General features: G+C 33.3%; 2 protein-coding genes across 2 annotated transcripts in view; one reads left to right on the forward strand and one right to left on the reverse strand.

Annotated features, from left to right (window-relative positions):
- The first annotated feature begins 8,569 nt into the window (after nucleotides 1–8,569).
- Nucleotides 8,570–26,762, forward strand: LOC128204430 (uncharacterized). The gene is made up of 3 exons (XM_052905846.1): nucleotides 8,570–8,630; nucleotides 25,780–26,392; nucleotides 26,429–26,762. The coding sequence occupies exons 1-3, from the start codon at nucleotides 8,570–8,572 to the stop codon at nucleotides 26,700–26,702; spliced, it is 948 nt and encodes a 315-aa protein (XP_052761806.1). The 3' UTR covers nucleotides 26,703–26,762.
- A 43,992-nt stretch (nucleotides 26,763–70,754) lies between these two features.
- LOC128204432 (putative nuclease HARBI1) overlaps nucleotides 70,755–72,089 on the reverse strand; it is a 3,172-nt gene continuing 1,837 nt past the window's right edge. Inside the window, exons 3-4 of the mRNA XM_052905847.1 lie at nucleotides 71,452–71,573; nucleotides 70,755–70,946 (exon numbers count right to left, since the gene is read on the reverse strand). Coding sequence (XP_052761807.1) covers nucleotides 70,755–70,946; nucleotides 71,452–71,573 — 314 coding nt within the window. The remainder of the gene's footprint in view (nucleotides 70,947–71,451; nucleotides 71,574–72,089) is intronic.

Consider the following 72,089-nt stretch of genomic DNA (forward strand, 5'->3'; position numbering starts at 1 on the left):
ATACAAGTTATAATGGATCAAACGGTATCATAAATTACAACCGCTATACACGTTTTAGCTGTGAAATATGCAGTTCATATTGATGGCATTTTTCAAAGCTTACAAGTAAATAGTTGTTATATGTTGTATGATAATACAAAAGAACACTATGTTATTTATAGGTCTTAAGTGTGTAAAAGTATTCCTTTGTATTACTTCTGTCTTTCTGGAAAACAATGTCCGTGTCAATGCTCTTTTTCATTCATTATGTCTTTTTTGACAGAGTGGTCACGTCTTGAATTACAATACAGCACAGCTGTCTGCTAAGTAATTCGACAAATCATTTGTGAAGTCTCGTTTGGTAATTGATACTTTATTTTCCATGTTTAGTATCATACGAGGGTAAATGTATGGTATGGGGTTGATGACTTATTGTATCGGTTTTCTGTAACATTACATAGCTATGTTAAACAAAAAAGTTTTTTTGGTGACGTGTGTATACTTGCTTTATCATGTATGATATATAGGGGATATTATGATAGGACGCTCTTCTGGTGACCTGTATCACATCGAGTTCGGTGTGTAAACACATATCCGTCGAGACCATTGCAATTGTCTGATTCCAAAATATGCTATTTGGTTACATTGGTTGACATAGTTAAGGTTCCTGTGCTACTCATAAGTTCACATTATCATAGTTATACTGATGTTTCAAGTGCAATGCAAGTATTTTCAAAACGTTTCAATATATGGACTAAAAATCGTAAAAGAATTATCCAAGGAAATCCTTTTCACATAGTTATACATCGACTATTTTGATAGTGTGTGTAATGTTAAAAAACATCATTTCTTTAATGCTTAACTTCATCGTGTTTTTAGATACTGATGTGTATATATATTAAAATAGGTGTGTCATGTGTTTGATTCAAAATAAACGTTTATGGCAACAATGACTAAGCTTGAAACCTGAGCTTGAATACGTTATAACGCGACAATGCGGAAATTGTCGCAATGAATAATAAACCAGTAAAACATGTGCCTTAAGTGTCTTTCATGTCGTTTAGTTTTAAAGTTTGGCTTACAAATCCGACCCATAAGAATATTATTTTTAAAAAAACAGGAAATCTCGTATTCGACCATGTCAAACATGTTACGACGATTCAACGTGCATCCGGTGGCTTAAATAAAACACAACTTCATCCTTAGTTTACTAATACATCTAGTTGTTTAAATCGGATACAACCTCTCTGCCATACTTCTTACAAGAAATGTGTAAAATGTTAGAACTAGTACTAAATATATTATCTAGAAGCTAAAATAATGTATTTGTCTAACTATAAAATATAAACGAGTTGATCTAGTGTTATGATTCGAATTAAGAGTGTTTATGTCTCATACAAACTATGATGATATTGTTAGAGAGGGTTTTAATATTAAGCAGATAATTCCTATACCATCTCATTTACATACCATTGTCTATATTTAGGTAGTTTTAGGTGTGTGATAGTAAATGCAACTGCTTAGCGTGACAATTAGCGTCCTATATTACATTGTTTAATGTAATCATCATTAAGTATGGTTACATTTACCTTTTGAGTGTTTTTATCTGTTTGATATTCTTTAAACCGTCTTTTATCTTTTTAGGAATAAAGTAATATTTTGAAAACAAGGCATTGTACAAATACAGGTTTCTAATACATAATATTTTTCTTCGATTAAAACATCAACATACACCAGTACATACACCATAACACAGACAGTAATGGCTTCGTTGAAGGTTTGAGAAATAAAAGAATGCTTATTTAGAGACATGACATTTATATGTACTTTTATACATAAGTGATATAGTTTGTGTAGTTGTCTATATGCTCGTTTAACGTTATCATAGATTTGGTCTTGATCAATATTTGAACTAAAATACCACTAAATGACGCGCTAAGCTGAAAGTTTAGCCCGTAGTAAACATGAAAGAGAATATATACCATTTTATTATAATATGAATATTTAAATGACTTGCCCGTTTGCCTTAAAGCATCTGCCTACAGTATTGATATTTGGTGTTTTAAATCCGTTTACAATAAATCCTTTAAGTTTAAACGTCAGACTAATGGAAAATACCTCGAATCTCCAACCTCAAAATGTAATCTTTCAGCATACCGATTTATCTCAATTTCATTCTATCAACCATTGATTAATTGTTGTACTTCTGTGTTAAATTTTATACAAACCCGTTGTCTGAGTGTCTTACTTGTTGCCTAAAATACTGGATGCCTATCACATTAAATATTGGTTTATATGTGGACAAACGTTTTAATCTAACCTAGCATTTCTTGGCATCAAAAGTAACATTTTTCCCTCTATATAATATCGTATCATGTGTTAGTGTAATTGAGTAAGATAAACACAATTTTTCTGTTATACTGTCGAAGTTACTTGGGGAGCGGTGTTGCGCCGGGTCTGTCAGCATGGCAGTTTTAATGTACTTTATACTTATAGAATTAAAATGATTTCACTCCATAATTGATGAATTTCTTATTTATTTATTTTCAATCGTCGTGTTACTCACAAATATAAGCATACTTTATACATTTAACAAAGAAAATATTTGTTTTATAATATTATGTTTAAACTTTTTGCTATTGAGCATGTTTCTGTAGCTTTTTGCATATATATTGCTATCAAATAGGTACCGAGTAACTCTTAGATCGAGCTTGCATTAATTGATAAGTTTAAGTTTATGTAAAGATTTAATCATTTCCTGTTATGCTTATAACATTCGCAATGGCGTATTTCTAAAATTAGTGAAAAACAAATTCGGTGTGTTTCGTTTTTAAATGACTTTGAATGATACTATAAAACAAAATGTCCTCATTCAAATATCGCTGAACGGATGTGACTCGGGCCACACATATAACAGACATATACATGATGAGTAAGAGTTTACCTACTGTTACATTTGAATAAGATTTTTTTGTACACATCATCATATGAAATCTTATGAGATATTCACATTCTTAATATTTATTTTTTTATTTCGTTTAGATATATCAACCGTCAATATTACTAGCGCAAATTGTCCTTTTCGATAAGGAATGATGACTGATTTCTGGAATTTCTTTTTTGAGCCACGAGAGTAAACCAACATACCAGAAGAAAATGACAGAAATCCGCTACTAAAATAAGGTTTTATGTAGATATTCAAACTAAAAAAAAAACATTTTGGTCTAAAATTGGTCGCATTATTTCGGATCATTCCATGAAGTTTTACTTTTTATTTACAATGCTTTCAATGCTTAGCTCTATGTATATTGTTCAACCACTATACATTGTCCTGAACTCTTCCAAAAGACATACTAATAGTATCCGTTTATACCGTTGTATTGACATCAAATGCGTTTCACCTTCACAGCATAATGCGAGGGAGTTTACTCAAGTTTACGTTCTAACACAATTCAGTCCCATATGATATGTTTATTTTTCTGTTCATTTCAGACAGAGTATAATTCCTCACATCGACGCAGTTTTCTTTTCTTTAAAACATATGACACTGTATCGACGCTGACTTAGTTGATTTTTTCTTCCATATCGAAGTTAAAGTCTTGTCACCATTTTAAGGGCACGCTCGTATTTGGAACCTTATCTTAATCTAGACGTTCTGAATAATGTAATTGGCCGTCTATAGCAATGCTGTTCATTGTTTTAACACCTTCCATTCCTAAACGTATTTCGTTGAATAGGCACATGCCTGTAGGGTCTGTTACCATGGTAATAACGGTTTCTTGTGAACAAACGCAGAGGAATTTCCTGTTGCTTCAATGTATGACCTTTGTTAAAACTCGTTTCCGTTTTAGTAAAGATATCTAGCCTAAATCGCTCACAGACACAAATCAAGCGCACAAAAACACGTCTAAATTTTGTACTCATTACTGAATATAGAAATAAATTAATAGACGCGTTGATAAGAATTAACAGATTCACAATGTTTCCGGCAATTATGAGGTTGTTTACCTCGCATACCGTCAGATGCATGTCCTTGAAATCGAGGTATGTCCAGTACAGAAGCAATGCTGCGTTTGGAGACTGACACAGTAAAAACACTATAACTACACCTATGAGCATGATTGTTATTCTATTCTGTTCCATTTGTCGACGGGAAGTTTGCCTGTATGATGTACATTGCCTGTATGATGCACATGTTTGGGTCATGTGTTTCCTTATCTTCCTGGCCGAATATACTGTCTTCACTAAAATTCCATTAAAGGTTGACAATAAAACGAAAGGTAAAAGTGTAAAGGTAAATACAAGGTAGTGGTAGTAAACTATTTTATAGGCACCGGTATTTGCAAAATCCGTTGCAATATTCCTCTGTAAAACTGTAGTGTTTTTCGCAGTATTTACATTTTTTAATTCGAAAAACTCTGGAAATGTGCTAACAACAGCAAAGGATACAACAATAAAAGTAATAAATCTTGCCTTCTGTGGCGTACATATTAATCTACCCTTCATAGGATAACACACAGCAATCAGGCGTTCTAGGGAAAATGTTACAGTAAGGCATACGGACACGTTGCTACATATGTCTGTAAATGTTCTTCCAAGGGGATACCAGTACTTATAAACTGCCAAACTGTTTACAACATCGTAGTGTTTCAAACTCAATGTGAAACTAAAAATAAGGTATGAAATATCAAAAATGGCAAGCGCGGTAAGATAACAATTCGTAGATGATACCATTGACTTGTGAGTCAGAACAAAAATACAGAGAAGGTTTCCAACAAAGCCGATCGATGTTATAAAAGGCACAAGAACCTTTTGGACGATAAATCGTGTCATCTCCAGTGTATAGTCGTTGTCACACTGAGTATCAAATAAGTCACTTGCGGTGTCGTTAGACATTTCTCCGTGTACACTTGTATCTATACCAATGGGAATTATCTCGAATGTTTATAGAGAGGGCACTTCTATTCTCAGCCAAATTCAAAACTAAATTATTTTAAGTTGAAAAGCGTTCAAATGCCTTTTTGGTACGTCTACTCGTCACCCTTGTATTGGAGAAAAATCTGAAAGGCAAACAAAATAGTACGTTTATGACAATGGGTAATATTGTATTGGGAATACATCATATTGTAAGCAGATAACAAACTACTAATAGGATCAGTTTATATCGTTTCATTGACTTCAAATGCGTTTCACCTTCACTGCAAAGTGGTGAACAGCAATATCTATGTTACAAAATGGTATATACATCCTCTAAATCAGTGAATAACTGCGCATTTATTGTTGAGCTGTACAATCATTTTTAAATTACTTTTTTGTTATATATTACGTTCTTCCTCCGTTATGATACACAGTACTGACTTCAATGTGTTTATGTATATTTTACATAAACAAATTTAAATCAGAGTACAGTTAGTCTGTGAAATTAGGATGAATAGAATTTATTGTAAATCAACACTATAAACAATTAGTGGATGTTAAAAATTAGAACTATCAAAAATATGTTTACATAGAGCTGGTTTTGTTAATTTAAAAAATATAAGTTCTGTAACTGTTATTTATAACCAGCCGAGGCTAGCCGGCATAATTTCTTATTTTACCTCAAGTTTGTAATAAATTAAATTCAAATTCAGTGCATTTGCAATGTATCACAACTTTCTATTTCCTTTTGACCAATGTTAAACAAAAATAGTGTGCCTTTCTCTAATCATATATATGGTTGTTCCACTGAATATATTTGTTAATATTGTGTTTTGTCCTCATGGGCCCTATGTTTTTTTATTTGAAATAAGTTATATATGTCATCAATTGACGGCGGGTTTTGAAAGAACAATTGTGTTCAGAACTGCGTCATTAATGTCTTTTTTTTTTCATTTTCTGCACATTTTTTGGTCTTACCATGCTGTTGTTATTTGCCTTTGTTTTTGGTTTTCTTTTTAATTTCCGGAGAGTAATGGTATTAAGATAATTGTAAGTACTTTTATGAACAATACGGATGAACTTCCGCTAATGTAGATTTAAGTTACATGTAATTTTAGGTTGTAAGTTATATATACAAATATACTCCAACAAAAAATGAAATATACCGTGACATTATTTGAGATTTCAATAGACCAGAGTTGCATAGATGAACGATGGAGAAACTAGTTGCACCTTATAACTCTGCTTTATTCCTCTGTAATTCTCTTACGAGATATTCATTCAATATTATGTCTGGCTTAAAATAAGTGTCATTAGCGCAGGAAATGCTAAATTAAGAAGATTGCCGTGAGGTTGAGAAGTATACTCCCGTGAAGGCAGAAATCAGTACACGAAAATTACAAACAATAAACGTAAAAACAATGTATAGCAGTTATTAGAAGACAGTGGCTGACAGACACTCTTATGAACCTTACTTTAAAAATGGCAAAAACAATTTAATTTCCAATAGCGTTGCATTTACTGCCCTCTTTGATGTGTGAGGAAAACACCATTTTCTTTCAAATGTTCAACTATCATCTCCTAATTTAAATTCTGATAACGACTAACCATTTTTACAATCTGCTATTATTCACGTAGACAAGATGTTTAATATTTTGATATCTGACTTTACAAAACGCGAGATTGTGAACATGTCCTTTTTCCCCCTAATACTTTCATTTAAATCAAAGCATCTACGGCGGTCTAATCAAAAGAAGAAAATACCGCAAACAGATTTTGAACAGGAAAAAGATCTAGTTATCAGCGTTAATTATTGACTTCCTTAGTTGATAATCATCATATAACGAGTCGAATTTGAAATGGTGAGGTCCTTTAAAGGCCCGAATGTTCATTTGTCAAGATATGTTCTGGGTTTATTTTACTATCAATATTGAAAAAGAGACATTGTTCTCAAAAGCGCGTTCTTGTTGTTTTTGTTAGAACTATTGTATTTTGCAATTACATGCATTGCTATATAGTAAAATGATCCCGACCTGCTATAATCATCAGTCTTCATAATTAACATTAGTGTTAATCACGAAGCAGATGTTATTGTTCATAATAAGTCATTTAAGGAATGAATTGCGGGGTTGATGTTATTATTGGGGTATGAACGCAATTGGGCCTGTCAAAGTGTGTGGAGACCGAAGGCGTACTTTGCCCAGCCCAATTGCGTTCATATCCCCGATAATGACATCAATCCCGCAATTCATTACTTATATTTACACCAATAGTTCATTATTTCATTCATTAATTGATAAAAAAATACTTCATTTCATTTAAGAAAACCTTTCAGTAATCCTTTCTTACCCATTCTGTAAATAGAACGACCCGACTGTAACCGGAAACATTTTTTACAAAGACGTCACAATAACGCGGGAAAAGATCAACCACTTGAAATCACTTTTAAAAGTAAAATTAAAACACTTATGGCAACAATACACACACACACACACACACACACATTTAAAATATAATAAATCAACACTTTCTAAAATGTTGATTTATATTTTACGGGACCTGCTGACACAATACAGTATTATAAAAACAATAACAAGATCAATAGTTTTCATGTATATTGTTATGCGATGAATTGCGATCCGAACATATCCGAAGATGTTGCGTTCATCGATTGATAAACGCAATTGCCGAAAGGCAGGTCATTTAAGGAATGGAAGTTGAGGTGTAAATATTAAAATATAAAAATATAGCAGAAATAGAGAGTTGCTATTATTGTTATTAAAATCATTATTTTTTCTATAATAATAATAATAATAATAATAATAATAATAATAATAATAATAATAATTATAATAATAATGACAATTATTATTATCAATATTATCATTATTTTCATTATTTTCATTTTTATTATTATTATTATTATTATTATTATTATTATTATTACTATTATAATTATTATAATTATTATCATTAGAAGTAGTAGTAGTAGTAGTAGTAGGAGTATTATTGTTATTATTATTATTATTATTATTATTATTATTATTATTATTATTATTATTATTATTATTTTCAAAAAATGTTCATCAAAAGTACATGAACCCGATACGGAATGACTATAGCATTTTGAACATATTAGATCTACCTGTTGTTATTGTTTTGTTGTATTCCACTACATATCACAACTTCTATAAGGAATGACACTGGCACAATACAAATCACGTAGGTTCCTCACTGACAATTGCACGCGTCGAAATGCAGTAGCCAACTGTCAGCAACAAGACAAGCGATGGGAGATTTATGCAATATTGTCATTCTCCAATCCTGCATAACAACGAAAGCAGCTCAACGGTTCCAGCAAAGGAATACAGTATATTTCCAATACAAGCGTCTGTTTACAGCCGTATGAGGATTATTTTGTTTACTCCGATGCCTTCATGGTAGTTGAATAACGATGCCTTCCCATATATAAGCAGTGACATTTGTTTTGTGCTAAAATTAACGATTTGGATTGACGCGGCATTGACTTTGTTTAACTTGCATTGCACCACCACCTCCTTATAGGCAGTCATCGATGAACTTACATTAAGGAAGTTTTTATTTGCATCCCTGTTCGTTTTTTTCTGGGACGATAAATATCGGTACATCCTTCAATGTGTTTGAAAAATTTCCCATGGAAGTGGTTGCCAAGCGCCGCAAACTCGTACCGAAGATGAAAGAAGCAAGAAGACTTGGTAAGACCTCCTGGATAGCCTACGATACACTCTATGTTAACGGTGTCGCTGTGAGGGACTAGAGATTCGTGGAGGATGAACTCCGTGGGCCCTCCTGGAATGTTCAGGGACTTACTGCTATTAATAAAAAAGTACCGATTTTGTAAATATTATTTCATCTCACTATATTTGTATTATTTTTGAATCATGGAGTAATTTTAAAAGTAGTATTACTTTGAATGGTTATGTTTCGCAAAATTTATATAGAAAATTCCAGCATAGGAATGCTCGTAGAAATAGTGGTGGTGTTTTAATATATTATAAAGATCATTTAAAAGATGGTATAACAATTGTTAAAAATAATTAAGACGCTATTGTTTGGCTTAAACTCGATTAAACATTTTTTTGATATGGACGATGATATATATATTTGTGGTGCTTATATAAGGGGAGAAGACTCCCCAGCATATAATACTATTACTGTTGATCTTTTTGAATTGTTAGAAAAGGATGTATCTAATTTGAGGAACTAGGGAAAGTATTTTGTTTTTTGGAGATTTAAATAGCCGCGTTGGCAATAAGCGTGACCTTATTACTCACGATCATTTTAATTCTTTGACTGATGATGTAGATTATGAGCCAGATTTTGCTTCTGTTAGACCCTAGATTTAACAATCATGGTATACGATTATAAGATATTTGTGTAGCGTCTAAAATTCTCTGGGCAGGATAAACAAGAGAAATACAGTCTAACATTCAACCACGTAATCCCCTAACAGAGTGTCATGATGTATATTTGCTCAATCCAAAACCTATTCTAATCTCAAAATATAATCCTCCAATATGTTCATAATAATCCAACAATCCCTAAGTTCCACCTAATCCAATATTTCCGAAACATCCATTTCCGTTACACTGCTCCCTAATTGAAAAAAAGAGCTTCCACTGTTCAATATAGCAACACTGCCTGCGTTTAAAAAAAACTATATCAATTTAAATGGAAATGTGTTAACATATAAAATAGCACATATTACTTAATAACAGTAAGAACACATATAATATAAAATCTTATAATTATTTTACTAAAAGAACAATGTGCATAAAAGTAATTAGAAAAAGAACACTCAATTATATTTCCCTGACATTACTAAACTTAATGTTGAAAGCTGTCCGAATAAAATTCTCGTCACTACGACTGCTCATTGTTATGGAAAAACTCAGCGTATTGCTAAATATCGTCCTGAAACTTCTTAAACAGTTTCTGTGGATTAAATTCACACAGGCTGATGCCCTCCGTATAATCGAATGCAGCTGTTACATGATATTGAACGTTGTCCTTCTGTTGTTAATAGGTCTGCCCCCTTTCTCCGACTTTCCTGCGAACTTCCGAGTCAGTCGAACTTAGTTTCCCGATTGATGGATTTGATCCGGCTGTCCACTATTCCTAGCTCCAGATCCATTGTTTCATGCACATGGCCTTCCATCAAAACGCCACCCCTTTCAAATTTCATTTCAAACACACGAGTTGTCCTTGGTTTCTAACGCTCTGATAAGCGTAAACACTCCTCTGGTATTGCTGCTGTTACTGCATCCTGGAGTGACTTTAGTATTGTCCTTCAGCTTCGAAGCTATCTTTCATGTTTATGATTCCAAATCTCTGCTCCATCATCGAACTAACATGTCACAAATGCTCTGAATGTCAGACGGTAGTCCATATGCATATGTTTCAGCTTGACCACAAAGACAACACAGTAAGGTTCTTCTGGACCGTTCTTTTGACCAGAGGTTTAACTCAGCCAAATTCTCATAATACTGATGGGCACCCTTTCTGGACATAAGAAATATAAAATAATCTCATTGTACTTACCTCTCAAATGTTTAGGATTATGGAATCCTTTTCATGTTTTTGGTGCATTTGCACAACTTCATACATTTGGCTACATTAAGTAAGCAGCCTTATGCATATTTTACGTGGATATTTCTAAAATATTTTAGTTTGTAATGACACAAGATATGAATCTGACAGGAATGCCGCGAGTTTGTATTGCATGTTTAATTTTATGTTGTTTATTCCATGTACTTACTATTAACGGTAAATTAATCCAGATGATAATGAAAACCACTTTAAGACGTACATAATTGCCAAGTAATTATTCTCGTGTTTAACACTTGTACTTGCGTATTTTTCAGTACGAATTATTGTATACAGTTCCATTTTTTAAGGATGTTTCACAGCTTCCTTCTTGCTTGATTGAAACTTGCAATGTTGCATCATTTAATCGATTAACAGTTATAGGCGAATATTGGTGTCCTGAGTGAGAACTGGTTATATTTATATGTTTTTTTTGTTAGGAAGTCGAGACTTTGTCCACCATACTTTGTTTTTCATATAAATCCAATATGGCCGCCGCTGTTTCTGCTTCAGCGGGGTTGGCCGTTTTTGGCCGTTTCTTGGCCGACGGCCAAGTGTCATGTCTAGAGTTGGCCGTTTGTTGGCCGAAAATGGGCCGCTCTGTTTTGACACCGGCCAGAAAACGACCCGGCCAATTTTCGGCCCATTTTCGTCCAGTTTATGGCCAAATCCCTGGAATTTGCTGGGAGATGGCATTCTTGCTTTATCGTTCGTAGAGTGAGGTCACGTTTGGCGCTCATTGCAAAAATATTCAAAACTTTAAAAGAAAAAAAACAGTAAATAACGTAATACTTTATTACTAACAATAATACATTAACTTATTTAAATAACTGTATATGGAATTAAGGATATTTGTTTTAAAGATAATTTGATAAAGCAGTTGAATGCCTTTTTTATGAAGAATGTTTTATACAGTGTATTTTATACTGCAGTAAAGATTATTTAAAGGAGACTGTCAGTTCTATAGTATGGAAGCGTATGTTTATTCGCCATTGTTGAACTATTATATCTATATAGTAGGAGTTAATATTAAAGCAGTGTATTTCAATATAGTTTAACACTAGCTGTGGACGAATAAGTTATTTATAAATAAGAGCGGACGCCTGCCGATAATGTCATGATATGTTTTCAAGTTGTAATTAAATGAGCTGCTGTTATTTTAAAAGGTTCAGCCAACTGTTTAAGGTTGTTATAAGAAATAAATCGTTTAACGTTATACGGGACTTAGATTGTAATTAACCCAACCTATGCGAGGTCGTAACAATACCTCCTAAAATCATGCCAGACGTCACTTACGGTTCCACTGAAAGTTCGACGGCACGGAAAATCACGTGAGGATGGCCTAGCACTTGTATGCTGGTCATTTTTAATCTTGTATGCACTTATAGTCCCACGTTGAGGTAAAGGCGATACTAAATTATCGCTGTTCAGTCCAAACGCCTGTTCTGATGAACATCTCAAAAAATCATAACAGAAGAGCACAACGAACTAGAGAACACACGCACTTATCAACAGGATAACATGTTGGTTTACTGTCATATATTCTTTGGCATTTTCTGTAATGTATGACTGTACATTGTTAATCCGATTGATTCGTAACGTGCTAAAGCAACCACGGTAAAAGTCACTATCCACGGTAACAAAAGTCGTATCCACAGATGTTCCGCCCGTTCCATTTGACCGAAACACTCTCCACAGTACCGTTATCCAACAATGTTGGTGATAATGGACTGCTGCTAAACACATCATTGTTAAAATATGTAGGGAAAACACTTGGCTAATTCCAGAATCACTAGATAAGGCAAATGACCTTCGATCCTTGAATTTTGCTCCATGCTCAGCTGGAGTTGAGCCCGTGACTGGAGTAAGGTAAGCTCTGAATTACCCATTGCACTGTCCTGTCCTAACTGTTCCAAATCTAAATTATCTGAGGTGGACATCTTAAAATTCGTCAACTTGCTAATGTGGCACCCGACGATTAGGAACAGGAAGATATGGAGAACTTTGTCGCCGAAATAATACCAAGGATATATCAATCGCACATGTAAATGCCACCGCTGCCACGAATGTAGCGCCTAAAAAGACGGTCGAGTAGGCAATACGAACCAATATATTTAATTTTCCGATAACGGCTCTTCCCTTTTAGATTATCTTTTAGCACATGAGCGCAAGTTTTCATTGTAAAAATATTTTACAATCGGGTCATTTAATGAGTGGAGTGATCACGCCCCGTTACATTTTCACTTAATTGTAATAATAATACACCTAAGCTAAATAAATACAATGATGTTAAGTATACATGGGATAATAATTGTAAAACTTAGTTTCTAGCAGGAATTATTTCTGTGTTGCCACAGTTTAATACTGTTGTTAGTCATATTGATTTTACAAATAAGGAATCCGTTTATAATGTTGTGAATTCGTTCACAAATATTGTACGGATTGTAGTGGATCCTGTATTCTCCAAACAATTTACGTTTAGTGATGTACCTGTATTTGACAACGATGATTGTATGAAAAATGCAGATTGGTTTGATTAAGATTGCATAAATGCACGCACATGTTATTTAGATGCTTTGAAATTGTACAATGCTGATAAAAATGATAAATGTCCTTTGCTATTATGTCAAAAGAGAAAATAATATAAAGATTTGATCCGTAGAAAAAAAAGGCAAAATGTTTAGACGTAAAGTGCAGGAAATAGAAAGTTTAAAGACACATATTAAGCCAAAAGATTTTTTGGAAGTATTTTAAATCTTAAAAAAGAGTGCAAAGAACAATATTTCTTTAGATGAGTTTAATTTTTTTTTTTTGATAATCTTAGTGATAATATAGTACATTGTTTCAATAAAGAAGCAGAATCGTTTTGTGATAATAATGACTTCAGCCAGCCTTATACTTTACACCCTGAATTAGATAATCCGATTAGTATTGATGAGGTGAAAAAGGCAATTAAAGCATTACAACGTTGTAAATACAATTGTAATGATTGCATGTTAAATGAATATTTTATTCAATGTGCCGACATACTTGCTGCACACGAATGTGATATATTTAACTGTATTTTGAACTCCGGTTGTTATCCGGATAAATGGACAGAAGGGATTATTGTACCATTGCATAAAAAGGCGGTGCAAATGATGTTAACAATTATAGGGGTATTACTCTAGTTAGTTGCTTTTTCGATATTGTTAACGACTGTATTGAATAAACGCATTGAATTTATATGCGATAACACTAATAGTATATCGGACATCCATCGTAAAGGTCGATGTCGACGCTATATTTTTACTTACGTCTTTAGTTCAAAAATATATAAACGAAAGTAAACGATTTTACGTTATATTTGTCGATATGATGAAGTGTTTTGATACTATTTATAGAAGTGCAGTGTGGTTAATATGATATAAATGTGGCATTCAAGGGAAACTATTGAATGTTATGAAAGCTATGTATCAGAATGTTAAATCATGTGTAAAATCATGTTCATCATACTCAGAATAATTTAGTTATGTGGTTGTCTTAAAACAAGGGGAGGTAATGTCTCCAATATTATTTTCACTATTTGTTGAAGACCTAGTATTATTTTTACAAGATAGCGTTATATCTGGTATAAACATAGATAATGTTGTATTTATTATGTTAGTGTTTCCCGATGATATGGCCATGATAAGAAAGACACTGGCTGAAACTCAACAACAATTTGATTTACTTAATACTTATTGTAATACTTGGGGTCTTAAAGTAAATACTAATAAAACCAGCTACGTAGCTATCTTTCATGTTAAATACAAAATTAGGGAATTTGGAAGCGCGGGCGTTTATTACCGCATGAAAGCTGGACCTATGATGTCCAAAACATCGAATTCGTTAGTGATTTAACTATCTAGGAACTGTTTTTAACTATACTGGTAGTTTTGCATTAAACCAAGAATATTTAGCTGGAAAAGCTCTAAAGGCTTTAAATGTGTTACTGTATAAGTATGATTTAAAGCCTCATATATTTTGTAAGTTGTTTGATGCTTTTGTAGGGTCTATATTAAACTATTCATGTGAAATATGGGGTTATACTAAATGGAAATAAATAGAACGTATTCATTTCAATATCTGTAAAGGATTATTGCATGTTAAAATCAACACTTGTACTGCTAGTGTATATGGAGAATTAGGTACATACCCTTTATATATTAAAACATACTTACGTATATTTTAATACTGGTTGAAAATAGCTAATACTAATAATATATTTTTAAGTGTTGTATATCTACAATTGGGTTATCGATGTTAAAAAATCTCCTTAATGATTATAGTTTTTCACATATATTCGATAATGTAAAAATGTAAACGTAAACGCATTTGTTCACGAATTTAAATCTAGAGTTATAGATACATTTAAGCAGGAATGGCATGGTTCATTATCTAATAGCTCTGTTCTTTATGTGTACAAGGTATTAAAAATGAAATCCAGTATGAAGAATATCTGAATTTATTACCAAGGAAATGCCGACTTTACATTTGTAGATTACGATTATCTGTACATCCATTAGGGATACAAACTGGACGATATGCCAGATATAATATTTCACGTAATGAACGCTACTGTATGTGTTGTATGTGTTGTAATCATCTAGATATTGAAGATGAATACTATTTTGTATGTATATGCCCATGTTATTTAGTTATACGACAGAAATACATAACACGTCATTATTATGTTCGCCCCTCCGTGTTTAAATATCATCAACTATTAAAATCTTTTAATAGATTTGAGCTTATTAAGCTCTGTTAATACGTTAAGAAATCACTATGTATCCGCAACTGTATTCTAAACAATGATACATAATTCTGTTCATCCTCTTTTACATCCTGTTTGTTTAGCTGTTACACTACTGCGTTTATATATTTATACCTTATAGTAGTTAATTATGATTGCATGACGATCCTGTAACACACATATTTGTTCAACTTTAAAATTTACCTTGTACATACACATGACAGATTTAAGTGAATTATTATGTGATTATACAATGTACGTTAGTATAAGTCTTAATTAAATGTCTGTTCTTATTAGTCAACATTAATATAAAACAACCAAGTATTGCACAATCATACATGCATCTAACGATATAACAATTAACATCTCGTGTTCAGACGGACAAAAGTTGTCATCTCAAAACGTGTGCAGAAACACAAATGTATAAAATGATACTGATCGAGCACAGAGATTCATGAAAGTAGTATTCTATACAAGTTTTTTTTTCTTTTGTTTGTTGAAACATTCTCGTAGGTTTAGTGCAAACAATAACATTTTTCAGTCCAACCATGGTAACTGTTGGATCCATTTGAAAAGATTGTTCGCGCAATGAAATATGACACATTTTCCCTACTGAATTAATTATTGCGTTCGTAGTCAGTCTTAATTATTTCTCTATTGAATATATCATTGTGCTCAAAGCCAGACTAAATACAATGCAGTGTACAATTATTTCCACGCGGAGTTGGCAGGCATTTTATAATGTGTAACTAAAATAGACGCAAACGAAAGTTAGCTGTAAAATCCAGAAAACTTAGAACAGGATTGTTTACAGTAGAAATGAATTTAAAACAATAGAAGTAGAAATGAGCAAGAGCTTAAATAGCGCAGATAATTCGTGAATAAAACAATATTTGACGATAGACATAGAACTTCCTTAGTAACAAGACCTGTTGATCTGCCTCTGGCTAAATATTGTCCGGTGGATCACAAGCTGGTAGTTAACAGAATACAGAAATGTGATTATTTCTAAAAACAAACATAATATTATGTTTTGTTTAACTTCTGCAAAAATATCATTCTCTCGACCATCATTGTGTTGATGCAACATCGTCTATGCTATTGTCTCTCTCGGCAGTCACATGCATAAGAGCACATAACTTTGCACAAATAGTCTCTTCTGTTTCGCTTCTCTCTGTAATCACCGCCATCGTAGCATACTTCTAACTCTTCATATATATCATGTGTTCTATTGTTTCTCTCGGCTATTACTGCCATAACACAACAATGCAGCAATAATCTATCCTAATGCATCACTCTGCTACTACTGCCAATATATTACATTACTATACTACAATTATATGTAATATTGCTTCTTTCGTCAATAGTAGTCTCTGTAGTAAATTTCTGTACAAATGATGTAATGTTCATTTTTGCATGAATGACCCGACGAATCACCAGCGTATTGATTGTTGCGAGCCTCTTTTATACAAATGTGAGTTAGTCGCCTATGCATTACACATTTTCTATCCAAAAAATGGTAAACGCTACGGAAAAAATATAAACAATCAATGATAAAATCTGTGTTCAAACATTTTTATAACATGAATAATACAGTGTATATTCCGACTTTGTTTCGAAACAACAGTTAAAATTGGTTTACACAAGTGATATAAAACACTGCGTCGTCTGCTGCTGCAGAATGGTAAAATTTGGATTGTATTCACTACACGACCCATAATAATTGCATTCTTTGGATTTGATGACGAGATGATCCCTAATTGTTTATAACACGAATTTGACAAACAGGCTGAGTATCATGCGTGGTGCCACAAAACACGCCTTAAACCTTAATACTTGTTTGACATTTCAAAAAGAAAATAAATAATTAAAAATTATTTGAGTGCTTCTATAACAATCTTATCGTATACTCGTTCTCGTATTTCTTAATATTAGTTTTAGAACTATATAATCAATATTGCTTAAAAACATAGCTTATCTCCATACGCACAAAGAAGCTATATGACAAATATAACACTATGCATTCAAAGCGGGCATTATTTTGGGATTCATGATTTTTTTTATTGTGTTTAGACGCCAACATAAATAATGACATTTGACATAATGTTGTCGTTTTGTCACCAGCATTAGATCGAAAACAGGACATTATGGAGAAACCATAACTAAAGGCGACATTTAAAAACTGAGGTTAAATGTAGTGTGGCTTTTAGTCCTCATGCGTATCACATACGTATATAGGAAAGAACGGGTCTACCTCTTTTAGATGCCGGCAAGTTTTTCGTTCATACTGTGGGAGACAAAAAAGCTTCTTTAACATTTTCCATTTAAACCAGTACAAGATGGGAGAACATGTGGGCAACACAAATCGCGTTAGGCAAAGTGTAAAACAGATATGAAACACTTTTTAAAACTGTGAAAATTAATATAAGTTTTAGAGTCATGCAATTCGTAACAAAAAAAGAATATAACTACGCTAAATTAAAACAACACAAAGCAGAGTAGCGGTTATAAAACGTTTAGAACAAAGCCGATTATTAACTTGACCGATTATGAAACACAGTTTGGGTTTGAAAATCCCACACATATTTAGTGTAATCAAACTAGATGTGATTGTATTTAGTGTATTCTTAACGAAGCAACTGAAATGTAGAAATGTGACATTGACATTGCGTTACTGAATCATAGTGAATGCCAAGGACAACACAAATTAGTACATTCACTGAACACAAGATTTACGAATCCGGATCAGGTATCCATATATATTTCAACCGAACCGGTTGAAAACTCTTTGGTAGATTCCGTCTGTAACCTTCCGCATCTGATCAGCGTTGGACACTTCAGCGGACAGGGTGTGGCTGGAATTATATGTAGCAACAGTTGCAAAGGCTATATAATGAACAATTAATGAACTGAACTGCAAACTTTTATTCTCAAAAATCAAACCATACGGATTATGATTCAATTCTATTGTAATTTTTAGTCTCAACGACTAGATACAGACATTATCTGCCAATAAATGGATACGGCCCTTTCCTGACATACAGTCATACAAAGACAGCTTTTTGACAAAGGTCGCCTTAAAAAAGTCAAGCTAACAAAATATGCGCGCTTAGAGTCTAATATAAAATAAATGAATGTAGAAAGCAGGGGGAAAGTGAAATGTTCATATTAACAATAAATGCTTAAAGGTTTTAGCTAAGCCTTTCGCCCGACTTCGTTATTCATGGTCCGAGTTTCCATTGTTTACATTGCGAATTTGCGCAATTGCTCTGACGTGCATCATTATAATATTAATTTAAACGTTTCCCTTCATAAGATTTCAATGTCTATTTCTATATCCATGGCATTTATGTATAAGTTTTATAAAAAGAAGGTTCCGTCTCTTTGGATCATCAATCTATGACGATTTTAGTACTTTATCTCGTATGTGAAATGATTCAACTTAGAGAGCGAAACGGAAGTATTTTGGGAAGGAGCAGAAGAATATATTTCAAATCAGTATCTTTCAGAAAAGGAATTTGGTAATGTTATATTTTTTCGACTTTTGGTCATGTTGCACTAACTCAAATACAATTCTTTTATTTTTTGAGTACTATGTATGCCTTGAAATGCTGCACGCTATTAATTGATTAAAGAAGATAGTGCATAACAAGTTGCTTGCAGTACATGATAGAAACCCAAGTGTGATTCCCGATTAGACAAATTGATAAATGTTAATTACACGACAACCATTAATTAGTTATTAATTTGACCTTACATGATACATAAAAAGTTGAATTCACATTGTACAATTACACGATTAATGTACTCAATTCGATACAAAAAGAAGCAACGCGTGTTTTCTTTGTTATCTTACTCTCGGACTTATTTGATTCTCACCAAATTTTATCAAAAGCAATATTCATATTAAGAGGCAGACATTTTTTATGACATTATAAGACGCTTTAAAAACATGTCGGTTTAAAGGTTTCAAAAGTATCTGCCATAATGAGTTTGCGTGTCGTATTAAAGAATGCCTCTTAGCACATCTGCATCTAATAAGGTTTCAGATGCAATTTTTCAGATTCAATTGAATTTCCTTTAGCCATTAAAAAAAAAAAAAATGCAATACATCATACATCATCTAGCATTGGAATGCATTGTAGGCTTTCAGTCTGCTAGACATTTTCCCTGAACCAAATGAGACATCAAATCATCTTCTGAATAAATCACTTTTATCTATGATTCCTTCCATTTCTTCGTCTACAAGTAAGATTCTCTGTAGTTTATTTTTTAAGATTAACTTGGAAAGCTTTGAAAGCTATGATTCCTTCCATTTTCTACGTTTGTAAATAAGACGTTTTTGTTTCTTTATCACAATCATAACTTACAGAGTATTGATACATTTAAAGGGTTTGATCATTACCTGCATTTGTTTATAGTTTTCGTAAATGTGACTTTTACGATAATAATAATGCGATAATTCGTTTGTGTCAAGACATTTCATATTATTTCCGTTATACCAAAATTCGAAATTAAGTTTCAGTTACCGATTGAGACTGTTTTAAATAGTATATAAAAGTAAGTACTCCTCTGTAAAAGTCTGTAAAAGTCAAATTGAATTAGATAGTCACTCCGATAATTGTATTGAAATGTTTAATTAGTTTCCAATGTGTAATTTAATCTGGACACTTACAATATGATATGCAGTTGATTTTATGCAATTAACAATGCTAAATTGAATAATTAAATTGTTATACATTTACATTGAATGCAATGCAATGTATAAAGATGTGTTATCTATTCCGTCTAATTAAATACGGCAATAAACGGAATTGTACATAACAGTTTTGTAAGGTTGTTTATATGACGGGTTCATTTTTGTTTTGCTCATATGTTTGTATGTAGGTTAACCCGGCTAACGCATGTATAAACATAGATTTGAAAGGAAATAAGATTTAGCACTAATTATCCAGCTAAACCCCCTGCGATTCAATCCTGTTATTACTGACCATTCATAGGCGATTACCCGAACAGGTATCGATACCAAAATTATATTATGTATCTTGTGTATGTTGCATTTTGACGATGCGAGTTAAGTATCTGACAGTGGGTTAATAGCTTCAAAACAATGCCATTGTTCAATTGTTTGATTCTGTAATTCCTCCTGTTATAATATCTAGCTGAAGTTGCGGAGCAAGATTTGTTTAGGTGTTTATTAACTTAAACCACCGTTGAATAAAACAAATACGATTCAAAAGAGTATTGGAAGCTAAGCAAACTGTTATCACAGTTGCACATCTAAATAATAGAAAATGGAAATGATAACAGAGAGTACAGCATATGCTATTTTTTAAAGTTCACTAGAGATGCTTTAAATAAACTATCAATGTATTGCCTGATTTTTTATATCTGGTAACCTAATGTTATTTACAAGCTATCAATCAAGTAGGAACAACATTAACATCTTTGAGGTCACTCACACTGAAGAAATACCCGCACCCAAACTTTGTATCATTGAATTTTTCATATTCTTTATTTTCAATTATACCATTTTATCCTTACACTTATCGGAATGTTATTTGGTTTAAATAGGATATATTTTAATAGACGCCGAGCCTATTTAGACTCAAACATACGTGTTTTGTTTTTTTTATTTCTAAGATGTAAATTAAATTGAACAAAGGATGATCTTTTCAGAAAGGAAATCTAGCTCATACAAATTTTCGCATCAGCATTTGTCGATGCTTTATCGTTTTCAATGGGCTTATATTTGTATAGTTAGCGATTAAATATGGGAAACAACATGGTGGGTAAACATGATAAGCCATACTATTAAATGCGTTATCAGTTCAATTGAAAGCAGATTGATTCAGAGAAATTCATGTCCCCTCGGTTGAATTTAAATCGAGCTCGACATAGAAAATATTAGAATAATAAACATGCCTCCAAGAACGAAAACAAACCATTTAGAAAAAAGGAAGGTGTCGGGAAAATACAGTATCATTGACCGTTCCGAAAAAAATCAATTGCTTTTTGTTCACTGTAACTATTTATATACTTTATTAAACAGTATGTACTTAATTCAAACATAAGCTTGTCCCTTTAGATGGTCACTTACATATCTCTTCCGGGGTTTACAAATTAACCCGTTTCGACTGCTTCGAATACCTGTTGAAATGCTGATCACGACATGATACAGGACGAGTGAATAAACGTAGTATCACAATAATTCAGTGATTTGTAACTAAAACAATGCACAGTTTATTTTTATTCCGGAAATGTGACTTCATTCTTTCATAAACAAAAAATTCATATATATATAAAGGCAGCATACCTAACAATGTTCAAAACCTTAGCTTCCTGGTCATCAGACCAATTTATTGATTTTTTTTTACTTTTCTTGTGGGCCTCGTAACAAAATACTTGTTTTGAAAATCGCATCGATCCGTGTAGGATTTTATTTGCTGGTCGTAATCCTTTGCTTTCCACAGCAACTTACAAACTATGCGAAATGACGGAACTTCACACATATGTTATATTTGTCAACAAAAAGAATGACAGGAATAAGGGAATCGAGAAAAATATGTACTGTTATTGTGTAAACTGTAAATGGCCGGCACGAGTACACCCAGCAATGCACTGTTCTGTTATATTTTGAATGATTTCTTCCTCAGATTTTGGCTTTTAAACTGATTGTGCAAGGTACACTTGAAAATGAATGAGAAAATACATTTACGTTTATTTTGAATCCAGTACGTAAATGTTTATTAATCAAGTTCTATCCGCGTTGTGACGTAGATTGTTTAAATCAACAGTGTCCCCCCATGATATTTAAAGAAGGTATTTGTATTTAGAATGTTCAAGATTTTTGTTTTTGTTTTTCATGTTATGTATGGATGTTTTAGAATAAATAAGATTCATTCAGAGTTAGAGGGAGTTCTTGAGGAATTTTGAAGATTGTTCTGTTACCTTTTTGTTTAAAAGATAACAGAAAAAATCCGACCATTATTATCCACATCTGTTGGAATACTTTAAGATTCTGGAAAAGTGAAGACATTTTTAGTCTAGAATTTAACATTTTAAAGGAGTTAGTTGAAGTCACGTTGGTACATATGCAAGAAAATAAATGTTGTTTAACTTGTGTTTCTTTATACGCCTTCCTGCTTGGTGTGCGGGCCATAACAAGACAAAAACCTGTTAACTTGGCATGATCTAAAAGAATATCACATTCCTTTGATATTTTTACTGTTTCTTATAAAGAACAAACATCCTACATACTGTCTGACGTATTCACCTAACACTGTCTTCTTCCTTAAGATGAGAACAGAATTAGGGATTCTGATACGTTTGATTTAAGTATCAACTTTGTTGGAATTAAACATAACAGGAGTAATAGACTCTATACAGTCAACAGTGTGATGAATGCGTCTATTGGTAACCCGGAAACAAAAAACACATTCATTGAACATCTTTATATTTTTTTGAAAGGTTATCGTCAATATGCAAATTGTTTATCCGCAGCATTCTGGCACAAAAGTACTCTGATAAACGTTTTCTTCGTGTGTGATTTTGATTTCGAAGTAATTGTTGACCAAACCAACCCAACATGGTATTGAGGATGAACCTTAGCCTAAATAAAATGAACTATAACATTTCCATATACTTGATCTCCCTTTTTGTGTGAATTAATTGGCTCCCACATGAATTCAAACGCAAGAAATCTGCATTTAACATCGAATTGATATGTCACAAGTCATATATAACACACAGTCTAACCAGAATTGCTGAATTGCTAAATATTTTATTCTTCATTTTGTCTTAAAAAAGAACCAAAGTTATCTTGCATAACTTACAATAAATACCATTTGGAACATAAATACTTAACAAATATTCTGTTTACGGACGCGAGAATCAAAGCACATTCGACGTAGGACACACATATGCGCTTGAAGAACGATATCTTAAATACCCATTGCTAGCAAGCATTTTGTTTTTATTCGATTATAGGCTAATCACGATGAGAACACTTAATGTTATTTCAGTCTATCATGAGTGGTGACCCAAAGCCAAATCGTTAAATAAATGATTTAATTACCCTAAATCCTTCAGAGTCACAAACAACTTTAGTTTTGCTGTTTTTGTCAAGTTGGGTGAGTTCACATACTAGGGAAAGTGTATCTTCATTATTATGTATAATGTTTTTTTAAAGACAAACACTATTGCCATTTCATTATAGATTATTATTATTGTACTCAGTTACCACACAAACGCACCAAAAATAATGTAAGTGCATTTTTTCCACGTGACATTAAAATGCAACATATACCTCCACGCACAATAGGTTAATGCATTGTTTTGTATTTGTAAGGCTTTATTATATTTTATTCATTTGACTTAAATGATCAACACAAAAAGAAACGCATAAGATAAAGGTGGAGTTAAAATAGTATAAGCGATGTTTTGGCCCCTTTCTTAACTGGGAATATTTTGGCCACGTAGCTATTAATTAAAGAAAGATACATTTATATAGTCTGACATGTTTTATCTGTACTTATATAATATGCTCTTTTGTTTTTATCGATAAACCGAAAAGAGTTTAGCAGGATAATGCATTGAAATTAAAACGTTTGCATAAGCATTATAAGCATTATAAGGAGAATAACATTTCTGCTAAGACAAGAATATATTGAACAGCTACACCGAAGCACAGACTACCATACGGACAATGCGATTAAAATATGTTACTTTTCTGTCATCCATATATGAAATCATGAAAGATAAACTAAAGCGGCAGAACATCTTTAAAATAATTACAATACATCATAGATTGTGAGTGTTACAAAGACAATGTGAACCTGTTATTCAATAGACTCAAGAAGTATAGCTAGTCAGTACTGCCACCTGTTTAGCAAGTTTAAACAAATACATAAATTATAAGTAAAGTGTATGAGACCCAAATCATCATCTTACTTAAATTTAGATTTAACGAGTACTATGTCGTTTTTTGAGCGGACATGAGAACGTACCACTGATGGGGCATGAACTCACATCGTTGTCTGTGTCAATTGAAACTAACAACTTAAAAGTTTATCGATGAAAACAAATACTATTTAGTTTAATGTGCTCTTAAATGTGCATTCCAGAAGAAAAACTCAAACGTTTAAAACTTTTTATTTACAATATAATCTTACTTCTTTTAAAAAGAGACTGTTTTAATAGAACCATTCTTAAATAACTGCAAAGAGATTGTTTTAACATAATGACAATAGGTATATCATCATGTCTATGTTTTATTCTTTCATTTAGATGTGTTTTATCTTGCATTTCGAAATGAATCAATTATCGAGTTCAATTAAAAGGATTGCTTTGACCATTTAACATTCTTCACGTCTAGACTGACTGATAAGGCAAGTAAAATGATGTATACGAGCGAGCAAGTTCAATTTTAAAGACGATACTTACTTTCCATTAGACGTTTTTATGTCCGTGTAGCTACACTTCAAATGCAAATCATGTTTCGTAACCTGTCTTATCTTATCAAGAACAACAAGATCTAGGGATTGCGAATACTGCTCTGATTGGGCGATGTATCAAACATTTAATCTTTTAAAATTGATAATTGATTTCATATCTTAAAGCTGTACTCTCACAGATTGAACGTTTTGACAATTTTTTATTTTTTTTTGTCTTGAAACGAGCCAATTTTTGCGATTATACATGGGAACCAGTGATATAAGAGTACTGACAAAAAATTAGATCGAAAATTTGTATATTAAAGTTCAAAAATTGGTGTTTAATGTATTTTTTCTTTAACCGTAAGAAACGGTTTAAGCCATAAAACATTTATTTTCGAACGGAAATATGAAAATCTACGATCTGAATTTTTTGTCAGCACTCTGATATAACTTATATAATTTTATATCATTGGTTTGAAGATATTTACGCAAAAATTGCTCTTTCCAATACAATAAATAAAAAAAAGTTGTAAAAATGGTATATCTGTGAGAGTGCAGCTTTAACAAAACTCGAAAATGCAGTGAAAGAGTTAAGAAAACAAAAATGGTCCGTCAACTCCTATATTATAAAGTGTTACCATGAAAACATACACTCAAACAATGCTAATGTATAATATTTTGAAATTTACTTAACTGACTTGTTTTGCAAATTTATGTGCCAACTATGGAAAAGGAGGTTGGTCAAGTGAACAACAACATAGAATTTAATAATAATAGCGTGGCAAAAATGTATTTGAAGATGATGACAATTATTTTCTCAAAATCTGTTCAAATGAACGCCTACTTCTCGCAGGTTTGGTATATCTTCAGAACATCGGTAAAATGACCTAAATTTGAAAAATCGCTATAATTAATGCCATGTGTGTGACTTTAAATATCCTTAGGCCTTAAATCACACGGTCGCAACTGATAACAATACAAAAAAAAAAAATTTAGTTTACAGAAAGCTTAACACGTTTGGCATACGCTCTATTGTAAATTTTAAAGGATTTATTGGTTTCGTCGTGTGTTGTACCGTGTTGTTCTGTGTATACACATCAACATATTCTAATGGAAGTGCACTTAACTATGCACAGGATTTGCAGACAAGTTCAAGAACACAACCACGATTGTTTAATATTGCTGTGCATGCCGACTCGTATTTGAGCAAATGTAAGAGAGCTACGTTAAGAGTACCTGGTGGATCACAGGCGCCTATTTGTGTTTATAATACTAGTGAGGATATTTGGGTCTCGGGCTCCATTATCAAACATCAAAGTTGGGAATGGGAAAATGTTGTCACAGTTTGGAAACTAATGAAACCGGTAAAAGACATGACTTTCCTTGACCTCGGATGCAACATTGGTGCATTCACCATTCCAATGGCCAAACTTGGGCGACGGGTTATTGCAGTTGATGCGAATAAGGAGAACCTTAAGATGCTGGCAACGTCACTTCATCTTGGTGGGCTGGATGAAAACGTAACTATTTTTTGGAACGGCGTATCGAATGAAACGAAATATGTACATCTTGTCCCATCCACAAGCAATGTTGGTGGTACAAAGATAGAACAATCAGATATACAAAGCCCTATAGACATTGCAAATAGTATCATTACGATAAAATTAGATGACATGCTAACATAATTTGGTCCTAGGCCATTTTTCATGAAAATGGACATCGAGACTCATGAAGCAATGGCACTTCGGGGCGCCGTGACATTCTTCAAAGACATTGACGTACGTTATATACTGATGGAATGGATGCATTATAAAGATACGAAAGATAAAAAGGAGGGCTCGTTCATAACTGACTTCCTTTCCAAGAATTCATTCATCCCGTGTCGAATATCTGACTCCAAAGAACTAGTGATTGAAGATGCATACTCATCATGGCCAAATGACATTTTGTGGATAAAGAAATCAATTTAGTTATAGTTTGGGTCTTCAACTGAATAAATAGTTTAAAAAGGCTGTGTGTGTTTATTAGTTAACAAGGACGTTTACAATGTGATAAATCATTGTTCATAGTAGTGTATTGTTTGTATTCAATTTGCTAGAAGTTATTTCTGAATTCATCAAACTGAAAGGTAAATTCTTAGACTGAAAATGTATAACAGTATGTTTTATTGAAACCTTTAGGAAAACATAACAACATTTTCCCATATTGGAGTAATTATCAAGAAGAAATCGTTTAAAGGTTTATCAATACAACAATTTGAAAGTGTCAAATCTTTCGTTTGCATAAACAGAACGGAAACATTATTTAAATTTTGTTTAAATAAAGAGTACAAAGCTTTCATTTTGAGCATATTAATTAATCCGTCTGATCTTAACCATGAAATGAATATCACAACTAAGGCTAAATACCATAAATAAAATAAACCATAAAAGTCAGATAGGTATAAGTCAAAAGTAAATTTTGATTCACAAGGGTGGTCACAGGAGTAAAAAGATTGACCCCAATTTGACTTTGTCTGAGTGATAGTCATTTGATATTTAGGCTAATACCACCTCCTTCATTAAAGCAAAAGCAAACATAAACTAACTTTGCCATTAATCAATGGAATGATTTTGATGCGTTTGATAAACAAAAAGGAACAGAATCCCAATTCTCATGTAAAGTATTGAATTAACAAAACAACTATTCACTTAAATTCAGTCGAATTGAATGTAGCGATTATAATATTTACATCACAAAACGTAAACCAAATACAAGAAGACCTAGATTTGACAAATAACAAAGAAACCCATTGGCCTATGAGAAAAGAGCACATCTTATAATTGCAATCGTCCCTTTGTTATCTTCAAAGATAGTAAGTGCAATCGCATTCCAAATAACAAATAAAAATTACTTCAGAGACATTGCTTTTGACTTATGACATTGACATTTGAGATAAGAGACAGTTTATGCACGATACACCTCACTGTGGTCTAATGCAATTCTGTTTAGTTTGATTGAATTACCACATCTAATTATAGCTTCGACATTCATATTCTCTTGCGTTGACCTCAAAGTGTAACATTTACATTCGAGCTAAGAGCTGTTATTTTAAACGCAGTACTCATTTCCATGGTACTGAATAAGTATGTAAAGATCAATTGAATTATTATCAATACTTAAAAGATTGTGGCTGAGACAAAATTTTGTGCTATTAAGTCCAGAGATAATAGAAAAAAAAATCTGCACAACATACATTCCAATGGTGCAATTCATGGTTCCCTAACATTGAAATATAGGTGTGACCCCGCCATCGAGAATAGAACAACAATCTTAATCATATAACTCCTCACCATGGAACTCTTTTATTTTGTGAAGATTACATAGACTACAAGGGTTATCATCTTCAAAGACACACATTTAACATATAAACTTCTATGATTACCACCTTAAAGACACACGTTTTACATATAAACTGCTAGGATTACCAAATAAAAAGACAAACATTTTACATATAAACTTCTAGGATTGTAGTCTTAAAAGAGAACCATTTTGAACATATTTGACTTATAAATTGCTAACGTTACCACCTTACAACACACACACACACACACACACACACACACACACAGATTAAATGTTAACAGGTTTACACATTACACCTCATACAAACATTTGCCACATATACAGGTACGACTACTAACGGATCTTTCCCCGGTGGTTTACATCGGTTTTTGTGCTATATACGCTTATCAAATGATTTATTTATCTACGAGGTACACAGAATAATGAACAATTGAACTTTAATTACCTGTTCTTTCATCATAAAATCTTAAGGTGAGTCTTCTGGTAATACAAACAACATTCATTTATATACTCAACAGAGCACCATTTAAAACGTTGCACATATGCCTGAACGAAAAGTGGAATTATGTTTCACGAAGAGCAACGTTCAGAAGGGCGGGAAAATATCAACGGTTCAAAAAATCGGTGCAGCTTTGCATAATGGTGCAATGCATTAGACAAATACATCAATAATTTAAAGTAGCAATTGCATTCATAAGTATTATACCAAGAGCAAAGCGCGATAATCGCGACATGTGGAAAACGTTTGTTGTGCCCACTTGTATCACACAGCTCGCATTTGTATTTGTTGTCAACTAGGCACTTATGCATCAATGCATCTCGAGTACAATGCAATTTCTCATTAATTGAGATTAATTAAGCCTAATTGAGATGCATTAAATAGACATTGAACAATATTACTGCCTATATATGTCTGTAAAAAGCTGAGCAATGCGAGTTGTAGTGGGGGTTAACATGAACAAACCAGGAAAAAATGACTATAATTCAGATATTCCACGAACTATAATCAAATAACGTTGTTGAATTTAGCTAACTAGGCGACCTTGGTTGTGATCTTACGTGTTGATAGATCTGTGTTGAAGGGATGTACCTTTTGCTAGCTCACACAATCATACAACACAGTTCACGAAACTGTCTTATAACGATAGGTTAACAGTAACTTATAACAACCTGTTATGTGGTTTAAATAAAGATGGTTTTGATTATTAATGAAACATATTACAAACATAGTTAACTCTTATACACCCTTTATAATCGGAGAGGCATATTCACAAACATTTATTATAAATGCAATCTTACTACGTGCCAAATTGAATTACATAATACAGAGACTACATTTATTAAATTTACTAAGCCCTGTAAGACATACCTTCACAAAATTTGCGTTAAAGAAGGGTAAAAGGTGTACCATGTGTACTTGCAGATTAACGAAAAGTATCTAACACAGCCTGGTATGCATTGATGTATACATTATTATCTCTTTTCAACGAAATAAGGTATAGTTTTTCATTTTGTTTAATGTTAACATTTACAATTAGATATCAACATAAATGTTCTATAAAAGAGAGTTAATTTTGGTTTTCTAAGTTTAAATACATGGGAATATGTCTCCACCATGCATTTATACATTTTGTCAAACTCCTGGTATACATCGAAAACTAACCGATTATTTTCAATGTACCTGAGCGGTGCTTCATGAGCAGCGCAGAACAACAGTTTAAGTCGCTAAGTTCGAGATGGCAAAACAAACAATATCCAAATACGATTTTCATATGTCTTTGAACTGATCTTTAGATACCTACAATATGAAAAGCTGAACGAAAGTTGCAACCAAATATTGGCTAGCAGAAATATAGACCGTTTACAGTCTTTTAAACAAATAGCACTTATCTTGTTAACCTTAACTGGTGTATTCGGTGACGTTGCTCACACCAGAGCCATGAATCAGGGAGGCATTCTAGTTCAATTCTCTATCTACAAGGGTAAGGTTAACTTCTTAAGGCACGAAAGGTCCTCCGTGAGAAGACCTCAACAAAGCTGAAGTGTACTTGTCTTCCAATTTAGGTTATCTTAAAGCGATATAGAAACTTTCCCGTCAACGACACATGGACCCACGATAGAACCATATCTGTCAAGATCAGGTCGGATGAAAACCTTATTGTGATATCATCCCTCTCTGATCTCAACTAGTTCGGCTACAAGCCCCGTCAATGACCCTCTTCCCATTAATAGTCCTAGCAGGCTCGCTAGAGTGATTCTATTTGTAGAACAACCATGTTGCCTTTGACGTACATATGGAAATTTCTAATCTGATTTAATTGATTGAAATATTATACATGAAGGTCTTTTAATCATTGAGAACTTTTGCAAGTTTCGCCCACATGTAACTGATGTAGTGTTCACTGAACAGTTCGCATATAATTATAGTACTAAAACATACACAACATAATTTTAATTATTGTACTGAATAATTATCAGATCCTTTATAGTTACTACGCATAGTAAATATTATATCTTATTGAAAAGGCCCGCTCTAACGTTTGTATACGACTTGCACTGGCCTCTCAAGATAGATAAAATATAACTTCTTACATGACTTTTCAAAAATCTGCAATTAACACATGCTCATATTTATTAACGTTTGTACCTCTGTGCACAAAGTGACAATAGTCATCAACTTATAGAATATAATGTCCCTTGTGTGCATTAATTTTACTAAATTGGGAAAAGTAACATGTCAAACAATGTTTTGACATCTTGTAAAGAAAAAAAACCTTTGATATACATGCAACTATACAGCCTGGCACTTATGTTTGTATTTGTATTACATGTTTAGTTAATTTCCCAAATTAGTGTACTTTTCAATAAAATCAATAAAATCTCATTCATCACTACTGTGGTCTCCCTTCCGCGTACGCAGCTCAGACATTACTCATTTTATAAATTGATTTAACCAGATTTGTGTGTTGTTTTTTTCTTGTCATTTTCTTGCAATTCATGCATGCATGACAATAATGAGATTTAAGATGGATCACCACATTTTAATAATTATTTTGTATATATTTGTGAGAACTCTTTATAAAATCTTTGTTGTGTTTTCAATTGTCTTATGATATTCAATATGGTACAGTGGCTGATATTAAAAATGTAAAATAATGTATATCCAAAAGACGCACGTCTGAATAGTTATATGAATCGATTTATAGTCGCTTAATTATCCGTCATAGGCCGACATACATGTGTACTATGGACTTCTGTTTATATAATCATTATGTATTTTTTACTGATTATAACGCTTGTGATAAACAAATATGAATTTACTTTTAAACAAAATACCTGACAAAAGTTATATAATTCGATATAATTATACTATCATAAATTGTTTGAATAATTGTTATTGTTTTTTGTTTTTGTTTTATTTTAGGTGCTTATAAATATGACTTTACGTAAAGTAATAAGAGTAACAAATTTTCAAATACAAAAACTAGCAAATATCTAATTTCATTCCATATGAATACCTATAGTTTTGTTCCGTATAGGTAGTGTAATGATATGGCCTTTACATTTCGTATATCTTTTTAGCCATATATCCCTTTAAATAATCTGCTATCACGTTTATTTCCGTCTGGTAATCATTTACTTAAATGAGTTCTTTTTTCAGCTTAAAAATCGTCACATGTTGGCAACCACAAAGGCCTTTAAAAAACAATTAATGACATGTTCATCCTATCTAGACTACACACTGCAAAAACGACTTCATGTTAGCAAGCCTCTAGACTGACTGTTGAGTCTAAAAATATGATGTATACAAGAATCAGCGAGAAAGTACAAGTTTAAAAACGACTTTTATTTTTCATTGCATCGTTTATAATTATGTCTGTAAAGCTATTCTTTAAATACAAATTGTGTTTAGAAACCTGTCTTATTCTATCAAGAACAATTCGATCTAGGGTTTATGCATACTGTCCAAGGCGAAATATCACAAAAATAATATTCCTTCTTTAAATCTGTTTAGATGAATTGATTTAATTTTCTTCCTTTTCAACCAAAAAAGTAGTGAAAGTGATCAAAGAAACAAAAGACGTCCTTTAAGTCTTATATTTCAAAGTGTTGCCACGAAAACAAACACTGAAACACTTCTGAAGAATAATAGTTTGAATTAATTTTACTGACTTGATCTGTAAAATAGTGTGCAAACTTTGAAAAAGGTGGTTTATCCAGTGAACAGCAAACATAATAAAAGGACAAAAGTAATGCCTCAATAAAATGGTGATGTATTTGCAGATGAAAATAACCCTTTTCTTGGAAATATGTTCAAATGAACGCCTACCTGTTGCTAATATTTGTTATTTCTTCAAAACATCGGTAAAATGACTCACCTTTGTAAAAACTTGCTATAATAAATCACATGTATTGTCAATTTGAAAGGATTAATTTGTTTTTGGATGTGCAGTACAATGTTTTACGGTATATACATATCAATATATTCTAATGGAAGTGCACTGAATTATAAACAGGATTTGCAGACAAGTTCAAAAACGAAACCAAGACTGTTTAACATTGCAGTGAATGCCAACTCGTATTTGAGCAAGTGCAAGAGAGCTACGTTAAAGGTACCTGGTGGACAACAGGCGCATATTTGTGTTTATAAAGCTAGTGAGGATATTTGGGTCTCGGGCTCCATTATAAAACATCAAAGCTGGGAATGGGAAAATGTTGTCGCAGTTTGGAAACTAATGAAACCGGTCAATGACATGGCTTTTCTTGACATCTGTTGCAACATTGGTGCATTTACTATTCCAATAGCCAAACTTGGGCGACGGGTGATAGCGGTTGATGCGAACAAGAAAAACCTGAAGATGCTTGCTTCGTCACTTTATCTTGGTGGGTTGGATGAAAATGGAACTCTTATATGGAACGGTGTATCGAATGACACGAAATATGTACATCTTGTCCCATCCACAAGCAATGTTGGTGGTACAAAGATAGAACAATCGGATGTACAAAGTCTTATAGACAATGAACATAGTTAGTATCATAACAATAAGACTAGATGACATGCTAACACAATTTGGTTCTGGTCCATTTTTCATGAAAATGGACATTGAGGTTCATGAAGCAATGGCACTTCGGGGCGCCGTTACATTCTTTAAAGACATTGACGTACGCTATATACTTATGGAATGGATGCGCTATAAAGACACGAAAAATAAAAAGGAGAGCTCGTTCATAACTGACTTCCTTTTCAAGAATTCATTCATCCCGTGTCGAATATCTGACACAAAAGAACTAGTGATTGGAGAAGCATACTCATCATGGCCAACTGACATTTTATGGATAAAGAAATCAATTAATTCATAATTTGGATGTTAAACTGAATGAATATTTTAAAGTTTTTGTATGTGTTTATTCTTTAATAAATACATTAACTTTGGGATCATAGAAGTGCATGTTCTGAATTGCTAGAAATTATTTCTGAATTCATCAAACTGAAAGGTAAATTCAAAAACTGAAAATGTATAATAATATATTTCATCAAAATCAAAACAACATAACTTATCCCATATCGAAGTAATTATCAAGAAAGGATCGTTCAAAAGCTTATCAATGACAAATTTTCTTTATCGGCAAAATATTATCCATGTCATTGTAATGTTGTAAATATAACAATTTGTAAGTGTCAAATTAAATTTTGCATACATAGAACGGAAACATGATATCCGTTTTTAAATTATGATAAAATAAAACGAAGAAAGCTTTCAATTTCAGCGTATTATCTAATTTGTCTTATCTTATCGATTGCAATAAATATCACAACAAAACGGAAATACCTTAAACAAAATAAATCTCAGAAGTCAGATAGATGTACGTCAAGAGTAAATTTAATTTAACAAGAATGGTCACAGGATTAGAACAATTGACTCCAATTTGACGTTGTCTGAGTGATAGCCATTTGCTATTTAGGCTTATAATACCCGCCACATTAAAGCAAAAGCAACATAAACCAACTTTGCCATTAATCAATGGAATGTATTTGGAGCGTTTTATAAACAAAAAGGCACTGAATCCCAACTCTCATGCAAAGTATTGCATTTATCTCTGTCAACAGGGAACTTGAATAGTTTGTTCTGCTTTTGATTTGTGTAAAAGTTGAAACATTTACAATTATATATCAACATTCATGTTGCATAAACGGAAAGAAGTTGTTAGAGTTTTCTAAATAAAAATGTGCATATGTCTCCATAATGTATGTATAATTTTTGTCAACTCCTGGTATACAACGACAACTAACAGACTATTTTCAACGCACCTGAGCAAAGCTTTATGAACAACGCGGAACAACAATTTAAGTCGCATAGTTGAAAATTTCGAAAACAAAACAATATCCAAATAGGACTTTCATATGACTATTAACTGATTTGTTTATACTAACAGCATGAACATTTAAACAAAAAAGACATCGAAAAACATCTAGTAGAAACATAGACCGTTTACAATATGTAAAACTAGTAACATTTTACTTCTGAATCCATAACGCTGTCAAAGTGCGCCGTATGAGTATTAGTTGTTGCAATCAATGACAATAGTTTTTGAAATGTGATTTAACTGATCAGTCAATTTTTCTTTTGAAAGTAATTTAAGTTTACTTAGTTTGTTTTGTAAACATTAAAAAAGACAGGCCGGGTTTGAACATTAACGATTAGGATATTTAAACTTTTTGGAATAAGGCTATGCAGGACACACGGGCACACCTTCCCATGCTGCTGTGGAATTCTTAGACATTTGAACAAATTTCGATAAAAAGTGGCCATTTACAGTTCAGGCTTGAATTATTACTACAATCCTTATAATCTTATCGACTACTATGTGTGACCCTGACCTTTGAGGTGACGGAACAGATGCACAGTGAGGAAATCATAAATGCTTAACACAAAAAATACTTCACTGGTCGATAAACAAGTAATTACAATGCCTCCAAATATGAACTAACTGAAGCGAGATCAGATATGTTTTGCACTACACATTTCAATGCTAATGTATAGTTCTTTAAAAAATGAACGAAATCCGATTGAAAGAGACAAAAGTTACAGCTGAAACATAAGTATTACTTTGGAATCCTTACAATGCTCAAATGACCTCTCTGTGTGACTTTGACTTTTGTGATAAAAACATAAATGATTCCCGTGCTCATCTACAAATCTGTAAATTTGAATAAAATTTGGTAATTATATACAGACGGACGGACGAACGGGCGGACTGTGGGAGTATGACATGCCTCTCTTTTGCGACAATAAACAAAAATAGTCGCTGATATGATAAAATATAACTTATGGTTTAAGATAAACTGAATATAGCCATCAATTATATTGCTTGTTTTTATAATGACGCTTGTATTTTATTCGCATGCACGATTCTTCACTGCAAACTTGATTACCTTTTCTTAAAGTCACCGTCAGATAACACCACATGCAATAATAATCCTCTTCCAACTAAAGATAAACTACTCGGTGTAGATAACCTAGATAACAAAGTTTGAAATCAATTGTGCCATGGAAACATATTTTAAGGTTAAACGCAAGTGCCGATATTCATAAAACATGTTAATGTCCATTCTGATTCAAGTCAAATTCAGAAAAACAAACATAGTCATAATAAAAATTAGATACATGTATCTCTTTTTTACATAAAAGTGTGTGATTTTCAATCAACTCTATGGCAATAAAATATCTCAAGTCTTATTTAGTTGTCATTAGATATTTATCTCTTAGGTTGGAGTTGATACTGTGTTTTAAAATTCCTTGCAAAACACGAATTGAACAACGAATAGGTTTTTGTTTTAAAACGAATCGGTCTTAGCCTCATGCTGAAGAAGAGTTAAGAAGCTTGGACTATGTACTAACGGTGTACTAAAAGATGTTTGGACTGATTTTATTAGATGAATTGTTAAAACTTTATCCTTATCATCTATTCAATCTGAGACAAATACAATTGTGGTATTTCAATATTTAAGGTTTCACAAAGGCTCAAAACTTTATTGAATATGTATGTATATAAAATTTCTATAAATTGTGCATTTAAGGAAATAATCTGGATATTTCCAAACCGCTGTTTCCAACCATCAGTTCTTATCGATTGATGGTTCTTAATAAACCATTAAAATCATTCAGGAGTGCCAGGGAACAAAATACTTGTTATTTAACATGCCAAATAGAGAACCATACAATAATAAAAGCGTAACTTAAAGCTGAACTCAAACATATTAACCGTTCAACATGTTTTTTGTCTTGATTTTTTTTTATTTCTTAAAGAGTTTCAATCTAAAGACAAATCCATAAAACATCAATTTTTAAACATAAATGTAAAACCATACTACGGATATTTTGTCTCATACCGCTGGATTCCCTGCATTTTCCAATATTGGCTCGTTTCAAGACAATAAAATAAAAAGGTTGTCAAAACGTTCAATCTGTGTTAGTGCAGGTTAAACACTGATGAGTTACATTTATAAAATATTGAAGGTAAATCAGATTCATATTCTAACTTAAAAAATACCAAATATTTGGTACAGCAAAATAAAAATGACATAATGAGAACATGCAAAGGACCAGAAATAAAGCTAACGCCTCGGTCAATACCAGCCTTGCCAGTCATCATAATGGTATATGAAACACGTCTAAAGCATCGGTCAATACCAGCCTTGACAGTCATTATAATGGTATATGGACCTCGGTTAACGTATTGGTTAACACCAGCCTTGCCAGTCAATATAATAGTTTATGGAGTTCGGCTAACGCATCGGTCAATACCAGCCTTGACAGTCATTATAATGGTATAAGGACCTCGTTTAGCGCATAAGTCAATACCAGCCTTGCAAGTCATTTTAATGGTATATGAACTTATGCTAACGTATCGTTCAATACCAGCCTTGCAAGTAATTACAATGGTATATGGACCTCGGCATATGCATCGGTCTATACCAGCATCGCGAGTCATTATAATAATATATGAACCTATCGCTTAACGCATCCGTCAATACCAGCCTTGCCAGTCATTATGATGGTATATGGACCTCGGCTAACGCATCAGTCGACACAAAGTTTGCCAGTCATTATAATGGTAAATGGACCTCGGCTAACACTTCCGTCAATACCAGCCTTCCCAGTCATTATGATGATATATGGACCTCGGCTAACGCACCCGTCAATACCAGCTTTGCCAGTGATTATGATGGAATATGGACCTCGGTTAACGCATCCGTCAAAATCAGCCTTGCCAATAATAATGTAGGTTTATGGACCCCGGCTAACGCATCAGTCGACACAAAGATTGCCATTCATTATCATGATATATGGACCTCGGCTAACGCATCCGTCAATACCAGCCTTGCCAGTCATTATGATGGTATATGGACCTCGGCTAACGCATCAGTCGACACAAAAATTGCCAGTCATTAAAATGGTATATGGAGCTCGGCTAACGCATCAGTCGACACAAACCTTGCCAGTCATAATAATGGTATATGGACCTCGGTTAACGCATCCGTCAATACCAGCCTTGCACGTCACAATATTGGTATATGAACATCGGCTAACGCTTCGGTCAATACCAGCCTTACCAGTCATTATGATGGTATATGGACCTCGGCTAAAGCATCAGTCGACACAAAGTTTGCCAGTCATTATAATGGTTAATGGACCTCGGCTAACGCATCCGTCAATACGAGCCTTGCCAGTCATTATGATGGTATATGGACCACGGCTGACGCAACCGTCAATACCAGCCTTGCCAGTCATAATGAAGGAATATGGACCTTTTTTAACGCATCCGTCAATACCAGCCTTGCCAATCATAATGATAGTTTATGGACCTCGACTAACGCATCAGTCGACACAAAGATTGCCAGTCATTATAATGGTATATGGACCTCGGCTAACGCATCCGTCAATACCAGCCTTGCCAGTCATTGTGATTGTATATGGACCTCGGCTAACGCATCAGTCAACACAAAAATTGCCAGTCATTATAATGGTATATGGAGCTCGGCTAACGCATCAGTCGACACAAACCTTGCCAGTCATTATAATGGTATATGGACCGCAGCTAACGCATCGGTCAATACCAGCCTTGCCAGTCATTATAATGGTATATGGACCTCGGTTAACGCATCAGTCAATACTAGCCTTGCAAGTCACAATATTGGTATATAGACATCAGCTAACGCTTCGGTCAATACCAGCATTGCCACTTATTATAATGTATATGGACATCGGCTAACGCATCGGTCAATACCCGCCTTGTCATTATAATGGCATATGACACTCAGTTTTGTGCAATGCTTCTTTAAAGGTGCCATCTTATCTTTAATAAGATATACCACGACTAATACAGTTGTTTAAAATTGCCGAAAAGGATTAATTAATCTATATCGAATGTACAATAAATGTGTATAAATGTGCAAGAACACGGCATTTCTACCACATTTGACGATAGTTGATCACTGTTAATCTTTAAGGATCCACCAATCATTTAATATTTGTGCGTTATCAGCTGTAAAGAACACAGTTACTATCTTGTTATCAGCAGATAATATTTTCCATAAATGCATTTTTAAGTAAGTATTGAAAGGTTTATCACACTAAATGTGTTTTTACACATGTGTATGTATTTATTTTATGTAAATCGGTCTCAGACCTTAGCGTGTAATACACTGTACATCGGTCACAAAACTAACCGTGTAAGACACTGTGTATCGGTCTCAGAACTAAGCGTGTAATACACTATACACCAGTCTCAGAACGAAGCCTGTAATACACTGTACATCAGTCTCAGAACTAACCGTGTAATATACTGTACACCAGTCTCAGAACTAACCGTTTAATACACTGTACACCAGACTCAGAACTTACCGTGTAATACTCTGTACATCAGCCTCAGAACTAAACGTGTAATAGACTGTACATCGGTTTCAGAACTAACCGTGTAATACACTGTATTTCAGTCTCAGAACAAACTGAGTAATAAATAAACTGTACACCAGTCTCAGAACTAACCGTGTAATACACTGTACACCAGTCTCAGAACTTACCGTGTATTACACTGTACAACAGTCTCAGAACTAACCGTGTAATACACTGTATATCAGTCTCAGAACAAACTGAGTAATACACTGTACACCAGTCTCAGAACTTACCGTGTAATACACTGTACAACAGTCTCAGAACTAACCATGTAATACACTGTATTTCAGTCTCAGAACAAACTGAGTAATACACTGTACACCAGTCTCAGAACTAACCGTGTAATTCACTGTACACCAGACTCAGAACTAACCGTGTAATACACTGTACACCAGTCTGATAACTAACCATGTAAAACACTGTACACCAGTCTCAGAACTAACCTTGTAATTCACTGTACACCAGACTCAGAACTAACCATGTAAAACACTGTACACCAGTCTCAGAACTATCCGTGTAATGCACTGTACACCAGTCTCAGAACTAACCGTGTAATGCAATGTACACCAGTCTTAGACTTTACTGTGTAATACACTGTGCATCAATCTAAGAACTAACCGTGTAAAACACTGTACACCAGTCTGAGAACTAACCGTGTAATGCACTGTACATCAGTATAGACTTTACCGTGTAATACACTGTACATCAATCTCAGATCTAACCGTTTAATACACATAAAAAGGGGCTGATGGGGTAAGGGAGCTGAAAAACGTGTTTTATTATTTTGTTCATAAAATATTACCAATCATTTCTATAAAGTTAAACGCAAAAGAGGTTTGACTGCCAAAACACGTGCGGTTGATTCTTTGAATATGCATTTGGAAGATACCTTATCAATTATTGCATGCAAATGTACTCGGATTAACTTACTGGATGCAATTGAAGATTAAAAAGGCAACAATCAACATTTATTATCTTGCCTTCAAATGTGTTTAGTCTCATAGTTTGGACCCCCATCAAGTTAACTGTTTCAATTGATTTCCTACCAATTTTAAACACATTTTCAACAACATTTTGTGTTTTTTCTCGAAACCCCCACATTATCAAGATTTTTTTTTTCTTTTTAATCTTATTTGCATTTACAAGTATAACTTTCCTAATTTGTTTCCGTATCTTTTAATCCCTATAAATATATTACGGTCTCAGAAAACCATTTTTTAAACTGATAACATTATAAGAGTACATGCATGTACAAAGGAGGGTTCGTTTATAACCGACTTCCTTTCCGAGAATTCATTTCGCCCTTGTGGAGCCTATGACATCAAGGAACTGATGTTAGAAGACGCCTACTCAACATGGCCAAATGACATTTTGTGGATAAAGAAGTAAAATGGTTAATACGTTAAACTGAAAGGTCATTTTTTAATATAAATGTTCAGGTTCAACATCAGAGTTAATACAAACAAATCTATATTTCCATAATAGAAATCAACAAATACGAGTTTATGGACAAGTAAAGTGTGTCTAAATGTTTGTAATAACGGTATAAGACTCTCGTTTTTTTGTATATTTATGTTACCTTTTTCTTTAATCAGTTTATACTATTGTTTGTTTATAATGGATGCCTTAATTAAACATATTTAATACCCGCTGGTGGAATTTGATCACGTGACCCTCCATGATACAACAATGACACCAATTCCAAACTGACACCGCGTCTCCATGCGACGTCAATGACTGAATAACAAAAAAAGCATTGAGGGACCTACCCGCAAAAGTGTGCATACGTTGGGCGATTTCTTTCATGAGTCAAGAAATACCAGTACAAGCAGCCCTTTATAAAATCGGTTTACCTGTATTGGTCCAGCCTTTCTTGAAGCAGAAATCAGACAAGTTTGAAGAATATTATATATAGTGTAAGAAAACCAGACTCACGAGAGTCAGAATGTATACAAACCCTTCAACCACATTTTTACTAAAACTACTGTATGTTTCAAATATCGAAAACCCCTCCTACCTAGAATGCTACCTGGTGTTGTAATTTGAGAAGTAGCAACAACTTGATGTTCAATACTGATTAATACCTTAACATTTAACAACTTAATGAATGCTATATCTACATACATGTTTACGTTAACAATTTTACATATTGCCATACTGTATCCTCTTCCCACTCCCAACCACAAGCAATCGCCTGTGACGCACTGATTCGACAGGCTAACGACTACTATTATACTGGTAGGTTTAATTTAAGTCAATCGGAATCAATAAGGGTCTTTAGGCTGTGAAATGGATGACAGTAGTTATTATCAATTGCAAAAACTTGTGTCGCAAGCAATTTATAAAAACTTTAAAATAAGGACGGGTCGGATGAGCAAGACTGAACTTCAAATTCGGCGATATCTGTCACTATCAGCCATAAACCTGTACATATCATTATTATTATTACTAAGATCTACATTTGTTAACTACACTAGTTTATATGGAGTGGCTATCTCAATGACAAAGGGGCCCGTTTCAATTAATTATAAATTTTGGTCGGTTTAATTCTTAAATTCAAATAATCATATTGTTAAATTAGTTTGTCGTTGATCAGTATTTCAAAGGGACACAAAGATAATTAAATAAAATGAAATCTTCTTATTGACGGTTGTGACGTGTCTACGTATTTAGGATATTTTTGAGTTACGTTATGGTTCGTCGCTCTTTAGTTTGTATATTAATAGTGAAAGCCGCAAAAATCTTATATGAAGGCGTGTCCGCTCTTTATGCCTAAAATATGAAAACATTTACAAAAGAAGTTGGTGCATTATGGTGAAACAAAGTGAATTCTAATACTCACAAAACAATTTCAAAAATATGAGTGAGCTTATATAATATATTAATGAAATCAAAATAAAAAAAGTCTTAGTTTTGTGATATATATATAGACCATAATTTTGACTGGGACATGCAATTAAGCAAGGTTTGCAATAAGATTTATTCAAAACTATCTCTTCTGAAGAGTTAATCTATTCTCTTAGTGAAGATATTTAGTGTAATTTTACAATTCATATATATTTTATTCGGTTGTATTTCTTATTACTGCTGTCCGTTCCTGCCAAAAGCTACCAAACACATATAAGAAAATGAACTAAACTGCAAGAAAAAACAGATGGAAAAATAATTTTCACAAACCTATCAGAACACCATCCATTGAAATATTTCAAAAAATGACTGAAAAAGATTACTTTTGAAAATCGAATCAAATATTATTAATCTTTTAAGGACTCCATGTCTCTGAATAGAAAGACACACTAGTTTAAACAAACTGAAGCAAACGACGATAATTTTAAAAATCACTAAATACTGATACAAACATTTTACTATATCCAAAATACTACAATTACATAAATTTTAAAAATAAAACTCGTTCCGTTTAGTCCAACGTTCCGAAGCTGAATGACTATTTAGCTTCTAAAACCATCCGTGTAGAACTAATATCACGCCACCTACTGGACATCACATCAAATCAAGGAAAATAATTTTCTTCTTATTTTAAATTCAAACGAAGAAAATTATATTTCCCTGTTTCAATTTGATATTGTTCACTGTTCTGAGATCTTAGCCTGTCACGTACTGGGAAGTTTGCTTGTGGTTATGCTTGATTTGTATTCGAATGTAGGGGAGCAAAACTGTTATGCCACACTTTGTGCCATTCTCGTTACTAATACTCCGATTAACAATTGTGTAAATTACATTACGACATTAAATCAAAATATATATATATATACAATGTATATTGTTACTGTCTGCATTATTTTGGACTATCCCTCGATCAGCACATGATAATGTAACGATAGCAGAATCGATGCTATACATATCTATACTGTCAAAACTTTCAAATTTGTTTCAACAAAGTTATTTAACTGTCAAGACACCATTACTTGCTAAAACGTGTAGCAGACTTAGCGCTACGACGCACTTTATGTTGTTTGAAGAACTTATATTATATGTGTTTTGCGGCTCGAAAACAGTCAGAAATAAGTGTAAATCGTTTTCAATTTATCAGAGAGTGATATTTCTATCAATAAAACAATTACTGTTTGATAAATGATTTACATTACTTTTCGAATTCATAGACTACAAATTTAATGAACTTAAGTTTGCAATATATAGAAGAATATTTATCATTTAGAAACCTCACTTCCAGTAACAAAAGCACTCCAGTTCAATTGCTCTCCAGGTTCAACAGCACTGCCAGAACAACCGCACTCAAGTTCAACCACACTCAAATTCAACCGCACTCAATTTGAACAACCACACTCAAGTTCAATTGCACTCAAGTTCAACCGCACTCAAGTTGAACAAAAGCACACCAGGTGAACTGAACGAAATTTTAACAGCACTCCAGTTCCACCACTCTGCCAGTTCAATCACTTTCAAGCTCAACCGCACACCAGTTGAACAACCCCTCTCCAGTACAACCGCACTCCAGTTGAATAACCGCACGCAAGTTTCACTGCACTTAAGTTAAACAATAGTCCAGTTTCAGCGCACTGCCAGTTCAACCAAACTCCAAATGAACAAAAACACTCCAGTTTAATCGCACTCCAGTTTGATATCCGCACTCCAGTTTAACCGCACTCCAGTTGGATAACCGCACACCGGTTGGATAACCGCACTCCAGTTGGATAAACGCACTCCAGTTGGATAACCGCACACCGGTTGGATATCCGAACTCCAGTTTAACCGCACTCCTGTTGGATAACCGCACACCGGTTGGATAACCGAACTCCAGTTGGATAAACGCACTCCAGTTGTATAACCTCACACCAGTTGGATAACCGCACTCATGTTCAACTGCACTCAAGTTGGATTACCGCACTTCAGTTCATCCGCACTCTACTTGGATAACCGCACTCAAAGCCAACCGCACTTCATTTGGATAAACGCACTCAAGTTCAACCCCACTCAAGTTGGATTACCGCACTCCAGTTAAACCACTCTGCCAGCTTAAAGACCCAACTGGGGTATAAAAGGGAGGTAATGGTGGGTGGGTGTTTTCCCCTGTTTTTTGAAAGCATTTCAAATCAGGGAAGCATTTTTCAAAATTTAAACCTTAAATCAAATTATTACAACCCATAAAAAATCAGGCATGTAGTTTGTAAGTGTGTCTATCAATATGTATACATATATCATAGTTTTATGTTGAAAAATGATCTTGATAATAAGAAATGCATATCTTCAATTTCAAAATTTGAATATTGTAGGAGGAGCTAACAAACTGGCTTGATCATGTGATCTTCTGTTTGCAAACATGAGCACATGTTAGACAGGTCTATCTAGAAACAGATTTTCAATAATGTAAATGGTATGCATATAAACTTACTGAGTTCAGCTGCATTTTTTCTCACAACAGGGACAATAAAATTCCAGTGAATATAACACAGTGATATCATTATGGTAATGCCAGCTGTATTTGGTTATTTTGATCAGACCAATTCAAGCACACATCTTGGCATTATTTCTCTTTGCATTCTGAATACTGTCACATCAACATTGTCCCTTGTATTAGTCTAGCTTTCTGTTTTTAATACTTTTGATAGTTTCATGCATTACTGCGATCTAACATTGACCAGAACTTTTTATATCTCACTCTTCAAACTGTTCTATTTTGTTCATGTGTTGACACTAAATTGAGCCTTGCCTGATCATGTGTTGTCACAAATAGTGAACATAAACACTCTGTACATGTTCCATCTTTAACATCATTTTCATCAGTTTCTCATTTTCCTGTATATTATAATATTATTTTCCAAAATGCTCCTTCTGATGTCGAAGGCAATGTATTCTCAGCTGATGTTCATATTCTAAATTATTATGTAACACATCCTGTTGTTTTAACTGTCGATTCACATCCTTTTATTTGTAAATTTTAACAAAATCCCAATAATTGTGATTGAATAATGCTTCAATGGTTGATTTTTGCTCCTCGTTTAATAAAATTGACAGATCAAACTGCTTATTTTCATCCATATTTAATGTGATGATATCCAAAAGAATGACTGTGAGAGCAATAAAATGGAGACAAAATCATCCAGCCAGAATTAAACTTATCCCTGGTATACCCCCGGACCTGGGGGGCCGTGGTTACAATTGACTGGTGCATTAAAGGAACCAGACATCTGAACAACAAAGCTAAAAGCCTAATATCCTATTTTATTTTCATATATTTGTTAAATATATATACTCAATAGTTCTTGTTTACAAATTCTAGAATATACCATATAAATAAATTATTCGCTTACTAATATGTTCGTTCTTGTGAAAACATAACTTTTTATAATCCTGTGGCAATACATTCTCAGATTTGCTTTCAGTGTAGAAATACTTATTAATTAAACGAAATTTAAGAACTCACTAGCCACGATAAACTGTTAGAAAAGTAAACCGCGCGTGTTTAATATTGTTTTCAAGTCTCTCAAATGGTTTAAATGTGTGCCCAAATATCTTCACCTTTGCAATTAAAGGTCATACTTGAAGTGCTGAAACGGCCAACTCAATTAATAAAATATAATCATATTTAGTTGTAGTACTTGACTAGCTCCAGTTTCTCTTCGTTAAATAGTGAATGAAATGGGTTAGATTGTAATATATTTCTGGCAACCATCGGATCAAGTCACGTTTCAAAAACTATTACCGAAAACTTGTTTAAAGTCACGTGACAAAAAAGCAGTACAAGCGCATCTCAAAATGATATACATACTACGTCGGAAAGACTCACATATAGGACACACATTATAAGATCAGGATTAGTAAGTGTTGGGGTAAGCGCATGCGCACGGTCAGGCGAAAACTAAGAAAGACATGGGTCCAAACCAGCTTTAGGACGCTCAACTTCCACTTTATAAGTTAAATGGATTACTTTAAAAAAGAAGAAATATCTAAGGTCCATATTAGACAAAAGATATTCGTTAAACTCAATATTTTACTTCATAAAAATCCCCTCTGTAAAGATTCGTTTATATCATATCATTATATCCAGTATTTCTATTAAATAGTGAATAATGTATTTTGTTGTATTACAATAATGGAAACCACCGGAAGAAGACATGTATCTCAAACTGAAACCAAGAGCTTGTTTAAAGTCACGTGACTCATGGAGAAACAAACACGTCACAGAACGAGATATATACAACGTCAGACTTAAGGCAAACTCATAGAACACAGATCATTATATCAAGATTGGTAAGAATTTGGGTAACCGCATGCGCAAAGTCAGGGGTAAGCTAAGTAAAATATTATGTGGGTCCATACCAGCTTGAAGGATCTGTACCTAACACGTGGTCATTTTGTAATAAGCATCGTAATCGCAATGCCAGCGGAATGATAGATATAATTATAATGAAGACCAATTATTATGTAAGAAAATCATTATTAGATTTGTTAAAGGCGTACAACATGAGAAATAATATTATTAATAATAAAAATACTATCACATTTATATTTATAAGTGGCATGGTTAGAGTAAGTAAGTTACATATTCCCCGATCTACCATTTTAATTGGGATCTAAAAATACACTGTATTGCTACAAAGATCAAGAGTAAAACATGTATTTTATCGTAATCAATATTCGTCGTTACCATAAACTATACATCTACTCTGGTATACATTAACCACAACTCAAATTTGGAAGTGTGCTTGTTATGGGCAAAGAATAATATATTGCACCTAGTATTGCTTATAAAAACATTTATGAAGTTTCTTGTAAAAACAGGAAACGGTAAATCATGGCAATATAATGTCTCTTGGGTTGGCGATATTTGTCATTTTGGGGGTAAATTCTGACGGCCATCATTTCAGCCGTTCGGATGCGATATGTTTTCTGTAAATAAAGAAGTGTAAGTATTACCATTCATCTATAATGAATAACATAAATTACAGAAAAAAGTAATGTGACTATTCCCTTATACGACTATGACAGTGCCTTTGGTTCTTAACTAAAACATTGTACAGAAAATATATAAACGCAGTGTTTAGTTAAAGGGTTTAACATTCACGAACTTCAATTGTATAGTTTTTTTACCATATACCAAGAGGGAAATTATAAAAAAAAATATATTCATTTTACATCAGTACAACCTTGATTTGAAATATATTGTGCTGTTGAGTAATATATGTATCTAATAAAATACAAACGATGTCCAGAAAAAAGTACTCATTACCATTGGCAATAAGTTTCTGTTTTTATGCTTGTCTGTGATAAATTGTGTTTCATCGGTGCAAAAACAAAACATATTACATTGCTGTGAAAATAAAAACTGTAAGAAATACTTTTGTTATCAATTGTAGTTACTTCCCTTTAACCAAATTTGAAAATCTCAATTTTGATAGAGGAAATAATCTGTTAAAAATAATTATGTTAAAATAAAGGATTGTAACAATGGTAATGCTAATCTTATTTGTTTGGAAACTGAATGTGTTTGAACTCTAACTCTCGAACGTCATAACAAACGGGGAAAAATGCTCGAATATAACTAATATTTAACCATCTTTTTGATAAACATGTACTGTAAAGTATTTCCAAAATGTCTTGGTAAAACGCACATCCCGGGAATAACGCAACGATCAACCACCCTCAGCATCATCTTCACCCATTTAATGTCAAAAAGATCTTCAGCAATTGACTGAAAGAGAGTATCTATGATGTTTCCGGCAATTTTGAATTTGTTTCCTTCCCATGCCTGAAGATGCATACGTTTGGCTTAAACGAACTTCCCTGGAAATAACACAATGAACAATCAATAAACAAATAAAACCGTCAGCTTTATCTTCACTCATTTAATGTCAAACAGATTTTCTTCAAGAAATGACTCAAATAGAGATTATTGTTTTCCAAACATGCAAACGATGAGGATTAATCTGCAACGGGCTGTCTTTCTGACAGTAACTTAATCCCAACAATCTTAAACATTAAAAAAATGAAGACACGTTCTACTTGATGACCTGTATGGTAGCCCCACACATAATATAAATTTATGCCAAATGGCTACGCACATGTATTCATGCGCCGTAAAAATTACTTCTGGTCCATACTATTTTTGGGCCACTGGTGATTTGTTCCAATATGATTGCTCGGGAAATACATTACGATCTTACACACAAATCAACAAATTTCCACCAGTTGCTAACTCAATCTCAGGGATACAGATTACAATATCATTGTTTCAATATACTTAGGGAAACGAGAGTGCTTGTCTACGAATGATTGATTCAATAAGGCATTCAAGTCCCAAGCGTTTCATAAATAACAAGTAATGCAATGAAATTAACCGTATAATATGGAATACTGTCATTTTGTGTATAGAGTAGTGGCTCAATGAGTCGTTTTGTAAGGAATTTCAGAAACTGTAGACCTTAATTGACGGCCCCTCTTCAATTTATTACTATGTATAACAGCTTTTGAAGGTAGAATACTGCTTAGGAGTGTAATAATAAGTTTTGACAATATTACATTCCTAATGAATCAATCGTTTTAAACAATATTTATATGAAAAACCTACAGAAACAAGCCCAGTAGCCAAATGTCTAAGCATAATCCCCATTTAATGGCACAGGGTAAACGCCAAAGACATTGAACACAAAAACAAAACAAACATCAAAAGCAAGAAATATGGAATAACAACACAAAACTCCAGATACAACACAGAGTATATATACTATATAAAACTAGATGCGCTTATTAAGGATATTTAGGTACCGCTTTGGAACGGTCGGTAAAGTGTAAATTAAATGGGGGTTCAAACCAGTGTGCGTGCACAGCCTCACTTTTATCCCAGACTCCTGAATAAAGTAAAACACGTAAAAGGTAAATATTATCAAAGTATGCATTGACGAGATTCTTATATTATACCTTGGAAAAAAGTTTGCTTCTGAAGGAATCTACAGTCAATTATATACATATCTTGATAGTTTAAAGTGACACTCTTATTCAAAATCAATAAATACACATGTATAACAGGTATAAATATTGAGTGATAAACCTTTAACTACTTACTAAATAATGCATTTTTGGAAAATATAAATTACTGATATCAAGATTGTAACCGTGAATTTAAAAGCTGAAAACGCAAAGATATTAAATGATTGGTGAATGCTAAACGATTTACTGTGATTTACTATCGTGTTATAAGGAAGACATACTGTGTTGTCTGCACATTTCTTTCAAAATAAACTCGATTTCCTTCATAAGAACCATTGTTTTCAACATTTCTTCACCTTTTTCGGTATATTAAAGCAATTGTATCAATTGTGGTAAATCTTATTTGGGAGTAAGAGTGCTTATTTAATCTAAAGTTTCTTAATATATAAAGATCAAAATTATATCAAAGGAACTCTGTGTCTGGGTTTCTTTATAGTAAAACGCAGACACAGACACGGGTTAATCAAAATACAATTGAATAGCAAACATAGATTAAACAAAGTTTGTATGCTATAAATACAATACGTATATAACACTGATTTTGTTAATCAAACGTGCTATACATGCCATTTCGTTAAACGGTCTCTGAACTAGACATGTAATGGCATTTGCTTTCGGATGCAACAACATTAATCATTTTCGAAATGAGTTAAAGTTCCCAAGAAATATTCGGGCCAATACATATAATTCCGTCGTCAAGATCGGATAAATGTCCGATAGAATATCGCTGCTTTAAGAAGCTGTAATAATGTCATTTAAACTTCCTGGTTCGCTTAATGCAATGAGGTTAAGGACAAAAGCGGGGAATTTTCGTTTAATAATTAAGAACGTATTCAATTCAATTAAGAAAGCCATACAGAACGATTCTTCCATGGTATTGAACATAATTTAATACGTGAGTTTGACTACTTGTACCAGTTCATTCGGATGTAAATTACAAGATCATAGTTACACAATAAGGACCTGCGAGAAAAAGCCATGTTTCAAAGCACGTATATAAACAGAATCATAAGTTATAGTTGCCTCATGCTTCATATCACAAACACCAATGCTCCCTATTGCTGCAATCGTCTATCATAGCCATCATAGCATATAGCTATGCACTGAAATTATCTTCAAAATAAAACATAATTTGAATGCTTCCTTTCACGTATTTATCATGTTTACTTTAAAAGATAAATTAATGTTTATTAAGGACATTTTAAAAGCCTTAATATCGTAAATAAACAAATATAATGTCCGCTGCTCGATAAAGCCTAAGGACAACAGATAAACATGGATTGCCTTATTCAATTATGCCTTTCGTTGCACTCCTTTCGTTTATTCCTGACACAAGTAAAGTAAACCTCGATGGACAAAATAGGCATCGACATCACACGTCGCGCTATAAATGTTTGATGTAACGTCATTTTAAAACTTAGCTACCTGTCCTCATGGTGGAGTTGTTTTTGTTATTGTGTTTCGGTTAAATTAAACTTTACTGTCATACTTGATTTTTTCAAGCTTGGTTTTAATTCGTTTTTCCTTAACCTGTGGTGACAGTTAACTATTCCCACTTTCTCCATATCAAGTCACATAAAACTATTATCAATATTCCTTCGCATTACTCCCTCCTTGATAACCTTTGGCTAATCAACTTCAAAGTAATACATGTACATATCTAGAACCATTATTCAATCTAGCATGTTACAATTTCAACATAGATTTTTGCAAAGACATACAATTGCGCTAATTACTAAGCCTTTTCTATTCAATTTCTTATTCCAAATTGGAAAGTCAAAGACCATTCAAATTTGTGTAGTGGAGACTTTAACTTTGTATACAAAAGCGAAATGAAGAAAACTTACAATAATGTAAATTTAAATCAATTCCTAATAAACAATCCTAAGAGCATTGTTTTATACAATGTTCGGTTATAAAATACTGTTCGGTTAATCTTAAAGAAATAGTACTTATCTCCAGGCGGATAAAATGACAACAATTAAGATCCTTTTTTTAAAGCTGCACTCTTACAGATTGGAAGTTTCGACAACTTTTTTGTCTTGGAACAAGCCAATTTATGCGAAAATGCATGGAAACCAGTAATTTAAGGCTGTTGACAAAAAATCAGATCTTAAACCGTTAGTAATGCTTTTAGCAATAAAAAATTAATTTTCGAACGGAAATATGAAAATCTGATACTTTGTTAGCAGTCCTATATCACTGATTTGCAGAAATTTACGCAAAAATGGCTCATTCCAAAACCAAAAATAAGAAAAGTTGTCAAAACGGTAAATAAGTGAGAGTGCAGCTTTTAACTCTATATTGTAATACAAGATATTGAGACTAAATAATATTGTTTTTGTTCTATAAACTGTTAAAAAGTATTTCAATTGTTTTATTTAATATGAATAGTTATTTCCATTTCAGTAAACTAATAAACAATGTTTACCGATAAATGCCATGTAAAAACATACAAATGTCATATCAAAGATCAGTAACATTTCAAATGTGTGACCAGTATCAAATGTATGTACATGTAAAGCACACATATTTTGACAGCACGAGGATATGTATGCCCCAGCCCAGTGCTGACATCAATCTACTTCGATAAGAGACAAAGCTGTCTGTTCCTTTGAATTCTTCATCTGTGTGTATTCTATGTTAGGATTAAATAAATGGTTTTTGGTCTAGCTCGGGGAGAACTATGGCATTAAATCACACAGAGCTAGACCATACAAAACATTATGTTAAATAACACATGATTGTATAGAGGAGATAGTTTATTAATTGGTCTCTTGATGTCTTTTGCACTGACGAACACTTTAACTGGACATACATATCCATCGACTTATGGGTTAGCCTCAACGATAAGACATAATTGCCACTATCCACACGGAGTGCCGACTACTATCACGAGGACTACGTCCCAAATGGCAACGTCTCTCTTTTCTTGAAATCAGCGTTTCCTTGATGAAGAACTTATAACCCACTCTTTGAGCCATCGTTGCCATAGTGTTTCATAAGTTTTGGAACACATCTCCACCAAGTTTATGGATGATAAATTACAATATCCACTGAATGCGTGGCAACGTACCCGCTTACAAGTCCGAACAAATCATAAATACATTTTACAAGTTCATTTGCCACGTACATAATCTATATTGGATAACCTTCTCACATCGTGCCGTTTGCAGACTCCTGTGAGAGATAATGACAATTGAGAACATATTTCATCTTTTCATTCGCTGCTCCAATTATTCAAAAAATAAATAATTTACTCATTTGGTAATTTATAGATATGTTGATGTGGTATGTATGTGTTGCTTTGTATGTTTTGGGCATGTGTTAGACTAACCCGTGTGCATTGAGTGAGGGTGTTTGTTAATCTTGTTCTGGAAATGTGGAGGACCAAAGTATACTCTCAGAATTTAGTTAGCGAATGATTTATAATCAAATTAAGATTAAATACATCTTTACTGCAACATAATATGCTATTTGAATAAAATTTTCTTTCAGTGTATGTTTCATAATTGAATGATTCTTGCCCGTGGAGACAGCACCGTAATTTCCATTTAAAAGAGATGGTCAGAACATGACTACACACTAAGATGTCAAATTATTATTATCAAATGCAGTGTCTACAAAGCTTATAAGTTTATATTGTGCATCGCATATCATTAAATTGCTTGGCAAAACAGACCAACAATTAATTGAAACAAATGCACAGTTATTTGAGTAACATATTAAATTCTCAAGTAAAAATGACATGTTTGCGTGTTTATCATGATTATGTAAAGAAAACGTTTCATACATTTGTGAAATGCTAGTGTTCAAGAAATTAGCCCACTAATTGTGCATGCAATAATGCATTTATGTGATATATCTGTCAAAAATAAGAAACAAGTGTTCTGAGCATTAACATGAAATTTGCATTGTTGCCTGTTATTGCCAAATGGTTACAATTCTGAAAATAAATTAACAGTCATTAGTCGTACAAATAAAGCATTAACGATATTGCAATACAACTAAATGTATAATAATAAAACTTTGATTTGAGTGTCACATTTCCAGAAGTAATTTCAAATAATAAACTTATTTTCCAATACAACCGGACATCAATATTGGCGTAGGTTTTTATGAGCGTTTTCGTCGTTCTATGATTTGAGGCATGCAAAGAGGATCCAACACGGGCTAGATAATGCCAATGTTAATAAACATGTGCCAGGATTACACTTCTGGTATCATAGTGTATTTAAAGAGGTGAGGCAGGGCATTAGGGCTTTATCCCTGCAATCATCGAACAAATAGTTCTTTACAACTTCCTTAAACAATCAGCAGCTTAAATGGTGAAGGTATAGGTACTTCGAAAGGCATAACCGATATGTGGAATTTGCTGTATGTTTTCACAAAGAATCATTAAATATTATGATTTTTCAAATCCGAATACAGATTTCCTCTTACAATCAACGCTAATAGAAACAATAATACATAATACAATGGAAGTACAGGGAGAAGCCTAGTAGTCGAATATTTATAAATAATCACTGTTAGGAAAACAAGGCAAGGTTCTAAACGACAATTAACTATATTTATTTAGTAAGAGGTATACCTTATTTACTTAAGGCATTGATATCATGAACTAATCCCTAAAACTTCTTTTGCAAGAATCAATGAAATATTTTTTTAGAATTTCTTTATGTGTATCCCACTCCTTAAAGATGCGAACATCTAAGTCGCTCTTTGGTGTAAATTATGTTCTTTTTTATTTGCCCCCATATATTTCGAAATAGTAGACTCGAGTTCCAGTGAACTGACCGTTCCGATCCGATAATCAAATCATTTACCGGATAAGCAATTTTAATGAAGGTTTGGTTTGTTTATGGTGTTTGTATGTAAGTTTATTTTTGGTGTTTGTACTTGTGTATGAGGTGTTAGTTTGTTTCTGGTGTTTGTGTTTGTGTATGTGATGTAAATACGTTTGTTTCAGGAGATGTATGTGGTATACACTTTCAATTGTTCTAAACTACTCGAGAGCGAAGCTACAGTGTACCAACAATACACCACTCACTAAAGTTTGCAATTCAACAATTCCATTTATACCACTTCAGCCATAGATTGGTGATGGTTGAATAAAACTGTTTCGAAACTTTCCGTCGATAGTCTTGAGTTCTATCTTAATCATAGCTTTTCATGGTTGAATGTTACCAACAAGGTTACTCCCTGTCCTAGAGCGTTTGATAGTTTCCGATGATTTGTCGGTAAAATGTTCCTATTATTTGTTTTTAGAGCTTATGTCGTCTTGTGTAAAGGCGCGAAAACTGTCATGTTAATCTCTTGAGACATGTCTTTGAACTCATATAGTTTTACACAACGGTATACTTCATGTCTTGCAAATACATGCGAACACGGCTTTTCTTTTCCAACTGAAGGCGGATAAATATACTTGTTTACACAGTTTCCTTCAGGCTACAAAAATAGTGTATGCTGCTTGTGTTAAGTATCGTTGTTACATATTTAATTTATAGATAGTATATATATATATATATATATATATATATATATATATATATATATATATATATATATATATATATATATATATATATATATATATATATATATATATATATATATACTATCTATAAATTAAATATGTAACAACGATACTTATATATATATATATGTCACAAATTAATCATTTAACACTGAAAACGAGGGAGAACCTCGGTAGCCAATAGCCAATCTTTAAACGCAGTAACTGTTTCAAGGACAAGTGTTAAAGGCGTAGACCAAACATGCATCAAAGCATATGTTGGTGTAAATTTTGGGTTCACTGCCTTGGGATGGTTAGCTTAACATGTGTTTAAACTAGTTCATTGGCTTAACAATTTGTTTCTAAAAGAAATGAAGAACGTTTGACGTTAAAAACCTGAGAATTTAATTATTGTACTAACACACAGCACAAGCAGCGATTGTTTACGTTGCATATAATTTTTGGTCGTACCAATTGTAACTGTTAATTACCATATAAATTAAACCAAATATTTATATTAACTAGAACGCTACCTTTGCTAACATGATATAAGGCGGCTATTGTTTGAAGTAGATAATATATACGTTCTCAAAACATATGTCGTTGCCTTTGACATTTAAACAGGTAATTTCAAAAGTATCTGGCATATTGAGTGTGTCTGCCTAATAAATTAAAGAATGACCTTTTACGCATCTACGACTTTTTCCAAGTGATGGAGAGCTTTCAATATATAGTGCTTCCTTTTTTCTAGCTTTATAGTTTAACGATTCATGAAAGCACTTTATTTTCTGATTGTCTACCTTCATTACACATTTTGTTGGGTGAGTCAGTATATGTATAATACAATCCAATTAACCATCGGCCTTTCAAACAGCTTATCGCTGGGAACCACTGAACGCAGATAGATTGACAAATATTATCTATTGGCAAATGTTTTACTGGCCAAACTGCATGTTTTTAGGGTAATGGAGATTGGTTTATTAATAAGGCCAACATTTTGGCACAAAAACAGCTAAAAACTTTATTAATATTGTCACGTGCATGTGCTGTTGCTAACTTTGAACGTGATTTTAGCGATAGGTTGCGATCATGTATTCTGGAATATTTGTTCATTTTTCTGCTACGATTTGAGATAATTCCGCCTTAATTTGTAAATATAAAAAAACTATGTATGGCTGAAATCGAACACGGGAATGACGGTTTTGGTTATTTTAGGCCTTCTGAAACTAAGATGGTAATACAAGTGCATTTTTGTTAAGTGGTAGACAGCAAAACAAGTGTTCGTAAATTGCAACTGTAACTGAATTTGCCAGTGAGAAAATCCTGTTAGGAATGCCCATTAGAAAGCAGTTGATTGATTACCATAGCAGACGACAGGAAATCAGACGGACAGTGACCTAGGAAGCAATAAAATTACGAATGTTCGTGAATGTGTTCTAGACATATTATAGACAAGACAACCAGCAACGGATGACAGCACTGGCTCGTTATTTCTTAGGACAACGTTAATGAGTTAGATTATTTACTGAAATGAAATGTAATGTTCCTAAAAAACTAATTTAACGTTTCCAATGAACGGAAATAGTGTACCGTTCCAAGGCGGTACCTAACAATCCCTGATAAAACCACCTAGCTTTTATATAGTATATATGCACTGTGTTGTTTGTGGAGTGTTTTGCTGTTGTTCGGTGTTTCTTGTTTAAGATTGTTTTGTTTTTGTGTTCTTTGTCTTTGGTGTTTACCGTATGCCTTTCAACGGGGTTTATGTTTTAACTTTAGACTGCTTAGCTTGTGTCTTTAGCTTTTCATAGAAATATTAAACAGTATAAATCGGATGTATTTACTTTTTATAATTAACGCTTTCAACATAATTATAACTATTTTTTTAAACACTGTATCACTTTGATATGTCATTGCATACCATTTAAAAATATTTGGGATGAACAGTACACCAAAATAATTGTGTTACTACAATCATTAATATCATGTCTGTGCAGGTGTCAGCTGCAATTCTAATCGATTAAGTTCTTTTTTCGGAGACCGAGGTAAACCTCAATAACTGGTCAAGCAGTAACTATTTTACATATGCATTCATATGGAGATACACGTGTACATGTATATTATTTAAGAGAAGAAAAATGTATTATGTTCATAAACAGTTTAACAAACTTGTAAACAGATAACAATTTGACGTTTGTTTCTTATAGTCTTCATTCAGAATTCGCTGAACGGATGTTACACGAGACATACATGTACCAGACATGTACTTGTAGGAATTCACCTACTAATTCACTTTCATAAGATTCGCGTACACATCACCATATAACATCTTAAAAGATATACACATTCTAAATATATTGAAACAAAAATATTTAATTGGGATATATAAACGGTCAATATTACTAAGAAAAATTGTCTTTTCGATAAGGAATGGTGACTGATTTCTAGAATGTCTTTTTTGAGCCACGACAGTAGGCCAACATACTAGAAGAAAATGACAGAAATCTACTAAAGCAAGGTTGTATGGGAAAAAAAACTAAAATAAAGATAAATGTTGGTCTATAATCGGTCACATTATATCGGATCATTCCAGGAAGTTCTACTTCTTACTTACAATGCTTTCAAAGCTTAGCTCTACGTATACTGTTCAACCACAATACATGTCTTGGACTCCATGTTGTCTTCAATATACATCAGCATAATGAGAGAGTGTTTACTCAAGTTTACGTTCTAACACAATTAAGTCCAATATGATATATTTCTTTTTCCGTTCATGTCAGAAAAAGCATAATTCCCCACATCGACGCAGTTGTCTTTTCTTTTAAACATATGACACTGTGTCGACGATGACTTTGTTGATTTTCTCTTCACTAACGAAGTTAAAGTCTTATCACCATTTGAAGGACACGCCTCGTATTTGGAATCTTATCTTAATCTAGACGTTTTAAATAATGTATTTGACCCTCTATAGCCATGCTGTTCATTGTTGAAACATCTTCCATTCCTACATGTATTTTGTTGAATAGGCACATGCTTGTTAGGGTCTGTTTCCATGGTTCTAACGGTTTCTTGTGAACAAACGCAGAGGAATTTCATGTTGCTTTAATGTATGACCTCTGTTAAAACTCGTTTCCGTTTTAGTAAAGAAATATAGCCCATATCGCTCACAGAAACAAATCAAGCGCACAAAAACACGTCTAAATTTCGTACTCATAACTGAATATAGAAATAAATTAATGGATGCGTTGATAAGTATTAACAGATTCACAATGTTTCCGGCAATTATGAGGTTGTTTACTTCGCATAACGTCAGATGCATGTCCTTGAAATCGAGGTATGTCCAGTAAAGAAGCAATGCTGCGTTTGGAGACTGACACAATAAAAACACTACAACTACACTAATGAGCATGATTGTTATTCTATTCTGTTCCATTTGTCGACGGGAAGTTTGCTTGTATGATGCACATTGCCTGTATGATGCACATGTTTGGGTCATGTGTTTCCTTATCTTCCTGGCCGAATATACTGTCTTCACTAAAATTCCATTAAAGGTTGACAATAAAACGAAAGGTAAAAGTGTAAAGGTAAAAACAAGGTAGTGGTAGTAAACTATTTCATAGGCACCGGTATTTGCGAAATCCGTTGCAATATTCCTCTGTAAAACTGTAGTGTTTTTCTCAGTATGTACAGTTTTCAATTCGAAAAACTCTGGAAATGTGCTAACAACAGCAAAGGATACAACAATTAATGTAATAAATTTTGCCTTTTGTGGCGTACATATTACTTTACCCTTCATCGGATAACACACTGCAATTAGGCGTTCTAAGGAAAATGTTACCGTAAGACATACGGACACGTTGCTACATATGTCTGTTAATGTTCTTCCAAGGGGATACCAGTACGTATAGACTGTGAGACTGTTCACCACATCGTAGTGTTTCAAACTCAATGTGTAACTAAAAATCAGGTATGAAATATCAAAAATGGCAAGAGCGGTAAGATAACAATTCGTAGATGATACCATTGACTTGTGAGTCAGAACAAAAATACAGAGAAGGTTTCCAACAAAGCCGATTGATGTTATAAAAGGCACTATAATCTTTTGGACGATAAATCGTGTCATCTCCAATGTATAGTCGTTGTCACACTGAGTATTAAAGAAGTCACTTGCGGTGTTGTTAGACATTTCTCCGTGTACACTAGTATCTATACCAATGGAAATTGGGTCGAATGTATAAAGTGGGGGCACTTCTATTCACAGCCAAATTGAAAACTAAATTATTTTAAGTTGAAAAACGTTGAAATGCCTTTTTTGGTACGTCTACTCGTCACTCTTGTATTGGTGAAGAACCTGAAAGACATACAAAATATTACGTTCATGACGTTGGGTAATATTGTATTTGGAATACTTTATATTGTAAAAAGATAACATACATACCATTAGAATCATTTTATATCCTTTCATTGACTTCAAATGCGTTTCAACTTCACTGCAAAGCGGTGAACATCAATATCGATGTTATGTAAAATGCTATATACTGCCTCTTAATCAATGACTATCTATGCATTTATTGTTGGGCTGTACAATCCTTTTTGAATAACCTTTGTTGATATATTACGTTCTTCCTCCTTCATAGTACACAATACTGACTTCAATGTGTTTATGTATATTATGCATAAACAAATTGAAATCATAGTACAGTTAGTCTGTGAAATTAGGACGAATATAATCAACACTATAAACAATAAGTGGATATATGAAATTAAAACTATCAAACATATGTTTACATAAAGTTGGTTTTAATAATCTAAAAAATATAAGTTTTGTTACTGTAATCTATAACCAGCCGAGGCTAGTTGGCATATTTTTTTATTTTATCTCAAGTTTGTAATAAATTTAAATAAAATTAAAATTTAGTGCATTTACAATGAATCACAACTTTCTATTTTCTTTGGCGCAATGTCAAACACAAATAGTGTGCCTTCTTCTAATCATATACATGTGTATTTATGTTCAATTACATATATTTGTTTATATTGTGTTTTGTCCTCATGGGCCCTATGGCTTTTTTATTTGAAATATGTTATATATGTAAGTAATTGACGGCATGTTTTGAATTATATTTTTCTTATTTGTTTTTTTATTTCCGGTGAGTAATGATATTAAGATACTTTTAAGTACTTTTACGAACAAATCGGATGTACATCCGCTTTTGTAGATTTCAAATACATGTAATTAAAGTTTATTTGTAATATAAACAAAACATACTCTAACGGAAAAATGAAATATACCGTGACTATTTTCAAGATTTTATAAGACAAGAGTTGCCTAAATGAAAGATGGAGAAAATAGTTGCACCTAATAACTCTGCTTTATTCCTGTGTAATTCTCTTACGATATATTCATTGAATAATATGTCTGGCTTATAATAAGTGTTATTAACTCAGGAAATGATAAACTAAGAAGATCGCCTTGAGGTGGAGAAATATACCCCAGTGAAGGCAGAAATCAGTACACGGAAATTACAGGCAATAAACGTAAAAGGATACTAGATAGCATTTTTAGAAGATATCAGTTCAGACTATTAAAGTGATTATTAGATGAAAAAAATGGTCAAGATTATGAAGAGACAAACGGTGCCAGACAGTGGCGGACAGGCATTCTTATGATCATAACTTTGAAATAAAAACTATTCAACTTATAATAGCGTGGCATTTTACTGCCCAATTTGATGTGTGAGGAAAAAAAACATGTCCTGTCATATGTTGAACTATCATCTCCTAATTTAAATTCTGATAGCAAAAAACATTGTTACAATCTGCTACTATTCACGTAAGACAAGATGTTTTACGATTGAAAAAGAGACATTGTTTTCAAAAAATGTGCTGTTGTTTTTTGTTAGAAATATTGTAATTTGCAATAATTACTATATAGTGACATGATCCCGACCTGCTTTTATCAGCAGTCTTCCTAATTAATATAAGTGTTGATCATGAAGCAAATGTTACTGTTGTTCGTCATAATAACTCGTTAAAATATTTAAATATTGCTGAAAAAGATTAATAATAATAATAATAATAATAATATTTTTTTATCATTATTATTATCAATAAATATTATTATTTATTATTAAAATAATGATGATGAATGAAACGAAAACTGCGTTAACATATTATATATACCTGTTGTTATTGCTTTGTTTTATTCCACTACATTTCACAACTGTTATAAGGAAAATACCATTTCACATTTTTGTAATTTATTATAACCTTTCTTCTCGTACAAAGGCTCTTCTCTACATGAACAGTTAACTTGTCTTTCACTTACAAGCGCAAACGGGGGAAAATGATGTGTTTTTTCCAAATGACACCGACACAATAAGTACAAATCACGTAGGTTCCTGAATGAAACTTGCACGCGTCGAAATGCAGCAGCTAACTGTCAGCAGGACAAGCAATGCGATAATTATGCAATATTGTCATTTTCCAATCCTTCGGAACGACGAAGGCAGTCTCAACGGTTCCAGCAAAGGGATATAGTATATTTCCAATACAGGCGTATGTTTACAGCCGTATAATGATTATGTTGTTTACTTCGATGCCTTCATGGTAGTTGAATAACGATACCTTCCCATATATAGCACAGTAAAACAGTGACAATTTTGTACTAAAGTTAACGAATTGGATGGACGCGGCATTGACTTTGTTTAACTTGCATTGCACCTCCATCTCCTTATAGGCAGTAATCGGCGAACTTACATTAAGGACATTCTATTTGCATCCCTGTTCGTTTTATTCTGAGATAATAAATCAACATTAATATAAAACAACCGAGATTTTACCTAGGTGCTCTGTATATCCAGAAGGACATCTGTTTGTTTGGCACGATTATGCAAACATCTAACGATATAACAATTAAAACATCGTGTTCAGACGGACATTGTCAGAATGCAGAAACACAAATGTATGAAATGATACTGATCGAACACAGAGCTTCAGGAAATTAGTTCTAAGAAACACCGATAACACTGCCAAAACAGGTTGAATATCCAATGCGAGAGCATATTGAATGGACTATTTCTATAACATCTCGTGTTTGGTGAACCATTCTCTAAGGTTTAGTGCTAACAATGACAATTTTCAGTCCTATCATGGTAACTGTTGGATCCATTTGAAACGATTGTTCGCGCAATGAAATATAACACATTTTTCCTACTGAATAAATTATTGCGTTCAAAGTCAGTCGTAAATATTATCTCTATTGCATATATCATCGCGCTCAAAGCCAGTCTATATACCATGCAGTGTACAATTATATCCACGCGGAGTTGGCAGGCATTTTATAATGTGTAACTAAAACAGACGCAAACGAACGCTAGCTGCAAGTATTCCAGCAAACATAGAACAGTATTGTTAACAGTTGAAATCAAATCCAGAGCTTAAATAGTGCAGACAATACTTAAATAAAATAATACGTTACGATTAACATAGAAAGCCCTTAGTAACCAGACCTTTTTATCCTCCTATAGTTAAAGATTGTCTGACAGAGTAAGCGGTGGTTGTTTACAGAATACAGAAATGTGATATTTTCTTTAAACGAACAAGATAGCATGGTATGTTTATTTTCTGCAAAAAATATCGTTCTCTCAGCTATCACTGCGTTAATGAAATATAATAAATCCTACTGCTTTTCTCGACAATCACCTCCATAATAGCACATAACCTTGCACAAATAATCTCTTCCTTTTTCATTCTCTCCGCCATTAGCAATATTTTAGAAATCAGATTTTGTTTGGTGATGTAGAGGGTTTTGATGATGATCATGATGATGATGTCAGTGGTAGCAGATAGGAGTTTCTCCATTGTAAATACTAAAATCCCAAATAAAAGGACATTCACCAAAATTTAATGCTAATCTATTGAATCCGCAGAATTGCACAAAGACGTCTATGGGCACATGCTCGATTTCCAAATTGTTGGGTATGGGTGAATTGGCCATACCGATGCGGATGGTTTATTGTTAGGCAAAACAAAACAATTGGAAGCACAAAAACAAGCCGTTATAAGTTCGAGGACCATAACAGGAATACACGTACCAAATTTGCAGTGCCTTGATTAGCCATTTGAAGGACTAGAAAAGGGACATTTTTATTGTCCGTGATAAAACCTTCACCAATGCAAATAACACAAATAAAGCAAAGAACATCCAATGATACATCTGCCCCAACGACGCACAAGGAAGTTGTTTCGAAAGCTGATCTTGAGAAGATTGTCACGTATTTGGAGTTGTATGGAACATCTGCGATTGTTCTAAGCAACGCATGTGGTACTTGGTAGCCATTCAAATTATTACCCATGGCCTGGATGTGATTAACCATTTAGGTCATGACGGCTTGCGGGTTTGGTGATGACATAAGACACTATGTTGTCGTTTTGTCACCACCTTCATAACGAACAGCCGACGTTATGGAGAAACCATGAGGGACCATAACAAAAAGCAATATTTGAAAACTGAGGTTACATAAAGTGTTGCTTTTAGTCCTCATGCAGATCACATATGTACATAGGAAAGAGTGGGTCTACTTCTTTTAGATGCCGGCAAGAATGGAACTAAAAGTTTTACTTTCAGCCTGTTGGAGCCACACAAGCGTTTTATTTATTTTAACCTGTGTAAGATGGGAGAACATTGGGTAATACAATATGCATAAGGCAAAGTGTAAAACAGATATGAAACTCTATAAAATAAAAACGAAAAATAATATCAGTTTAGAGTCATGCAAATCGCAACAAAAATAAGAAATATAAGTACGCTAAATCAAAAGAAAAGAAAATAGAGTCGCCAATTTATAATTTTAGAACACAGCTGATTATAAACTTGACCGATTAGGAAACACAGTTTAAGATTAAAGAAACAATCAGTGGAATCGAACTAGATGTGATTGAGTATAGTTTAATCTAAACGACAAAGACAACAACATTTAGCACGTTCACTGTACATAGAACAGTTCCTGCAGATTTCGAATCCGGGTCAGCTATACATATATATATATAGATATATATATATATATATATATGAATGATATGTAGCAACAGTGGCAAAGGATAAATAATAAACAATTATTGAACTGAACTTCAGAAATGTATTCCCATACAGCAAACCATACGGGTAGTGACATTCATTTCATTTGTTCAATTTAAACCACCAGATACAGACATTATCTGCCAACAAATGGAGTCGGCCTATTCCTGCCGTACACTCATACAATGACAGCTATTTGACAAAGGTCGCCTCAAAAAGTCAAAAGTTACACATGTGTGCGCAAAGTGTCTTATTCTAACTGTATTATTGTAGAAACCAGGAGGAGTATAAAATGTTCATGTTTACAATAAATGTAATAGTTTTAGCTAAGCCCTTCGCCCGACTTCGTTATTCAAGGTCCGAGTTTTCATTGTTTACATTGCGAATGTTCTTACGTGCATCACCATAATACTAATTTAAACGTTTCCCTTCATAAGATTTCAATTTACAACAACGTCTAATGCAATATCTATAGTATTAGTGTATAAGTTTCGTAAAAAGGTTTATATCTCCTTGGATCATCAATCTATAAGGTAGTTAAGTACTTTATCTCGTACGTAAAATGATTCAACTTAGATAGCGAAACGGAAATCTTTTGGGAAGGAACAGAAAAGTATATTTTAATTCAGTTTATTTTAGGAAAGACATTTGGTAATGTTATATTTTTCGACTTGTGGTCATTTTGCACTAATAGCATTCCTTCTCTTTTCTCAAGTACTGTGTATGCCTTGATATGCTTCATGCTATTAGTTGATCAAAGAAGATACAGCATAACAAGTTTCTTGTAGATGTAAAAAAACAAGGGTGATTCCCGATTAGACAAATTGACAAATGTTAATTACAAGACAACCATTAATACGTTTATAATTTGACCTTACATGCTACATTAAAAGTTGCATTCTAATTGAACAATAAAACAATTAATGTACCCAATTAGATACAAAACAGAAGCAACGCGTGTTTACTTTGTTATCTAACTCTCGGACTTATTTTATTCTCACAAAATATCATCAAACGCAATATTCATAAGAGGCAGACAATGTTTTATGACATAATTAAATGCTTTAAAAATATGTCGTTTTAAAGTTTTTAAAAGTTTCTGGTATAATGAGTTTGTATATCGTATTAAAGAATGCCTCCTAGCATATCTGCATCAATTAGGTTTCATATGCAGTTTTTTAGATTCAATTGAAAATCCTTGAGTCATTAAAATAAAAAATGCAATAAATCATAAATAATCTAGTACTGTAATGCATTGTACGCTTTCAGCCTGCTAGACATTTTACCTTTACCAAATTAGACATCCAATCATCTTCTGAATAATTCATTTTTATCTATGATTTCTTCTATTTCTACGTCTAAAGTAAGATTCTTTGTAGTTTGTCTTTTAAGATTAACTTGGAAAGCTTTGAAAGCTATCATTCCTTCCATTTTCTACGTCTGCAAACAATACGTTTTTGTTTCTTCATTGTAAGCATTACTTGAAAAATTGATACATTTCAATGGTTATGTCATTACCTCCTTTTGTTTATAGAATACGTACACGTGACTTTTGTAGAACGTTTTAAATCCATTATAATGTTGATACCTGTTTGAATAATAACAATAAAAGTAAGCGATATTTCGTCTGTGTCAGGACATTTCATATTATTTTCCTTAAACCAAAATTCGATATTAAGTTTCAGTTACCAATTGAGACTGTTTTAAATAGTGTATCAAAGTGAATTTTCCTCTATACAAATCTGTACCTCTGAAAACTATAATTGAATTAGATCGTCACTCCGATAGTTGTCTGGAAATGTTCTATTATAAGTTTTTAATCTGGACACTTACAGTTTGTAATGCAGTTGATTTTATGCGTTTAACAATGCTACATTGGACGATTAAATCGGTATATATTTACATTGATAGCAATGCATTAAGGTGTGTTATCTAATCCGGCTGATTAAACAATGCAATAAACGGAATCATAAAGTACATTTTCGTAAGGTTGTTGATATACGTGGTCATCTGCTCATATGTACTTGGTGTACGATAATCACGCGATGGCGAGTATAAACAGATATTTGAATGAAAACGTAATTGAGTATTAGTTATCGACCCCCGCGATTCAGTCCTGTTTTTACTGACCATTCCAAGGCGTTTACCAACACAGGTTTCGATAAATAATATATCATGTTTTCTGTGTATGTTTCATTTTGACGATGGGAGTCTAAAATTAAAGTATCTGTGTCGATGCTTTATCTTGTTAAATGGGCTTATATTCTATTATTTGCGATTAAATATGGGCAACAATCTGGTGGGTAAACAAAACATAATATTAAATGCGTTATCAGTTCAAACGAAAGTAGATTGATCAGAAATGCATGTCCCCTCGGTTGCAATAAAATAAAACTCAGCAAAGAGTATTTTAGAATAATGAAATTACTTCCAAAAACGACTCCAAAACATTGTGAAACAAGAAAAGTGTGAGCAAATAAAGTATCATTGAACAAAACGCGAGCGTTCCAAAAAATCAATTGCTTTTTGTTCACTGTAACTTTTTTTAAACTTTATTTAATAGCATGTAGTTTATTAATACATAAGCGAGTCCCTTTATATGGTCACTAATAGATTTTTTGGGGGAATGCAAATTCACCCGTTACGATTGCCGCGTGATCCTGATGAATACCTGTTGAAATGCTGATGCAGGATGAGTGAATAACCGTAATATCACAATATTCTTGTAACTCGTAACTTTAAAATTCTATGTTGTCGCGCATATTCGAATTTTATTCCAGTAACGTGACGCATTTTCTTTCAAACAGTCTTATATTCGTAATACAATGACATATGAACATTTCTTTCATAATTGAAAAATATATATATATAAATAAAAGCAACACACCTTAAAATGTTCAAAACCGTAGTTTCCTGGTCATCAGACCAATTTATTGATTTGTTCGTTTTCTTGTGGGCCTCGTAACGAAATACATGTTTTGAAAATTCACATCGATCCGTGTACGTTTTTTTCTGTTGCTGGTAGTAAACCTTAGGTTTTAAATGCAACTCACAAATTATGCGAAAAAATGTAACTTCAAACATATGCTATAATTGTAGACACAAAGAATGACAGGAATAAGGTAATCGAGAACAATATGTACTGTTATTGTATTACCTGTAAATGGCCGACACAAGTACACCCAGCAATGCACTGTACTGTTATGTTTTGAAAGATTTCTTATCTCAGATTTTGGCTTTTAAACTGATTGTGCAATGTACACCTGAATATGAATGAAATTTTTTATCTACGTTTATTTTGAATCCAGTACGTAAGTGTTTACTAATCAAGTTCTATCCTCGTTGTGACGTAGATATTTTATATCAACAGTGTTTCCCCCATATGATTTTTAAAGAAGGAATTTGTCAAGAAGTGTTTAGAATGTTCAAGATTTGTTTTTGTTTTTCATGTTATGTATGGATGTTTTAGAATAACGAGATTCCTTCAGAGTAAGAGAGAAAGTTCTTGAGGAATTTTGAATATTGTTCTGTTACCTTTTTGTTAAAAATATAACGGAAAAAATCCCGACCATTATTATCCACATCTGTTGGAATACTATAAGATTCTGGAAAAGTGAAGACATTTTTTAGTCTAGGATTTAACATTTTAAAGGAGTTATTTGAAGTCAAGTTGGTAAATATGCAAGAAAATAAATGTTGTTTAAATTGTGTTGCTTCATACGCCTTCCCGCTGGGTGTGCTTGCCATAACAAGACAAAATCCTGTAAACTTGGTATGATCTAATAAGATGTCACATTTGTTTGATATTTTTACTGTTTCTTATAAAGAACAAACATACTGCATACTGTCTAACGTATTAACCTAACACTGTCTACTTCCTTATGATGAGAATAAAATTAGGGAATCTGATTCGTATGATATAAGTATCATCGCTAAATTGACATAACTTCCTGTTACTGTTGGGTTGTGGTTTTACTGGTTACTTCCTGTTCATCAAAAATCTGCCGATGTGTGCCTGAAAATTGATAGTAAAAAGAAGGAAAAAATTGTGAATTTTACACCTGGTGAGATTGATTTGTTGTTAACTCTGTATGAAGAGAATAAAAACAAGCTGCGGTCGAGTAAAACCAGCCCGGAGGTTAAAGGAATGATATGGGACAGGATTGCAGAGCAGCTGTCTGTGTTAGGAGTTTGTAAAAGAACGGGAATTAATGTAAAAAAACAAATGGGACAACCTACAAAGGCATTGGAAAATGGAGGAGGCAATGAGGAAAGCACACAAGAAAGGGACAGGAGGAGGAGAAGGACTGCATGTGAAGGAAAAGAAAGAAGAAGCTTTGCATCAGAGGGTGGTGGACTTGTGCGCAGATGACCGGTCATTCTGTGGGATAACTGGTGGATACCAAACAAAGATCTGCTTGGGTAAGCCAAGTAGTGAATGATGAACTTTATATCTTGAGTTAAGCAGTTATAAGTAGTTTCATATGTACAAATGAAGAGAATTGAGATAGATCGTCTGCAAGCATTGCTGTAAACCTCTGAAAATCTGGAACTAAGTTATTGTTACTATAAATAGATTTTAGATGCATGTACCGGTTATTCAAGTTTGTTTCGGTTATTTTCATAATATACACTAGTTAGAAATGCTAAACATGTTTACATCACTTACCCTATTTCAAAACACTCGTATATCACATTCCAACTTGAATCAATTGAAACAATCAAAAGTTCGCGTTATTCAATTTCAAATGCGCCATTTTATCCAGGGAAGTTAACTACAATGTCAGGTCGTTTCAACCCATTGACGTTGCAAACCCCGATACACCAGCCCTTGCGTGATAAATAATTTTAATCCTCTGTCATTTAAACATTTTAACACTATTAACGTGAACTATTCAGCCCCATTACAACTGAGTAAATCAACCCATTCCTTCTTGACACCTTCGAAATTAATATCATGTCAGAAAATGAAACAATTAAAGGGTAATTAAGAATGTCGATCAGGTGTGTTTAATCATTGAATTGTGGAACCAACATCCATCACATCGGAAGAAAGTATGCATAGATAATATTAAACAACTATGGCAAGAGATTGCTTCATATATTGGCAAACATGACTTATATTCCCGTCGGCACCAATCATAACAGTTCCGTGTTTGTAACAAGTACACCTGTACCCAAGAATGAAAATCAGCTCTCTATATTTTCAGTTCTCCATATGCTTATCAAATATTGTTCTCCAACTGTGCCCATGGTTATGTTATAATACACTTTCATTAATTCAAAACGGATTGTCATTGAAATCAAGGGTCATCAAGGATTTCACAATAGAAGGGACGGGGTGTCACTTAGATGTAACTGAATTGCACCCCTTGGTGAGAACTGCATTAATTTTTATTTATTTTTTTAAAGTGATGGTAAATGGGTTTAGGCCGGGGTACTCCTCCAAGATAATTTTACAATATCTTCATTGAAAATAAAGGTATATTAAGACCATTTTAAGGGGTTTGGCCTGGGCGCCGGGTGAACCCTCACCACAACCACCACCATGGATCCGCTAGTGGAAATTGCTTCACTGCAATGGAGGGGTTCAATGCAATCACTATAAGGAAATAATGTCTTGGTTGAAATACTTTTTTTACCCATGGGTTGAAACGTCTATGGGTCGAATATCCTTGATAATGCATTAATAGTCAAAACGTCTCTCGTAATAAACGGTTTAACATTATGGCATTTTTCAGGACCAGCCCCGACGAAGAGTGAACTGCTGAATGTTAATATCGTCAGCTCTGGGTCATTCGATGAGGTTGATGATGTTAAATCAAAGGTAACAAATTAATAGACTTGTTTTGATAAAGATGTGGACTTTCCCTCTTATGGGTAGCAAGATCATACCACCCCACATACCCCTTACCTCCCCCAAAAATAGTAAAACATTAACATGTCGGTGATGGATTAAATTTATTTAAAGAAAGTTCTTGAATTTAAACAGTCAGCTTATATTGGTATATACACCTTAAGATACTTGCTGTTTTTTTCTTTAACTTTTCAGCTGCTATCACAATAGGCTCGCACACATTGATACAAACTGTTATTGAACTTTATTATTATCATTTCAATTCAATCTTGCCATGTCCCACCTTCTACGGGGTATGAAAAGGATAATGTACGTGTATTTATAACAGTAACCATTTAAAAATGAATATTAATGAACACTTCAACAATTACAGATACTGATTGAAAGAAACGAGATGCCAAGCACCCCTTTTATGGTTCCTGGCTGTAGCAGTGCCAGTACTTGCATGAACATAGTAAGCATTAAGGTAAATTTTTTGTACAATATGAATGCAAGCCAGTGAGGGTTTTAATTAAACAAGTGTTGTAAAGTTAAACTAAGCCATTCGGTTGATGACGTCAACAGCCGATGTTTTATGTTGTAATTGATTATTTATTGTCATATTTATTTATTTACCTTAAGCGACTCGATGCAGAAAAACATATATTTCAGGACAGTGAACAAGTAAACAAGAAGCAATGCAGCTCTAGTCAATCTTCCAAGAAGCGAAAGTGAGTTCTAATCGTATAGTTGCTATATGTATGCGATCACATTTAAAATACTACTTATGTTATTGATAGCTAACGTTGGATAGATTATATATTCGATCTATTGTTTAATGTTCACCGCACTGCCGAAGGAAGAGTGTTGTTAATATGTAAAAGAAATCCCTGAACACATTGTAAATATATACTTGCTATCTATCTGACCAAGGGGTTAGAGAAGATAATTTGTTTGCCGGGAAATGTTGACGGACGACTACGAATATCATTCACCCAATAATTATTAGCTTACGCTGAACACATTGTGCTCAGGTGACATGAAAGTGATAAAACAATTTGGTATAAAGATATGTTTTTTGCAGGTCTATTTCTAAAGAGCTCCAAGATGCACAACTTAACTTTTTCAAAGAACAAACTGAAAAGGTGAAACTGCAAAAGCTACTCATAATAGAAGAGATTGCAACATCAAAAGCAAAGCGACGGTTTTTTGAGAGGGTATCCAAAGACTTGGAACAAAAAGAAGCCAGTAGCTTCCTGCAAATACTCAGTGATGAGTGAGGTAAGTGTTTTAACTCTTAATAATGTCTCATATTTCCAACATTTAGAAGTATAGTTGCACAATGTATTCTCTGGTGTGAAAGCCAGTCTCTCGTCCGATGAACTGTTGTCCAACATTTCCATCCAGCCCAACTCCATCTCCTTCTACCTCAGGTTCCCCAAGAATAATCGCGATGTTGTGCAGAACAGCGAATGCCATGATAATCTTTGATGCCTTTTCAGGGACTAGTCGTACCTGAGAATACAAACATACATCAACATTGCGTGTTACAATTTCATGTGGTTTGAGCACTCAAAATATAAATTTGTAAGCAGTTTCTTAAAAACTACTAAAAAAAACTGTTTTGGGTGTTACTAGATTCACACAGGCGATTTGGAGCTCACTGTATTTTAAAACCCAACGCATCATCATCATCATCATCATCATCATCATCATCATCATCATCAACATCATCATCATCATCATCATCATCATCATCATTATCATCATCATCATCATCATCATCATCATCATCATCATCATCATCATCATCATCATCATCATCATCATCATCATCATCATCACATCATCATCATCATCATCATCATCATCATCATCATCATCATCATCATCAGTTGTTATACTTATACATCATCTTGGTTATGCCATTACTGCTAATAAACCTTAATATAGAGGTATATTAATTATAAACGATTTCAGTTATTTGTCTTTTGTTCATCCAATTATAAAAAATGGAAACATCAAACCTCGCCATGTAGTATGCTGAAGCGCCTTTTCCATCTCCCGAATGTGGATTCCACAATGACATGAGTTCGGCAGTGTGCTCTGTTATAGGCAGCTTTTCTATCTGTGTCCGCTGTCCTGAATGGCGTCAAAAGATATCTGGCACATGCATACCTGCAAAATTATTCAGAGGTGTAAAATACGTCTTTTACAAACTTTGCAAAACATTTTTCCCTGATGGGCATTAACGCAACCGGACATATTATATGATACAGGGGCGTAGAAAGGCCTTAAGAAACTTGGAGGTCGGATGGTTCTAGGTGAGTTTAGGGATAAGACCTCCACCCATACACACACAAATAAAACATTTCTTTCTAAATTAGAATCAAAATGGTGCAATTTCGGAGCCGCATGATTCCATGAGAAAAAGGCACAATTACATCCATGTTATATCCACACTTTTATATATGCAATGAATACAGGCATTGCAGTGCGTCTACAAACGTTGATCAAATGAAGGTGTGCTTCCATATAAAACTTTACTTTGTTTGCATATAGCGTTTCTGTGGTACACTGTAAAAAAATTAACCTTTGTCTTGTATATATATGCACTTCCTAAATGCAAACGAATAAGTATGTTCTTTGAACCGACGT

The sequence above is a fragment of the Mya arenaria genome, chromosome 10 (assembly GCF_026914265.1).
Source record: "Mya arenaria isolate MELC-2E11 chromosome 10, ASM2691426v1".
Classification (NCBI taxonomy): Eukaryota; Metazoa; Mollusca; class Bivalvia; order Myida; family Myidae; genus Mya; species Mya arenaria.

Bases quoted from the DNA above. Each gene is read 5' to 3' on its own strand.
- LOC128204430 (XM_052905846.1), top strand. From the start codon at position 8,570: ATGGAAGTGGTTGCCAAGCGCCGCAAACTCGTACCGAAGATGAAAGAA. The intron at 8,631-25,779 runs GTAAGACCTCCT...TAAATTTTAAAG, and splicing joins GAAAGAAGCAAGAAGACTTG to GATTTATTGGTTTCGTCGTG. The intron at 26,393-26,428 runs AAAATTAGATGA...ATTTGGTCCTAG, and splicing joins GCAAATAGTATCATTACGAT to GCCATTTTTCATGAAAATGG.